The sequence below is a fragment of the Cornus florida genome, unplaced genomic scaffold (assembly GCF_030987335.1).
Source record: "Cornus florida cultivar Cherokee Brave unplaced genomic scaffold, ASM3098733v1 CherokeeBrave_3.0.0_Hap2_Chr03, whole genome shotgun sequence".
In the NCBI taxonomy this organism is placed as follows: Eukaryota; Viridiplantae; Streptophyta; class Magnoliopsida; order Cornales; family Cornaceae; genus Cornus; species Cornus florida.
The window spans coordinates 49,227,766-49,299,854 of record NW_026775573.1 but is presented as its reverse complement, the minus strand read 5'-3'; the positions used below and the strand labels follow the sequence as shown (position 1 = coordinate 49,299,854).

Here is a 72,089-nt window from a genome sequence, read left to right as displayed (position 1 = left end):
CGAGGATGATTTTGATTCACTCATAGTGGAATGAAGGATACAAGTAGAGTTGGAGTGAACCAATTTACATATAGTCAAATTTACATAGCATCTTTAAGAGAAATATGAATGAGATACTCTTTAGGAGTTTAGGGATCGGATGGAGTTCTTCGCAGAACGAAATACCAGATTATATATCACGTTCTAGAGAGTATGGGGATTAGGTTATAACATTCTAAGTTGCTTATTAAAGCCACGTTAGACGGTTTGTTCTTCGCATATAAGGAAGATAAGAGTTAAGCTTTGGTTATTGCTTAGACGACTGATGGTTACTTTTAAGTTATGTTTAACGGATAGGTTTCGAGGTTGGATGATTACCTACGAAACTAGAAAAGGAAATAGTGAACCCAATTTGGTAAGGTTGGGTCCAAAAGAGATTTTCTTTTCTGGAAGGAACGAAGTTTTAAGTAGAATTATATTTTTGTTTTAGGTTGTGTGTCTTATGTGTTTCATTTTCGTCATTTTATGTATCTTACGTGTTTTATTTTTATTTTATTAGTCTGGATTGGGATTATGTTTTAGTTGGGGCACACGTATGTGATCCGTCAACTATTGTATTTATAGCATGGAGTAATAGCGCTATGTGCGCTAGGATTCGTAAGCATGTGGTCATAGGATGTGGTAAATATACATGAGTTTAGCCAACCTTTTGGACTTGGACATGTAGCATTATGGTATGCTATATGGGATGGGATAGTTAAACTATCGATACGTGTCAACTATCTTAAAACGATTAGTTTGATATGCTTCACACTAGATAGGGATTTGTTTTTTTTGCAACACCCTGAGATTGGTGGATGTTATTATAATTATATCCATGGGGTTGTGGTAGATAAAGACCATTGTCATGCCACCATGATTTGTGAAAGGTGTTGGAGGTGCAAAATATCTTCAGAGAAATTTCTGAAGTGACCACCAAGTCGAAAGGAGGAGTTCGTGTTGGTGGATATTTATTTGAATGTCGTCAAGAAAAGAGGGTTGACTGATTAAATATTTATCAGTCTATTCGTAATTAAGACACGATTCACGAGAGTGTCATTTGGAGGGGTTGCAGGTGTTGCACTTAAAGGAGGAATCTAAGTTTCTACACTGAGAATAAAATGTGAAAATTTTTAGGGTCCTAATTTGCAACAATTTGTTGTTCCTCGGACATTAATGATTATATGGAGAATGGGAAAAGTTTCATATTTGTTTGGAACAAAACAAGGAGTCAAATTGACACTACTTATATTAAGCAAGTAGGGTGTGTCGAAGATAGGATGGTGAAACTGATCACATATCACAAGGAAGCGGTGCACGGTGTATGTGAAAAAGGTCATAGTAAGTTGACTTTCGATGACTGGAATTTCCGGTTGATTTTATGATCGGTAAGTTTATCACTAATTGGTACTGTATTGGTTCAGCTGCAGGGTTAGCTTTTGACGATGCTCCAAATTAAGTATTGGATGCAGACGGAAGCTGGTGGTACCAGACTAATGGTACTTTTGGTAGATGGAAAAGAGAGTAGGCCTAGTCAGGGGTGGATAATTGGTTGAGATCATCAAAATTTATTGGAAGTTTAATTTCCTACGGATTAAGAGTGGTGGATTGAGCAAGTTTTCTGCTCGCCTAAATTCTAGTAATGTTCACTTTTGGACTTCACAATAGGTCTTCATTGCATTGCTAACAGAGGTATAACTGTATTGCATATCTCTCGATGGAGGATTGGATCGAGAGGGTACATTTGATCATGAAAAAGATACTTGGGATAGATATCCTAGGTTTTTTATGGGAAGTTGGAAGTGTTTACTTCATTTCTTATCTTGATGGCACCGGAAGGTTTGTGTGACCATTTTTGGGGTTTTATATATTAATAGAGTAGACCTCTTCCTGTTGGTTTGAAATGGCAGCATAGGTTGTATAATCAGACCCTGGCTTCCTTAAAAGATACATCGGGGAGAAATACTCCCCTTTATAATGGATTTCGTGTGGTTAGGCGGTGGCAGTACGATTTTGTAAATTGGTACACTTTTACACTAGCGTTCTCAATCAGGAGACAATTGATTAGGGATGTCTTCCGTATCAGAAACGAAGTGTGCATTTCAGGAAGGTCAATTTTTATGTCTTAAATTGACTTTTTGTGGATGATAGTTCTCCTTTTAAGCGATAGCCTATCGATTGGTGTTTTTAAAACATTGGGATGGGATGCATAGAAGTTTTACACATTTATGCTATGGAATTTGGAAGAATGTGAATTTTTTATAAACAAATTTGGGTAAGGATGAGTAGTTGCTAAATACAACTTACGAGCTGGATAAATTTTTTTTTATGTGCCCTTTATACCGGACCGATATTTTTCTTTACAGATTTGGAAATCAGTGGAGCCCATACACAGAGGCAGAATCCAAGACGGAACGGAGTAAAAAAATAATAATTATAAAATAAAAAATAATAATAATCATAAATATATATATATATATATATATAATTCAAAGTTTCGTGAATTCCGAGGACGAAATTCCTTTTGTTAGGGGGGAAGAATGTAATACCCCTAATTTAAAAGGGATAAAAATTGGAATTTAAATGTTATTTTATGTGCATTTTTATTTTATTTTATTTATTTATTTTGTGGCTAAGTGTTTATGTGTCAAATTATTTATTTGTGTTTATTATTTGATTTATTTGAATTATTTGCATTAATTGAATTAATTGCATTATAGTGATTTAATTGAAATTGTTTGTTTGCATTTATTGACTTATTGGAATTCTTATGTGAATTAAACTACGTGAGTTTTTAAAAATATTAAGTTATTTTTACTTACAAGTTTTGGGACGTCATCTGGTGTAGCCGACATAGAATTTAATCGTAAGCTTTATTATGGGCCGATTAGGATTAAGTTTAGGGCTCTGTCTCTATTATGACAAGGATTAGGGTTTTGGTATTAAGCCTATAAATATACCATTATGCTTTAAGCTTAGGGTTTACGATATATCACATAGCATACACGTAGAGTTGTTATATAAAAACAGAGGGTAGAGGAACAGAGCATCGTAAGGATTGTCAAGGAGGAAATTAGAGAGGACCTAGGGAGAGTTATGGTGGATTAAAATAAAACCATGGGAGGCTTGAGGTGGTCAGTGTTTGCAAGAAATTAGGAAAACGGCGACAAAGTTTTGAGACCAAAACTGCAGGCAAGTTCTTCTCTTTCTCCTTCCCTTTGGCTTGTGTTCTGTGCACCTAGATAGTCTCTAGGGTTTAATTGAACGTTAATTGGAAATTATATGTTTGGTACATGTTATATCAATGATCTGTAGGTGTTGATATCAATTCTGTAAAACAAAATTTATGCATGCTTTCGTTTCAGCATTCTGTTCTTAAAGTATGTTAAGTTAGTTGCAATTTTAGCCTCTGTAATTGTTTCCAACTACTGTAGATAGGCCATTGGAATGATACTAGGTATTTATAAGACTAGTAAGTTCAGTATTTAAGAGAAACAGAGGAACTGGAATGACCGAAGGTGGAGCGGATAGGCTGAAACGGAGCAGAACGGGGACGGAGGCTCTCAAAGGACGTGAGAGCCGGCTCCAAGGATGTGGGAGCCGGCTCCCACACTTAAAGAGCCGGCTCTAAAATCTATAGAGCCATCTCCAGGCTCAAAAGAGCCTGCTCTTTAAAACTTAAAGCATGCTCTCTTCAATAGTGAATGTTCTGTAAACTTTTCTACGAACTGTTTGTTACTTTGGAGCATGGGAATGTTTCTGTTGATTCTGGGGTTTCACAGAATGATTAGAAGGTTGATTTTGGATGTTATTAAGACCTTGAATTAATTAAATTTGATAAGGCTCCAAAGTTCAGTAGAATTGTTGTTGAAAAATAGTTTTAGTTTTGTTTTTAACACATGTTAATTCGGTAGAGAATTTAATTTCTGTAGTTGATTTTAATTGTTGTTTTCAAATCATTGGGATGCTCTTTGGTATTAATAAGACCTTTAGGATTAGTTTTTAAAATCAATTGAATGGTGGAAAAAGGCCGGAGAAGAAGCAGAACGGTCGGAAATGGAGAAGTAACTGAATTGAGGCTCATAGGGGAAGAGAGACGGCTCCATGGAGGGAGGAGCCGCCTCCCCCATGAGTAGAGCCTGCTCTAGAGGAAGTAGAGCAGGCTCAACCTTTAAAAGAGACTGCTCTACCTCTAAAAGAGCCTGCTCTTTTAGGATTAGAGCAGGCTCCCTTCATTTTGCATATTCAGTTAATGTTTTTACGAACTTTTTGCTACTGTTTGGGCACTTGGGGTTCTTGAAAAAATCGAGAACTTTAATGGGGGTTTAAATAATTAATCTATCATGTAATTAAGATCTTAAATTGCATAAACTACCCTCGTTGTAATAATGGAATTAACAATGCGCTAATTAACAATTTTGCGTACGGTTAACGGCTGGAAGGAAATAAATTGTTTAATTTTAATTTGACAATTTAAGGTGTTATATATGTTCTAAATTAAATTTTAGATGCATAAGGGAGTCTTTTAATTAATAAATTGGACTCGTAGCATAGTTTGTGGCTGGGTGCTTAAACAACAAAACAATATACAAGTATGTAACCTAGCTTGCTATTGACGGATAAAAGGAACTGAATTGCTAGAACTAATTTTTAGCAAATTCTTGGATAATATTATGATTTTAAATCTTATTTGAATACATGATAGAATAGTTGATTTATTAAAACTAATTTATTCATGCTTTGGATGCTTGTTGATGAACCGTTAAATAATACATGGTTTAACTTTTGGATTTAAATTGCTGAAATAATAAATATTCTTCTGCAATTGTTTGGAATGATTTCGGATTGTAAATTACTAACATGTATTTATATGTTGTAATTTACATGGTTTTGGATTTTAAATTGCTGAAACTTAAAACACTTTTCTGCAAGGATATGGATATTTGGTTTTGGACTATAAATTACGTGCTTAGTATTTATATGTTGTAATTTATATGGATATGGAGGATTGTATGCACCGGTATGGGACGGTGGCATACTAGGTATGGTTTTGCTCAAAACGCTAATTCCTACCTTATGGATTTTAATTGGTGAACAGTTTTATATGTTTTATCAATTATATGGATTTTGTGGATTGTATGCACTGATATGGGATGGTGTCATACTAGGGACAGACTGATTCAAAATACTCAGTCCTACCTATTTTGGAATAAGGGTACGAATTATAAAAACATAATTCTCCTTATATTTAAGTCTATGCAGTTGAATAAGCTGAACGACTTACTGGATCTCTTATATAAGTCTGTGCGGCTGAATAAGCTGAACGACTTATTGGATTTCTTATGGATGGATATGAACGGATTTTAAATATATGGTTATGGTACCATGAGATGAGCTTGAGTCTCAGACTCGTCGGTTAGGGTGCGTATATGCAGTGGATGCGTAGCTGGCTATAGTAGGTTGAGGTGTACCCTGTTAGGTCTAGGTACTCATGCCCACCTTTGGGTGCGTTTTCGCATGTTACCTTTTATTCAGGTTGAGACCCCTACTGTAGTTCAGTGAATGTCCCGTAGTGTGGATATATATATATATATATATATATATATATATATATATATATATATGTATGGACTAGATAGCTATTGTTGAGATATCTAGGGTGTATCTGCGTATCGGGTCACTGTTTGGATTGCAGTTAGAGAAGAATTTGCATGTGGGCCTGACCCACTCTTATTTTTACAGGTGTTCGTTAGTTCCAGTCTTAGAGCTGGATTGTGCTGAGCAGATACAGGCATTCACTCCACCGATGCTGTAGGATTTTGTTTCATGTTTTAGGCTTTGGTTTTTTTTCCAGTCATTTAAGTTCAGTGGGATATTTTAGGGGTCCACTAGATGGATTCCCGAGTTGTATAATTTGGAGAACGATTTGTATTCGTGAAGGATCAGTTGTAACATAATAGTTTTATTTATCAATAAAATTTTATTCTGAGGTTTCAGTTTTTGGATTATCATTGTAGTTTCTTTTCCGCAATTTATATATTCTTGTTTTCTTAATTGTATTCTGTGTTCGTTAACTGCTAATTGGTTTGATATCCTCGGGTAATCGGGTGTGGGCCTGGCCAACCCGCATCCGGAGATCCGGGGGTATCACAGAATGAGAAAGAACGAGCTAATCCACAACGACAATCATGAGATGCAAACACTATGAGAACTTTGGATAGAACGGGGGACATGTCCAAACGACTTCGAATATACCCAGAAGTTGAATATGGATTTGGAAATGATGAAGACCACCAATTGTATCTGCCGGAATACCCGATGAGACAATTCCGGTAGCACACATATTCTTGGTTAAACTGGACAACTTTCCCAAGAAATTCATGGCAATGGATATGTAGAAGATGCAAGTTTGAAAAATGAAAGAATTGCTTCCATGAGTGCTAAGTTTAACGTCGATAGCTAGACGAAGCAAGAACGCACACTAGTCCTCGTAAATTGGGTCCATTAATAGGACTTTTTGCACGTTGCGGATAGGGATTATGCCGTCAATGTAAGGCTTAAGCCGTTGGCCATTAACCCTAAACAACGATCCATTAGTAGGATCTTGGAGTTCGACTGCACCATGAGGAAAGACGGCAGTGATGACATATGGACCATCCCACCGTGAACAGAGTTTACCGGGAAAGAGTCTCAATCTAGAATTGAAAAGCCAAACTTTTTGTCCAGGAGCGAAAGGCTTTTTGACAATGTGTTTGTCATGAAAAGCTATAGTCTCCGCCTTATAGATTTTGGCGTTTTCATACGCATCATTTTGAATTTCCTCAAGTTCATTGAGTTGCAATTTACTAGTAGAGCTGGCTTGTTTGAGATCAAAGTTAAGCCTTTTTATGGCCCAATAAGCACGGTGCTCTAGTTCGACAGGGAGATGACAAGCCTTGCCAAAGACAAGTCGATATGGCGACATGCCAATGGGTGTCTTATAAGCTGTCCGTTAAGCCCAAAGCGCATCGTTTAGTCTCAATGACCAATCTTTGTGGTCCGGTTGAACCGTTTTTTACAAGATATGCTTAGTCTCCCAATTAGATACTTTCACTTGACCACTCATTTGAGGGTGATAAGGTGTGGCAACCTTATGAATGACAGAATACTTGGAGAGGACGGATTTAAGGTAACGATTTCTGAAATGAGATCCACCGTCACTGATGATTGCTCGGGGCGTACCAAAACGACTAAAGATGTTTGATTGAATGAATTGGATCATAACTTTATGATCATCAGTTCAGGTAGCCTCGACTTCAACCAATTTGGAAACATAATCCACCGCTACAAGGATGTACACATAGCCATAGGAAGATGGAAATGGTCCCATGAAGTCGATCCCCCACACATCAAAAATTTCAATAATTAGGATGGGAGTGAGGGGCATCATGTCTCTTCTGGACATGGATCCGATCTTTTGGCAACGCTCACAAGATTTGTAGAAGTTGTAAGCATCCCAAAACAAGGATGGTCAATAAAATCCGCTTTGAAGGACTTTGTCGGCTGTCTTTTTGGCACTGAAATGGCCTCCACAAGCAAGAGTATGACAGAAATTTAGAATGCTTGTGGTCTCAGTTTTGGGAATACATTGCCGGATGATTTGATCCGAGTAATACTTGAATAGTTCCAGATCTTCCCAAAAGAAGTGCTTAACTTGGGAGAAGAAACGTTCTTTTTCTAGTTTGGACCAATTGGATGGAATTTTGCCTATCGCTAGATAGTTGACAATATCCGTATACCAAGGGAGACTGGAATGGGAGATCTGAAAAAGTTGCTCATCTGGAAAGGAATCACGGACAGCAGCAAATTCAGAAGATTTCTCAATGAGTAAGAAAGAGAGATGCTCTACGACAACATTGTTGGTCCCTTTTTTGTCCCGAATTTCAATGTCAAACTCTTAAAGTAAAAGTATTCATCGAATCAGGCAGGGTTTGGTCTCTCTTTTGGCGAGCAAATGCCTAAGAGCGGCATGATCCGAAAAGACTATGACCTTGGATCCAAGAAGATAGGAATGGAATTTATCCAAGGCATACACCACAACTAGCAATTCTTTTTTAGTGGTGGTGTAATTTAACTGAGCAACAGAGAGAGTTTTGCTCCCATAATAGATAGCATGTGGAAGCTTGTCCACATGCTAGCCCAAAATCACGCCTAACACATAATCGGATGCATCACACATGATCTCAAAAGGAAGAGACCAATTTGGCGGTTTCATGATTGGGGCGGATTGATGAGCACTGAAAAGTGCGCATTTAAACCCGTTAAGCTTAAGCATTCTAGTACCTTTATCTATCTTACTTTGCCGTTTTAGACTTATTACGTGTTATTTATATTTTCAGGCACTAATCCCAAAATTGAGCTAACTCAGCCAAATAAAAGCTTAATTGAAGCAATCCTGAGATAAACCAAAGGAGGGAGCAAAGTGGAGAAAGAAATGAGCAAAAAGGAATCAAGTTGTGCAGCTGAAAAGTTCGATCGATCCAACTTAGAGTTCGATCGATCGAACATCTATGATCGATCACAGTACTTCTCGATAGATCCAACCTTGGCCTTTGCTGAAATTCCAAGTTCGATCGATCGAACATCACCTTCGATCTATCGAACCCTATTTTGTCCTATTCAAATGATTGATCTTATCCACAGCTATACGCCTACCAACCACTTTTGTCTTTTTCCCCATAAATATCTTGAAAATATCCCAGCCTTGTCATTATCCGAATGAGTCAGACCACTTCGATTGATCCAAGATGCAGTTTGATCGATCGATCGAACTTCCTCCAGCGAGAAAAAGTTAAAGTCCAGCTCATTTATTCCGTTCTTCATCCAATCATTGGAGAATATGCCTTGCACGACCACAGCTCATCATGGCGTGTATTTGACCTACCTATATAAGGAATATGATACACTTTTTGAGAGAGTCTCTTGTCACACATTGAAAATTGATCTTAGAGGCTATTCTTGGAGAGGAGGAAGGAGGGAAGCTAGAGCACCATTGGAGGAGATCTTCACCAACAAGGAACAGCCATGGAGTTAGCCCTTGAGGGTTGGATCATCACTACCATGAGTGGCTAGACATCCTCTTGGGGCTAGAGTTAGCCCCAAGCATGCTTTCTATACTCTAATCTTGTGTATTATTGAGGGATTAGTGTTGTATGATACATCTTGATATTCATGTATATATAAATCTTGATTATTTCATGGTTTGTATGGTTTAATGCTTCCAATTGACTATTCTATTCTATCCATATGTCTATGTATGCTAGAGTAGGATATTCATGTGCTTATCCCTAGATTTAGTGTTTTTGATGCATGTCTATGTGTATTGATGCTATAGATCTAGAGATTATCAAGATGATATGCTTAATGAATGCTATTTTGGTTCATTTGATGGTTTATGCCTATTCTTGATGGTTTGTGCCTCTCCCCTAGTCTAGATAGCTTTATTTTCATGCTAGTAGTGTAGATTTAGTGTAGTGGTAGTGTAATGTTAGATGGGAGGACAATCTACTCTTGATGTTTGATGTTCTATGCTTGTGAGTCCAAATGGCATATTCCTCTAATATTGTGTTGTATGTGGATTGTGAGCTTAATGAAGGATTAATGACTTGTTTTGATCTATTGTGCTATCCCCATGTTGTCTAGACAATATATGCTCTATTGTTTAGATATATTGTGCTCTTCACATGATGTTTAGACAATACTTGCTTGATTTGTCATCCTTGCCAATTGAATCAACCTAATGCACACACACCCTTATCATATTGCAACACATCCATTACCCTCAATTGATCACTTGTTAGTAGTATAGAAAAGTATTGCTTGGTGGTGATCTCTACACCCCAAGACCTCTCTCTCTCTTGTTTACTTCATATTATTTTATTTAATTGAATTCAATTTAGCTTAATCAACCAACCAATCAATTGTGTAATCACTCGACCTACTAACCCTAATTACCATAGTTTCACAATTCGATACACCATCTAATCCCTTGGGACGATCCCTACTCGCCCTATCTATATTTTACATAGAGAAAGGTGGTAGTGGCTTTCTATAAATGTAAAACTTGGCCATCTCCTAAATTCACAACTCTTCAAGCTTAACTTGGTATCGCGACCCTTGTAAAGGACCGGTCAGTTTTTGGCGCCGTTGCCGGGGATTTTAAATTGGCAACGTCAAATTGTGAAATTCAATTAGGATTAGTACTCTTTTGATCGTGTCTTTACTTTCTTTTTATTTTCTGTTTTTGATTGCTTATTGAATTTGTTCTCCATTGACTAGGTGCATTGAGCAAGGAGCTAGCAAAGTAATTCCAAGCTAAGGAGCAAAGCAAAGCAAAGGAAAAATGCTTAAAATGAAAAATTGTTAAGTAAAATTGCTAAGCTAAGCTTTTAATTTTGGAGTTGAAGTGCTAAAGGACTATTGTGAGACCTTCTTACTCAATCTCCTTAGTTAAATCGGGGGCCCACGTGGAGGCATTGCATAGCATCATTAGATAAATCGGGGGCCCACGTGGAGGCATTTATTTGACATACATTGCATTTGAAAATTGTGGTTGTGAAGTTTAATTGCATTGTTGAGAAAGTTGTTTATTCGTATTGCATTGTGCATGCATGGTCGTCGTTCATTGAGACCTACTCTTGTCCCTCTTGATTTGCATTTAGAATCCACTATTAGGAATCCAAGGGGAAGAGGAAGTTCACATAGAACCAATCTACCAATGGACGCTCTCAATGATGATCATGTTGAAGACCTTGGTCACATAGACCAACAAGGCATCATTCATCCTAATGTGCAAAATGATAATATGCAAGTTCCATTAGGCATGCCTAGGCCATACATTCATCAAACCTCATCAACAACAAAGCCAAATTCCAATGGGAATTCCAAGGCCAATGTATGCACCACAACCCCCCATCATTAATCAAGCTCAATATAACCAAGGTGTCCATGTTGCACCTCAAGTTGCTAATCCACCACTCACATTGAGAGATCACTATGTGCCTAATGAGTATAATGCACCCACATGCATTCAATTGCCACCATTTAGAGCACACCATTATGAGATTAAAGCACAAACTATCCAAATGCTACCTAACTTTCATGGACTTCCTAGTGAAGAACCTTACAAGCATTTGGATGAGTTTCTTGAAGTTTGTTCTACCGTTCGATACACGGACATGCCGGAAGAAGTTTTAAGGCTGAAACTTTTTCCATTCACCCTTAAAGATAAGGCGAAGTATTGGTTTAACAACCTTAGGCCTTTTTCTATAACTTCTTGGGCAGAAATGCAACAAGAATTTTTGAAAAAGTACTATCCGGTTTCTAAGACCAATGCTATGAGAACCGCCATTAGAGAATTCACACATGGGGAGGGAGAAACTTTCCACGAGGCATGGGAATGCTTCAATGAATTGCTTAGGAAATGTCCTCACCATGACATGCCTAAATGGCAATTGGTCCAATTCTTCTTTGAAAGCTTATCGGACAATTATAAAGGCATGGTTGATGCTTTAATGGGAGGTTCTTATATAGACCGGTAAGAGGAAGACGTGTGGCGTCTTTATGAGAGCATGAGTGAAAACTCTTTGCATAGAACATTGTCATCTAGGAATGGTAGAAATTCTCAAGGTAGGAAGAGTGTTGGCTGGCATCAAGTTGACCACTCAAATGATATAACCGCCGAGATGAAGTCTTTATCTCAAAAGTTTGATCAATTGATCAATCAAAACTTGGCGAATCAAGTGTCTTCCTTTCCTAATCATTCTCCTAGAGCTCAAAATGAATCATGTATGACTTGTTTTAGTGTTCTTCATTCTACTTCTAATTGTCCTCATGGAAAAATTCAAAATGAACCCATTAAGCAAGTTAATGCAACATTTATGAACCAATGGAACAATCCTTATGGTAACCATTACAATCCCGATTGGAGGAATCATCCTAATTTTTCTTGGAAAAACCAAGGGGAGGGCTCAAACTCTTCCCAAGGCGGTTTTCAAGGGAAATACATTACACCTCCACTTCAAAACCAAGGATCCCAAGGTTCAAGACCATATAACTCACAAGGAAATCAATTTGCTAGTTCTCATTTTCCTAACCAATCATATTCTCAAGGAAATTCTAGAGGTTCCGCTTTTGAGGAAAAGGTTTTAAATGCTTTGGGCACTCTAGAAGCAAATACTCAATTGTTGCATTCTCCTTCTTAATCAATTGCCAAGCTAGAAACCCAAGTAGGGTAAATAGCTGAAACACTTAATGCTAGAGAGAAGGGAAAGATGCACATGAATGCCCCAATCAAACAACAATGTGTTGTAGAAACCAAATCCTCATTGGAAAGGCATAATGTTGAGCATGTCAATGCGGTAACAACCTTGAGAAGTGGTAGGGTAGTAGACAATCAAGTTAAAATGCCTAATGAAGAGAGTGAACCGGTACAACCTCAAGTTGTCACCCGTCCCGTTCCACACACTATTCCTCCTTCATTGCATGTGCATGATCTTGAGAATGAGAAGCCCTCAAATTGTGAGTTGAAAGATGATTTCCAAAGAGATTCATTGAAAACAGTGTTGAAAAATGTGTTTGAGAAAAGTTCTTTGAAAAATGTTATTCATGATTCTTCTTTGAAAAGTGATTTGAAATCCAATGAATTGAACAAGTCCAATGCTGAGAATTCTTTGAAAGAAAATGCTAAAAGAGTTTTTGAAAAAGCTCTATTTCCGGACGCCTTGAAAGGGTCCATTTCAAAAGAAAGGCAAAAGACCAAGAACAATGAGATAATGGATATGTTTAGGCAAGTCAAAGTCAATCTTCCACTTTTGGATGCAATTAAGCAAATTCTGGCTTATGCCAAATTCTTGAAGGACTTATGCACCCAAAAGCGGAAAAACAAGAGCCAAACATCAAAGAAAGTGGTCTTAACCGAACAAGTGAGTTTCATTCTACAACACAACACTTTGCCAAAGTTTAAGGACCCCGGTGCACCTACAACATCTTGTATCATTGGTGAACATGTCATCAACCGGGCACTTCTTGACTTAGGGGCTAGTGTTAACATTCTTCCCTATTCGGTTTATGTCAAATTGGGCCTAAGTGAATTGAAACCGATGTCGGTGGTTTTACAACTTGCCGACCGATCCATTAAGAAGCCTAGGGGGATAATTGAGGATGTGTTGATTAAGATTGGTAAGTTCTTCTTCCCGGTTGACTTTGTCGTCATTGACACGGAACCGGTGCCCAATCCAAAGAACCGAATTCCGGTTATCCTTGGCCGTCCTTTCTTGGCAACCTCAAATGCCAACATAAATTGTAGGACGGGGATAATGAAGATTTCTTTTGGGCACATGAGAGTGAAGTTGAACATCTTTAACCCCACACCCAATCCATTTGACAAATATGAGGAAGAGGTTAATGTGGTAGAGGAATATCATGATCTTGCTTGTGACAGGAATAAGCTTTTGTGTATGAACAATGTTTCAAAGCCTTCATCTTCATCTTCAGCATTGCATGCAAGAAAAGTGATTTCGAACTCTTGTTGCGAAAGGGCATGGAAGCCCAAGGAAAGTTTTGACAAGGAACTCAAGACGACTTTTGAGTTTACCCCAACAAGTTCTTCCAAGAACCATTTGTTGGGAGTGACTCGAAACATCTCTCATCCCAAAAAGGAGGGGATGCATTGCAAGATCTTTGATCCGGGTTAAAAGAACCCTAGGTCTTGCTAGAGACGTTAAAGACTAGCATCGAAATTCGTAGGATGTCAAAACCCTATTCCTCCCTCATTTCTATCTTGCATTTTGATTCTTGCAAAGTCTAGATACTGTTTTTGTGGTTCATATACATTGGAAGGAACTGAGTAAGGGATTGCAGGAGCATTCGAGTCATTTTGAGCATTTAGGCATAATTTCGATCGATCCAAGTTTTGGTTCGATCGATCGAACATTGGTTCGATAGATCCAACTATGGACTCGATCGATCCAACTCTCATTTTGCACCCAACACTTAGAAAAATTTTGGACCTGCATCCAAATTCCAAAATGCATGCTCTCGGGATCTCCAAATTTTTGAAAGTTCGATCGATCGTAAACTATTTCGATCAATCGAACTATCTTTCGATCGATCCAACATGTGGTTCAATCGATCATGAGTCCCAACACTTAGAAAAATTTTCAGGCCTCATCCATTTTTCAAAAATGTATGCTCTCGGGACTTTTCAAAATTTTTCATGTTCGATCGATCGAATTCCAAGTTTGATCGATCCAAGGTTCCAACACGTGTCAACTCTTGAGCCCTTAAACTTGTACATTCTTTATGCTCTTCGATCGATCAAAATCTTTCTTCAATCGATCGAAATTTGCATCTCATTAATTTAATTTCCTTTGATTTTTCAAAATTCAAAAAAAAAAAAAAAAAAAAAAAAAATTAGAGTGGAGACCTAGGTTCGATCGATCGAACTCTGCATATCGTGTTTTTAAAATAAAATCGAGTTGGATCGATACACTTGGATCAATCCAACCTCGAAACAAACCCTAACCCTAAGTCTCCCTTTCTCTCAGTCTCAAGCTCAATCCGGCCAACCTCCATCCCAATCATCTTCCCCATCTCCGGCGAGCCAATTCCGCCAAGGATAAGCTCCATTTTCATCGCGGTTTTGCCCCTTCTCTCTCATCTCATCTCTTTCGGTTTAGAGGTAAACCGAATGCAATTTTCTTAATTCTAAGCTTAAATTGATGCATGTTATTGATTGTTTATGTTAAATCCTGTTCAATATGTATGAATCATTCATTGTTGAAGCTTCAATTTCATGATTACATGCTATACATACACACATGCATTCGGCCAAACCAAAATTGGGGGTTTTTGATTTGATTTGAAGTTGGGGAGTGTTTGGGTGTTGTTGATTGTATGAATGGTGTGTAGATGGGTCCACAAACACGTTTGTGTGGGCCCCGTACTCTAGATCTCACAGATCTGCGACTTTTCAAATTCGGCATTCGCACAATTTGATCGATCGAACTTGTGCTTCGATCGATCGAAGTAGTGAACTTCATTTCACTACCTTCGATCGATCCAATCTTGTGCACTTTCATACTTCGATCGAAAATTTTCGGTGATCGATCGAACTTAAAGTTCGATTGATCGAGCTTTCAAAGATCACACATACACACTCCATTCATCTTGTGTCGTCTTCATGCTATCTTTATATGCACAATGCCTGTGATATTCCACATTGGATGCATTTCATACCTACATTGCTTAGCATGACTCACATTTCATCATTATCATAGATTCATGTCATCCATATTTTGTCTATCTTATTTGACATACATGTTTCTATTATGCATTTAAATTCTTATATATCTGGCACTGACTTATATATTGAAATTTTCTTGTCTTTTTACAGATCATGCCTCCGCGGTTCAAGACAGTAGCCAGGCGATCTTCGGGGCTACAGCGACCCCGCAGACATATACGGCCCAGGATAGAGATGGTTGCAGAGCCATCTCATGCTCAGGAGGAGCCCGCACAGGCTATTCCCCCTCAGTCCCCATCCCACGAGGCTGAGGAGGGAGCTGACCACGTGCCATCTACATCCCAGGCTCCTCCAGCCTTCACACCATCACCTTCTCCTGCGCGCCATCAGGCAGATGCAGCCGTCATGCCATCACCGCAGCCACCTCTACCGGCTCAGCGCCGTGACCAGTTGTTGCCGAGATATACAGCCATGACCATGGCTCAGGAGTCATACTTCGATACTGAGTACTTCTCCGAGTCTATCCTGACCCGGTCTGGCTATCAGGATATCATGCAACGGGGCCTCCCAGCCATCCTTGCCCCAGTCACCGGCCTTGTATACCCGCGACTGGTGCGGCTATTCTTTCAGCATCTCCGGCCCTCGCCACGATCTACCGCGGAGATGATCACTACAGTGGGCGGCCACGAGATTGTCATCACAGTTGACACTCTGGCCCGTGCTTGCCGGTGCCCACACCGGTGTCCACCTGAGCTTGCAGAGACATACCCGAGGCTGCATAGGCCTTCATTTTCTGACATGGCTATCTCCTTGACAGGCCATCATGCCGGTGGTCAGACATTCGCCACCAGGACCTTCTTGCCTGACGACCTCTGGTTCATCGACACAGTTCTCTTCCAGAACATTTACATGGCGGGCCACAAGATCCAGAGGCGTCATGACTACTTGACAGCTCTTTACGCTTTTTACACGGGCTGCTGGGTATCTATCCCAGTCCTTATCTGGAGCGTGATGAGGTTGTTGTATGATTCTTTCATTTCCAGGGAGGACCCTAAGCGGTCCAAGGTCCTGCCCTTCGGACACCTCATCACGCAGATCCTTCTTGACCAGCGCTACAGAGTGCCCCCAGATAAGGAGCCCCTTGCACGGTCCAGCTTCTATGGGAGGAGCGACTGGAAGAAGAGCTACAATGCTCTTATTCAGAGTCTTCAGGAGCCAGCTGTAGAGGCAGCAGCTGAACTAGAGGAGGAGGAGGCAGCCCAGGCACAGCCGGCACCTCCAGCAGCAGCAGATATCGCAGCGAACGATGCACCAGTCGGTCCGACTGCCGATCGCATGGACATTGACCTAGAGCGACCTGCGGAGGAGTATGCCGATACTGCAGATGATGCTGATGCCGATGATACCAGTGATCGAGCCGCTGCTCAGGAGCGAGTTCGGGAGTCTTCTTCAGAGGCATCTCTGCTTGAGTCTCCAGTTCCCACTCCCGGATTCGGAGCAAGCTTGCAGACACTGGAGGAGGACGTAGCAGCCATGCGAGCCGACATCACTGCTCACCGAGCTGAGTTCACCTCTTTCAGGGCGGATGTCATGGCTTGCTTTGCCGATCTCTCCAGCCGACTCCCTGCACCTGCACCCGCACCTGCACCTCCAGCCACTGCAGATCTTCACGATCAGGCCTCCTGAGACTCCACTTCCAGTTGTTATATGCTTTCATTTCTTTTATTCTGGATCTGTATTATACTGTCACTGTTACTGTATTATACTTTGCGGCCGGTCTGTCGGCTTTATTATTTTATTTATGTACCTGCACTTTATATTCTCGATATATTGCTTTTTGATTATGGATGTCTCTTAGTATCTCATATTTGTATGTTTGACTCCATCAGGTACACCACAGTGACTTCAGTGAGAGAGTGCTGCCCAATTTTTCAGGACCACTCTTACACCTCTCTCTCTATTCTCTATTTATCCCATTTTACACTTGCATGTCCACTGTGCACTGATTATCCTATCTTGTTATCTAATAAGCTTAACCGAGTGCAATCTTTCCAGGACCACAGTTTTTTCCAAGTTTGGGGGGGCCATGCCACCCACTTTGGATACTTCTATCCCGATCATTCATGTCTAAAGCACTGGTATACCCTTTCCTTTGTTCCCTTCACACATTGAGGAAAATGTGCAGTTTAAGTTTGGGGGTATTGGTGTATGTTTCAGTGTTGCTTTAAAATTCAAATTTTGAGCATGTTTTGTGTATTTGAGGGATATTTCTATACTTGGTCCATTTGTAGCTATGATTTTGATCTTTTGAGGACTATATTGCTTAAAATTTAAAAATTGCTTGACTTGAGAGTCCAATACTCCTTGTATGCCTTTTGAATGCCATTTAGGAGTAAATTTTTCAAACAAAAAAAAAAAAAATTAATATCATGCTTGCACTTGTGGTCCACATCATCTTGATTCTGTGATTGTTTTGAGATTCATTATAGGATTTTACACTAGCACCGGCGCATGCTAGCATTCAATTGTGGGGTACATGCTTTGTTGATTATTGAATTGGTTATATCCCAATTGGGCTAGTAGTGCATTGAAAGCTTTCATTCTTGATAAAGGTGGATAACAACCCCTTTTCATTGAATAGCCGGGATTCTTGCCTCATTAAGCAGTGAACTTCTCGCGCCGAAAGGTGGAGGGCCCAAACTCTAGGTTAATAATTGATTAAAAAAAAAAAGAAGTTGCAAAAGTAATAAAAGTGAGGACTTCTCCCAAAAGGCGAGAAGTGAGAAATAATTAGATGGTTGTTGTCTTGATTTGTAGCCTAGTTGATTTGAGTTTGTAAGTCCGTTGGGGTGTCTTCACACCTAATACCCTAAAGCCATCTGGTTTGGAAGTCATTGACCTAAAGCTCGCTACATGAATCTTCTAGAAAGCTTAAGAGATCAACACATTGCACAATATTTCCATCTTTGATCCTCAATAAATAAATAAAAAGAAAAAAAAAAAAAGAAGAAAATGAGTGAAAAGAATAAGCACACCTAGAACAATAAAGCTTTAATAAAAGGTCCACTCTCTTATCTTGATGATCGGTACTAGATTTGTGTGCTAGTTTGAGGGTAAGGATGTGATTACTTCTCTAGTTGGCTAAGATAGCAACACACTTGATGCCGAACCTCTCACATGGATTCTAGACTTGTTTCGATTTTCATGATCGTTTTCTTGATATGTGGAGGACCATACTTGCTTGCTTGATATTGAAATTTTGGGAGATTGCTTAGAAACGGTTGAAAAATTGCATACTTGAGGTAGTTTTCTCCCAATGCTTGTTTGCAATATTGGTGCCTCTTTTGAAAGAATGAGCTTAATGTTTGTGGGTACCATTTCTGGAAACCCTCACGAGACTTTACTCGTCCACTAGGGGTAACCTAGGGGTTTAAAAGGTTTGTTGCATATGCTAAATGCAATCGTGTTCCCTACGAAAATGGTGTTATCATTTTACTTGCTTTCCAGTTTATACTTGTATAGTTGTTTATTTCATTCCTTTAATTCTTAGTTCATTGCTAGGGACTAGCAATATTTAAGTTTGGGGGTGGGATGAGCATTGAAAAGTGCACATTTAAACCCGTTAAGCTTAAGCATTCTAGTACCTTTATCTATCTTACTTTGCCGTTTTAGACTTATTACGTGTTATTTATATTTTCAGGTACTAATCCCAAAATTGAGCTAACTCAGCCAAATAAGAGCTTAATTGAAGCAATCCTGAGATAAACCAAAGGAGGGAGCAAAGTGGAGAAAGAAAGGAGCAAAAAGGAATCAAGTTGTGTAGCTGAAAAGTTCGATCGATCCAACTTAGAGTTCGATCGATCGAACATCTATGATCGATCACAGTACTTCTCGATAGATCCAACCTTGGCCTTTGCTGAAATTCCAAGTTCGATCGATCGAACATCACCTTCGATCGATCGAACCCTATTTTGTCCTATTCAAATGATTGATCTTATCCACAGCTGTACGCCTACCAACCACTTTTGTCTTTTTCCCCATAAATATCTTGAAAATATCCCAGCCTTGTCATTATCCGGAGGAGTCAGACCACTTCGATCGATCCAAGATGCAGTTCGATCGATCGAACCCATTTTTGATCGATCCAAGTTAAGGTTCGATCGATCGAACTTCCTCCAGCGAGAAAAAGTTAAAGTCCAGCTCATTTATTCCGTCCTTCATCCAATCATTAGAGAATATGCCTTGCACGACCACAGCTCATCATGGGGTGTATTTGACCTACCTATATAAGGAATATGATACACTTTTTGAGGGAGTCTCTTGTCACACATTGAAAATTGATCTTAGAGGCTATTCTTGGAGAGGAGGAAGGAGGGAAACTAGAGCACCATTATAGGAGATCTTCACCAACAAGGAGCAGCCATGGAGTTAGCCCTTGAGGGTTAGATCATCACTACCATGAGTGGCTAGACATCCTCTTGGGGCTAGAGTTAGCCCCAAGCATGCTTTCTATACTCTAATCTTGTGTATTATTGAGGGATTAGTGTTGTATGATACATCTTGATATTCATGTATATATAAATCTTGATTATTTCATGGTTTGTATGGTTTAATGCTTCCAATTGACTATTCTATTCTATCCATATGTCTATGTATGCTAGAGTAGGATATTCATGTGCTTATCCCTAGATTTAGTGTTTTTGATGCATGTCTATGTGTATTGATGCTATAGATCTAGAGATTATCAAGATGATATGCTTAATGAATGCTATTTTGGTTCATTTGATGGTTTATGCCTATTCTTGATGGTTTGTGCCTCTCCCCTAGTCTAGATAGCTTTATTTTCATGCTAGTAGTGTAGATTTAGTGTAGTAGTAGTGTAATGTTAGATGGGATGACAATCTACTCTGGCTGTTTGATGTTCCATGCTTGTGAGTCCAAATGGCATATTCCTCTAATATTGTGTTGTATGTGGATTGTGAGCTTAATGAAGGATTAATGACTTGTTTTGATCTATTGTGCTATCCCCATGTTGTCTAGACAATATATGCTCTATTGTTTAGATATATTGTGCTCTTCACATGATGTTTAGACAATACTTGCTTGATTTGTCATCCTTGCCAATTGAATCAACCTAATGCACACACACCCTTATCATATTGCAACACATCCATTACCCTCAATTGATCACTTGTTAGTAGTATAGAAAAGTATTGCTTGGTGGTGATCTCTACATCCCAAGACCTCTCTCTCTCTTGTTTACTTCATATTATTTTATTTAGTTGAATTCAATTTAGCTTAATCAACCAACCAATCAATTGTGTGATCACTTGACCTACTAACCCTAATTACCATAGTTTCACAATTCGATACACCATCTAATCCCTTGGGACCACCCTACTCGCCCTATCTATATTTTATATAGAGAAAGGTAGTAGTGGATTTCTATAAATGTAAAACTTGGCCACCTCCTAAATTCACAACTCTTCAAGCTTGACTTGGTATCGCGACCCTTGTAAAGGACCGGTCACGGATGAGAGAAGAGTGCGAAGTTTAATGAAAGCTTTCATGCGAGCTTTATCAAAATTGAATGAAACATCCTTAGCAAGAAGATTGCACAAGGGACGAGAGATTTTGCTAAAATCTTTGATGAAGCGACGATAGAATCCGGCATGGCCAAGGAAGGAATGGATTTGACGGACGGAATTCGGAGGAGGAAGATTAGAGATTAACTCCACTTTGGCTTTGTCAACCTCAATTCCCCTTTTAGAAATGACATGTCCTAAAAGGATGCCTTCTTGGACCATAAAGTGACTTTTCTCCCAACTTAGAATGAGATTTGTTTCCTTGCACCTTCGAAGTACAAGAGATAGATTTTGGAGACACGAGTCAAAAGAGGATCCAAAGACGAAAAAATCGTCCATGAAGACTTCCAAGAACTTTTCAACCATATCAGAAAATATGGACATCATGCATCGTCGAAACGTTGCTGGTGCATTGCATAGCCCAAAAGGCATGCGTCGATAGGCAAAAGTTCCAAAGGGACACGTGAAAGTTGTTTTCTCTTGATCTTGGGGGGCGATTGCCACTTGGTTATAGCCGGAATAACCATCGAGAAAACAATAGTAGCTTTGGCCAGCTAGCCTTTCTATGATTTGATCAATGAATGGAAGTGAAAAATGATCTTTCCTAGTAGTAGAGTTAAGTTTCCGGTAGTCAATGCACACACGCCACCAGGTGGGGGTGCGTTGTGGCACGAGCTCACCCGTTGAATTTTTAACAACGGTGAGGCCGGATTTCTTGGGGACAACTTGAGTGGGGCTTACCTACTTGCTATCAAAGATGGGGTAGGTGATTCCCACATCTAGCAATTTGATCACCTCTTTCATGATCACTTCCTTCATATTAGGATTCAACCGGCGTTGGACCTCTTTAGAAGGCTTCGCGTCCTCCTCCATATGAATGCGATGCATACAAATAGAGGGGTCAATTCCTTTCAAATTAGCACCTGCCTAACCAATAGCTTCTTTAAGCTCTTGTAGCACCGCTAAAAGGCTAGTTTCTTGATTCTTTAAAAGGTCAGAAGCAATGATGACTGAAAAAGTTTGATTTACACCAAGAAACACATACTTAAGGTGAGCCGGGAGCGGCTTTAGCTTAAGTTGTGGAGGAGACTTCAAGGAAGGGACCGGAGGAGTAGAAGAAAGTTGAGGAAGCGGTTCTTTTGGGATTTTCCAAGGAGGAGTATCCATGATAGCATTAATGTCAAGCAAGGAGTTTACTTCTTGGATTGATTGGTCAATATCAAAGTTTAAGAAGTCAAAGTGAGACATGCAAGTTTCCAAAGGATCTTTGCTTAGAATAAAGAGGAGAGATTCTTCGACCACTTCATCAACCACATCGATAAGAAAAAAATCATCCTCATCGGAAGGATGTTGAGTTGCATGGAAGATGTGGAGTTTAACTTGCATATTGCCAAAGGCAATGTCCATCACCTCGGTTCGGCAATTAATTAAAGCGTTAGTCGTAGCTAAAAATGGCCTACCGAGGATCACAGGAATATGCTTCTTTGGGTCATGGACCGGTTCCGTGTCAAGAACCACAAAGTCTACCGGGAAGTAGAATTTGTCCACTTTGATAATGACATCCTCAAGAATGTCTCGTGGTTGCTTAACCGATCTATCGGCAAGCTGCAAGACCACAGAGTTAGCTTTAGATCTCCCAACCCAAGCTGTAAGTAAACTGAGTATGAAATTAAATTCACACTAACTCCTAAGTCAAGGAGGGCCCTTTCTATCTTGTTGTCGGCAATGACACACGAGATAGTTGGGGCGCCCGGATCCTCATATTTTGGAGTAGCACTGTGTTGAATGATTGCACTCACATTTTAAGTTAACCTTACTTTCTTTGGCAAATGATTTCTGGAAGTGCGCTTTTGAGTGCACAAATCCTTGAAAAATTTTGCATAGGGAGGGATTTGCTTTATAGCATCCAAGAGAGGCAAGTTGATCTTCACTTGCTTAAAAACTTCCCACATGTCTTGAATTTTATAATTCTTATTCCCAATATGTGTCGACTCTTGGAGACATTGAGGAAACGGAGCTTTTGGCTCATAAGAAGTTTCCACATTTGGGGTGACAAGCTTGGGATTTTCATGAGTAGGATTTGGATTAGAAGAGCTGGTATTTGGATTTTTTAGAGGAGAAATTTTCTCATCTTTATTTCCATCAACCTTGTTGTCAACAACTCGACCACTCCTAAGGGTGGTGATTGCTTAGACTTGTTCATGAATTGGCCCACTCGGAGGAGGAGTTTCGTCAATCACATGAATTCCTTTTGGATTCTCAAAAGGTTAGGCGGGAAGTTTCCCTTTATCTCTTTGAAGGAGTTGGTTCATTGAAGTGGCTATTTGCCCCACTTGATTCTCAAGTTTAGCAATAGACTGAGTGTGGGAATGAACCATTTGGAGAGTGGTTTACAAAGATGACAAGAGTTGCTTGTTAGATTCCATCATTTGCTGATTTAGGGATTCCATCATTTGTTTATTTGCAGCCGTAATCTCATCCTTTAGGAACACAGGAGGTTGATTAGAGCCATTTGGATTATACGGAGGACGGTAACTTGAGGAGACTTGAAATTGCCTATTTCGAAATTGAGAAGAGGGCTGATTTTATTGCCCTTGATTTTAAAATTTTGAATTTTGTGGGGCTTGTTGCCTCCACGAGAAATTCGGATGATCTCTCCATTCGGGATTGTAAGTATTGGAATATGGATTATTTCCAGGCCTTGAGAACATTGCATTTGCTTACTCTTGATTGGAATTTGGAAATTGTTCTGGTGTGGGACAATCTTCTGAGAGATGGAATGGACTAGTACATGATGCACAAACCGCACTTGCCAAATTTTGAGACAAAGAGGGGGAGAGATGTGGTGCCATCAATTGATAAAATTTATGAGTTATGGCATCCACTTGAGATGATTCCTCTCTCATTGTTTTTGGTCGACAAGTGTTGGTGTTCTTTGTATTGGTTGAGGTTGGACCACTACGAGAATTATGCTGTAACGAGTTTTCACTCAAATTCTCAAGTAAGGTTCATGCCTCATCCGCACTTTTAGACATCAACATCCCCCCACAAGATGAGTCAACCATGAATCTATGTGGGTCAGTTAACCCAGCATAGAAGGCTTACACCAATTGCCATTTTGGAATTAGATGGTGCGGACATTTCCTAAGAAGATCTTGCAACCTTTCCCAAGTCTCATGGAGTTGTTCTCCATCAATTTGAGAAAAACTAAGAATGGAACGCCTCATTTGGTTGGTTTTACTTACTGGATAGTACTTCTTGAGGAATTCTTGCTGTAATTGAGCCCAAGAAGTGATGGAATTTGCAGCAAGGGAGTTTAACCAATACTTAGCCCTATCTTTTAAGGAAAATGGGAAAAGATGCAAATGGAGTGCATTTTCAGGGAAGCCTCGCAACCTGATGGTCGAACAGATCTTAAGGAACTCATCAAGATGCTTATATGGATCTTCATTATCAAAACCATAGAAGGATGGAAGCATTTGAATGGTACTAGATTTGATCTCATATTGAGCCGCATCGATGTTTGGCATCACTATGCATGAGGGTGAAGCATAGGTGGTAGGGATGAAATGGTCTCTGAGAGTCATTGGCACTACATTTGGAATTTCGGCCCTATCATTATTAATTCCCTCATTTTCGACATTTCCTACATTTTCAGCCATTGTGTTAAATTTAGTTTCAAGTTCTCTTATACTAGAAGATTCCCTAAGGTTTCTTCTAAGAGTTCTTTCAAGCGAATTTATGTCAACTGGCGAGTCAAGAATTGGTAAGGAAAGTGATCTACGGCCAAACATCAACGACTCACAACACAATCATCACAACAATTTATCATCATCAACTCCACATACGATGTTCCCTTTCTCCTCAATTATCAAGACAGGAATTAAATGGCCACGACAAGGACCGATGCTTTGCAATGTAAATTAATAATAAATAGCCTCAACAAGGGCTTCACAGTTTAACTATCGCTAATTTTAACACATGCACGATATTAACAATTTCGAAACTAGAAGGTTGAGAGACTAACCTGAAGTCTTCTAGACTTACAAATTTGCTAGCGTTCCCTCGGCAAGCATCAAGTCCTTAGAATCTCACAAACAACTTACAACACCAAGATGGTCAAAACCGCACAAGAAATATTCACAAATCACAATATTAACAATCAATCCAAAATTAGCCCTAGAACTTTGGTTGCTAAACCATTTGGAGTCCCCGGCAATGGAGCCAAAAATTGATCGACGGATCGATTGCAATTATAAATCAACCTGTTTTGCAATAGCACAAATCTTTGTAAAATAGGGCTATTAGTCGGGTAAGTCAAATCACTGGGACTGCTAGTTTATGGCAACTTAGGTGTCTAGAGTCATTTTTAGAGTGATAAAGGGGGTTATAGAGGATTTGGTGGATTATCACTAAGATTATGAACTGAAAAGTGCATAAAACATTAATGTTAAGAAGTAAAGAGGCAAAGACAAGTAAAAGGAGACTAGGGAAGTGAATCCACTACCCATCAATAAGTATGCTAGTAAATGACTAACTTGGGGAAAAATACATATAAGTAATCATGGAATGTAACAACATAGCATTAAAACATTCTCTTCAAGAAATATATGAAAACAACATACAAGAATAACCTATCAAGGCTTATATGTTTTGGTTGCCTAAACTAGGATGCAACCTTAGACATGATCACCAAGCTATAGATTATCAAGCCCTTAATCTCATAATAGGAGCACATGAAATGGAAATCAAGAAGAATCTATCAAATGAAAGCTCTAAGCAATAGATTATCAAAATTCCTAAATATCATGCTAATAAAAACACTTCCATAAACTCATCTCCATTGTCACTATGAAAATGTAGCAATATAATCATGAGAGAAAAACAATCTAAGACAAGATATTTGACCCAAAATGATTATTTAAAGATAAAGAGATTCATTACATCATATAAAGTGCTCTAGTTCATGGAAAAGTTACATATATACATTATACCCCAAATATAAATCAAAACATAGCAATGCTTACAAAATGGGGCTTCATCACCTCCCTAGATAGGGAGTTAGTTACCCATGAAGACAAAGAATGAAGGAGAAAATGAAGAATCCCTCTCCATTTCCACACTTTAAGCTCAAGAACACCCAAGACCCTCCAAAGTCACTCTTTCTCCCTCTAAAACTTAGCAAAATGTGAGATATCCTCTAAGAATGAGCCTCCCCCCTCTTTATACATCAAAACTTACTCCCCATCCTCAAAATCCCGAGCTCCCCCATCTGCATGAAGCTAGACCACACAAAAGAAGGATAAGGGGACCAAGATGCTGAAATTCAGGGGCAGTTGAGCTGCCTGCTGCAGATCGGCGGGCACCCGCGGTGGCTCTCAAATTTGAAGAGGGCACCGGGGTGTTTGGCGGGTGCCCACGATGCCGCGGCGGGCGCCCGCAGTGGCTCGCGGGGGCTCAACAAGGCCCCGCGAAAAGGGGCAGAGAGATGAGGGAATTGGCAGGCGCCCGCGGGGCCTTGCACCTGTACTTCAAACCAAGGCTTCTCGTAAGCCTTTCCTAGCCGGAGTGTTGACGCGGCTTCCATGACGAACACTCAGTCATGACTTCACAAAACGGCAACAAAAGAAGTCAGATCCAAAAGATGACTCCTAGGCAACGGCGCACGTATTTCAACACAATTTATGCCGAAACCACTTCTTTGATCAAATGCAGGGAGACCGACCTAAAACAAGACAAAAATGCAAAAATGAATTAAAACTGTACATTAAATTCCATTAACAGAATTAACTAATGCAAGAAAGGGCGCTTGAATATGCAATATTCGGCGCTTTTCAACGTGTTGTATGTACCCTTGATTTTATCTATGTGAGTAGATTTACTTACTTGGTAGTTTCATTTTCTTGTTATTTGCATAACTTCTATGTTTAGTTTTCTCTTTTTGTTTCCCTCGGTCACACGTAGTGTGTATGCGAGTTTCCATAATGGTTTCGTTGTGAAATTCCTTGTAAAGGAGTTATCACATTTGTTTTATCTTGAGCTGCCCACTTCCCTAAGGTGGGAAGAATGCTCCATTTAATGTTTGTCATGTTGACACTTGTGGGAGAATAAGGTTTCTTCTATTTTCTTGGTTCGTATTAGGGATTTCACAAGGAGTGAGTCTCTTCTATTCGTCGCCTTGTGCACGGTTTTGGGGTTGGTCGGTCTGTGAGGATCACCATTGTTGTCTTGAGTCCTTGGTGAGGATTTGATGGAATTTGGTCGACTTACTCTCATGTAAGGGGCAAAGTCTTTGACCTTGTTATCTTTCATTTCAGAGATGGAGTAGTGGTGTTGTCCTTCTTAGGACTAGTGGTTCCTTTATTTTGTGTCTTCCCTTGGGGAGTTTTTGTCGTGGTTGTTGATGAAGTTATAGTGCTCGGAGTGAGTTGATTGGTGTGAGATCATTTTACGAGGACTTGTGTCCATTTGATTAAGGATTTAGTTGACTCGTTGTGTGAGTTTAACGTTGTTTAAGAATATCTTTTAAAGATTTGTTTCAGTTTAGGAGACCTGGATGTGGTTGACTCTTAGGAGAAGTTTTGGAGGATCGTTGTTGGATATGGCTTGTTTGTGGAGCTTTCTCGTCCAAGTTATGACTAGGCATGGTTTTGAGGAATCGTAGTTCCAATGATTGTTCTTGGATGGAAATTGAGGAATTTTCATTTAGCTTGATGTTGTCAAGTATGGTTTTGAGTGACTCATTTTTTGACCTTGGTTGTCAGGATTTTGATGTGTGTGCCACTTTTTGAACTTGTATTTCGTGGATCTAGTTATCCGTGATAGGGATGTGGATCTGATGTTTGATTACAGTGTGGTATTGTAATTAATCTATTTCAGGGAGATATGTAAGACTTTTGATGAAATGTCTTGTTAGGAGGTTCGTTTTGATTTTTAGAGGTGTTGATTTGCTTGTCAGGCTTTGGAATCTCGATTGAGGTCGTTGATTGTAGTATTTTGAGACATGGGAGTTGTTGGTTTTGTTGTATTGAGGATTTAAAGCCTTAAGCATAGCGGTACCTATGGCATTATTGTTAAAGTTTTGGGATTGGCCAAAATGGTCCAGTCGGATATCTTTGGACCATATCTCAACTCTCACAAAATGTCTGGTCTTCGTGGTGCTTTTGGTGATGAAGATTTATGACATTGATGTCATTTGTTTTGAGAGGTTTCATGGGTAGACCTAATGGGGGGCAGGTTATGAACTAGTGCCTTATACTGTTATGCTACCGTACAAAGTTGTGTGTTGTGGGTGAGTACTAGTTGCCGTCAAGGCTACCTTACTGACAAGTAAATATGGGCAGGCACTAGGCACTGTCATTGCTACCACACATTTGAGTACATCGTGGGCAGGTTCAGGTTGCTATTCGTACTGCCACATCGTCTTTCTCCGGTACCCAGATTTGATACGTGGTCATTTTGGAGTTTTTTTTGTGGTTGTTTTTATGGGTATGATGGTTCGTCAAGAGGGATGCTTACGGTTGTTGTCTTCCGTTCTTTTGTCTGACCTTAGGTTCTGTGTGTGAGTTTCAACTTGTCATGTGGCCGTGTGGTCACTTTTCTTTTGAGAAATTGTCTTGTCAAGAGCACATGGGTGCAAATGACATTGGTTTATGGGTTTTCTTTCAATTTTGAGGTTGCTGGTGTAACGCATTGTGTGGATTACTAGGAGATGTACTCTATAGTTATCTTGGGTTGGCCTTTTTATTTTTTGTTGGGGCTAGATTTCTAGAATAAAATCCCTTTAAGGTGGGAAGGTTGTAATAACCCGGTCATTTTCCTTTCTTTCTTTTTTCTCAGATTTTACGGATAAATTTTTTCCGTTGTCTCTCCTTTTCTGTGTTCGGTTTCTCATCTCTTGTTGTCGTATCGAGTGCTTAGAAATAGTTTCTGAGACTCATTCCTTTGGATTGACAACTTTCTTTAAGAACTGAGTTATTTTCACATTTTCATTTTTTGGACACTATTCACTTTTCGTCTTTTTCCCCGTTTGTCACTTTGTTGGCATAACCTCACTTTTCATGTTCGGAGTTGAGTTTTGACTTCATGAGTTTTCATTCCAGTTGATTTCCTTGAAATGCCTAACTTTACTTTTGGAGAAAAGTTCGTCTGTTTTCTCCTTTTCCAGTATGGGCGTGGATGAAAGGATTCTTCAGAAACATTCTTGTTTCTTGGGGTATTTTTCATAAATATCTTTTGAAGATATTTATTATAGGGGTTTTTAAGAAAATATCTTTTGGTAGGGGCAGTTTTGCAGTTATCACTTTTTGTAGGGGCCAATGTGTAATTAACGAAAATTATTGCAAAATACCTTGTTTTGAGCCTGGATCCTCGTACGGGATTCATTTTCACTTTACATCGAGTCGTGTACTTTTAGAATTGTCTTCTGGTCGTTTTTCCTAATTTTAAGGTTTCTGACCCTTGTTACCGCCGAACTTGTTTGGGGCATATCTTTTTGCTTGGGACTTAATTTTCAACATCATTTCTTCTATTGTTCATTTTAACCTTATTTCGGTTCTTTTTTGTTTACAGTGTTTTGCCGTTTGAGCGCGTTTACTCAAATTTCACTTTTCGAGACCCGGCAGGACCCGTTTGGTGCACTTTTAGGGTTTTTCCATAAATAGGGTGACTTAAAATGAAAAGTCAGATTTTCTTCATTTCTTTCCCCACTCTTGGCCGGCAGCCATGGCAGCCAAGGAGCTGCCACCCTTCTTCTTCTTTTTTCGGCCTCTTCCCTCGTGGTAAATGCCGCAGGGCCTTAGCGTTTATTGTAGGCCTTGGTGAGATCTTCCTTTCCCCTTTATTAGAATCCGATTTAGGCCATTTTTCAAGTTCGAGTTTGAAGCCAAGTTTGGATTTTTAGTGTAACCTCCTTGGTGTTTAATGTTCACCTTGTTGTCCCCGACAAAACTTAGGAGTATCGTCAAATTTAGAGCGGTTTCCTTTCGGTGGGATTTGAGATTTCATCTCAAATGGAAGTAAGGGATGTTATAAGTTCATATTTTTGTTGTCTTGCATGCTATTGATGCTTATATAACTTGTATACATGCTTTCGTATTAAATCTAGAAATTTAATATAATTATTTCTTTGTATAAGATTTAATTCACATGATAGTATATAGCTTGGAATCAAATTATGGCATGCTATTAAATTAAGCCTTGATATGTTCATTAACATATATTAAATTGGGAGGATTTGAATAAGTATTGAGACCTTTATTTAATAATTTTCTTTTATGAAAGTTTAATTCACATGGTAGTAACTAGCATAAAATCAACTTGTAATGTGATATTAAAATAGGCCTTAGTATGTTCTTCAACCTATGTTAATTTAAAGACATTTAGAGTCGTTTAAAAATCTTGAAAAAATTAATTAATTAGTTTAATTAATTTTATTTTAAGTATTTTAGTCACTTAATTGGATTTTAGATTTGATATTGTTGATGACTATGCTATATTCTTTAAAAAGTATTAATTTGAGACTATTTGGAATTAATTTGAAATTTAGAGAATTTAGTTATTTTATTTAATTAAATTCTATCTAATTACTCTATGGATTCAATTATGTTTTAGAAGTTGATTCTATGTTTAAATCATAAACTTGGACTTGTTGTATATTCACTTAGTTATGTTTTAAACATTGGATAACATTGTTGTTATATTTATATTCATGAGAATGTGTTTTCAATATTGAATATATAGTTGTCTTGTGTAATAAAATGCACACTTTGAATTTGACATTTTACATGCCATAGTAGTTGTGGACTTAGCGCATGTGTTGTGTGTTTCCAAAATTGGTTGTGCGTGGTAGATAGCTTATATCTTGTATATATATGTTGATATATACGTTGTTGCACAATTTGTTGATTTTGAAAACTTAGGACGTCGTTGTATGACTACGTATGACTACGGCTAGGGCATGGTTCTAGTACGAGGGATTGTCCCCCTAAAATCTAGTGCGCACATAAAGAGGTTACCCGTGGACTAGTAACCCTAAAGTAACCATGTTGTTGGTCTGATCCGGCGTGATATCCGAGTATCCACTTTGGTTTGATTTCGCACTTTAAATTCCAAATTGATAACTTTGTGAGTTTATATTTTATTGCGTTGTGTTGGGAGTTTCAATGTCAGTAAACATCATAGATATAGGTGATTACTTTTAACTTGTGTTTTGGTGCATGATAGTTCATTCTTACCTAGTATACTTATGTTTTGTATACTTGTATATCGAATATCTCGTTGCGTTGTACTACATGCTTCTATGTTGTTGAATTGTATGAATGATGTGATTTATGCTAGAAATGATGTAAGGTAGCTTAGGTTACTCCTTGAGTCTCACCTTTGACATAGGCGTTAGGTGGCATGACCCTTTTGAATTGTTTCACATTAATGTGATAATCTTGTAAAACATTAGGTCTTTGCATGTTTATTTCCTACAATAAGCTTTATGTTACTCACCCACGTAGTGGGGACATTTTTCAGGTACAAGATTCAAGATTTGGGGATTTGCATTTGCCTTGGTGATTTGTAGATTTAAAGTCCTTTTAAATGTATTCTTACTCTTATGCAAGTGTTAGCATGTTAAAGTTTTGCCTTATAATATGTAAAAATGCACTTAGATACACTATTTAGAACCTATTTGATATGTATGATTTGAGGCCAAATGCCACAAATTTTAAAGTTCAAGCGTATACATTTAGATTCAAGTTTTGCCTTTGAAATGTAATTTTCCTAACTTTGGAGGTTTGGCACGTGATTTGGAGTAAATGATATGTAATGAGGCCATGGGCCGTTGTAACACATTTCAATATATAAAGTACATTTATTAGCATGCTTGCACAACTTTAAAGATTTGTTTTTGGACCAATTTATGGTGGGAATTGAGGCTTGGGTTAAGCCTCAACATTTTTGGTGTGTTACAGGTATTTCAGCACCATTTAGAGTCATTTCGATCGATCAATGGCTTTTGGGATTCATTTGAACATTAAAAACTCATTTTCCAGTAGCTTTCGCACTATTTAGGTCCATTTCGATCGATCGGTTCTTCATTTCAGTCGACCTAAGTGATTTTCTTTCATTTTGCAGATTTTTGTTTATTCTGGGTCCATTTCGGTCAACCTAAATAGCACACACACAGCTGCCCTTCAGTTTTTTATCAGCTTTGTTCCTCTGACTTCAAATGGCCCGTAACTTCTTCATTTCTAATCCAAATGGGGTGATTCTTAAGCCTAAATTCAAGGATTTTGAGTTGGCTTTCCAATGGTACCAATTCCATTCTCAGATTCAAATCATAGTGGGAGATATTTATATTTTAGTGAGACAATGTCAGATTTTATTTAAACAGAGAATAAGAGTCTTATGGGGTAATGTAATTTTTTTTTTTTTTTTTCCAGAAAATTAAAACAAGAAAGTTCATAAATTATGTCCTATGTATAGTTAGGACACTATATATTCACCTCTTTGAGCATAGCTTCGTTGTCAAGTTGGAAAGACTCGTAATTGTGCTTAAGAGCTTCATAATTGGCTTTGAGGGCGCCGTAATCTCTCTCCAGCTACTAGGTCTTCCACCTTATGCGGCTATTCTGGAACCAAACAGCCACGTGTTAGAAAGGGAAAAAAAAAAAAATGAAAGGGGAAAGAAGATATGGGCACAGTGGTCATTTCATAATAGCATGTATTTTGATTTTTTTATAATAAATTAAAAAGTAAGAGTAAATTAGTAACTGTGCTCTTCAGTTGGTCAGAAACTAGTTTATGGTAGCCTTTAAGGAGGCATTTTGCATACTTTGATAGTTCTAAGGGGGCAACTTGCTCCCAAAAATAATTCTAGGGAACATTATGCAACAATGAGATTGTTTGAGGGGTTTTTTTACTCTTTTGCCTTTTTTTTTTTTTTTTTTTTTTTTTTTTGGGGTAATGATACTCTCTCGGACCATTTTGGCCGAATTCTAGTTATACTCCCACATGGCATAAACATATAATTCACACAAATTGTTTATTATAAAAATTTAGAGACTGAAGGGCTGTTTGCTAATGCTTTTGTTTTGTGTTTTTTTTTTTTTTTTTTTGTTGCTAATATATTGTAACAAAGTAAAAACGCGAAGCATGTTTAGTAACGTTTGTTCTAATTTAAATAGTACCAAAGCGCTTCCAAAATTGAGGTTAAAATCAGAAGTATCAAAATGATGTTTTTGTTTGCTTCCGCATTGTAGCAAAGCACTATTCAAAAAAATATAATAATAAAAAATCTTTCTAAATTAACATTTTTAACTAGCCATTCAATTTTTCAAACTTGCAACACGTTTTACCAAACATACTTTTACGTATTTGCTCCAAACATCTTATAACAAATTTACATTAGCAAACAAGTTTCTAAATAGTGTTGAACACATTCTAAAGCGGAAACATTGCTTTTATTTTGAGTCAATGTAAAAACATAAAGCAACTGTGGTTGCCAAACGAACCAGAAGCTTTTTACTCTGTTTAAACAACCACCATTTATTTGTTTCTGACTTTCTTTGCTTCTTCTTCTCCATTTTCCCTCTTTTTTAATTTTATATATTTTTGGGGCTAATTGATTACTCTTTGTTTTAGCACAAATTTGACAACCATCTTTAAAGTTGGTTTTATCCTGAGGTTAGTATTTTTATATCCATATATTAGAGAATTGAATTTTATATATATATATATTCTTTCTTTTCTAAGCGGAGTTGTGAGAGAGTTGATAGAATAATGTAAGCATTCAATTAACGATAATTATGTAACAAATCTTAATAAGGCTTGTGCTAACATTTGTTATCATTCATTTTACAACATCCATATGCACACATCATCTCACAGTTTCATTCCAAGGAGTTGGATAATGTTTCAATTTTTTTCAGCAATTTCATTCAAAGGAGCTGCCTACATAATGATAAATTCTTAAACATGTAGCACACTCCACTACACTATCGCACCATAGCCTCAGATTCTTCTGAGCTGATTTGAATGAAAAGAGTCAAAAGATTTAATGGGATCTTAGAACATTCAACCAACTGTTTCCTTGCAGCAATTGCCTTCTACAACAGATGAAACCAACTAACCACTCTACGTCCAAAAGCATGAATCAAGGTAGAGCCCTTCCACCAAGGACTCAAGAACAATTTTACTGATTGACCCATCCCCTGTTTTGAACAGGACATTGGGTATTTCAATTTTTGTTAAACAATCGATGGTTTGGAGAAAAGATAAACCTCTATTTGCAATGATTTTTTTCTTCCTTTTTTTTTTTATTTTTCATTTAGGAAAAGAACTAGAAAACTTGACATGGAATTTGAACCTCAAGACCCAAAACCACCAAGACAGAGGTAGTCCAGTAAAAATAGATTTAATTGTAGGGATATATATATATATATATATATATATATATATATATATATATATATCATCTTCATAAAAATTGCTAATATTGCCTGAGACAATCAACCAAAACACCAAATGAGGTAAATTCAGCTTTCCCTAAAAACCTCATGGCCAAAAATTGCTAATACTGAAGCTCTTCGTAGCCTAAGGCTGGCAATGATCCAATATCAGTCCACACATTTTCCTTCCCCAACACTCGGAATTTTCATGTGTAGAAATAACCCTACCCCTGACCTGGAAAAGTGCATAAATAACTAGAGAGAGATGAAAGGACTCCCCTATTCAATATATTACTCTCCTAGTGGATGCATCATAAATTCAAATGGCTTCTTGTTGCTGCTCAAAGAGAGAGAAGCGGAAGCAGAAAATATGGCTTTCATGCTCACTAACACTGGAAATCTAAATAGAAAAAAGAAAATCAACATCAGCACATTAAAGAATAATATGAATAATATAAGCATTGGGAATTCTAGTGATCAGTTACTTCTACATAGCATACAAGTTAAATTCACAAGTTAACTCGATATCAAAAGCTGAGAACGACTAGAAAAAAAAAATGTAATGAAATTGAATGAGTGGATATGTTTTTTTTTTATTTATTTTATTTTCTAGAGTAAAGTAATGTTTTTATCTACCATAATGTAATAATATAGGTATTTAACTCATTTTAAAGTAATAATGTAATGAAATTGAATGATTTGATATGTTTTTATAAGTACATATCTAACTAAAAGTGTCGGATACATATCACATATCCATGTCCGAATAATATGTGTGCGACACGAGTATTTCACTACTTTTAAAAAATTCATGTAATAAAAGTGTTCTCAAAGCCCTAAATATAACTATTGTGACCAATTAAAAAAAATGGGCGCTTTTTTATTTTATTTTTTTCCCTTAAAACACTTTATGAAATCATGTGTTTTTTTTTTTAGAAAGTATTTATGAAATAGTTGATAGACTTGCACCAACAAAGATATTCTTAAGCAACTTAAATGTCAAACTCAAGGTTTGGGCAATTAAGAAAATATAAGCCAAGATTTGAGCAGCACACTCTACTACACTATCACACTTAACACATGCGGTCGTTTACGCACACACTCTCTTTTGAAGAGAGAATGCTTATACCATCTAAGGCTAGAACCTATCAGCGAGTTCAATAATTAATGGCACTTACTAGTGTTAAAATTCTCTTCTATATATTCACGTTTGATTATATTTCTAGTGTATTGAAGAATTGATTCAAATGTTTCTAATTTTATTATTGCATATTGGTTCAATTTAATGGTGAATCTCAAATTCATTGTGCTGCCTTTTAATTATTTTCATACAATCATGAGACGATAGCATGGTTCTAACCTTTCTCGTGAACTAAAAAGGTTCATCATTTCTGTACATAATTCAACTTATCGATCAACCATTAAATGGATCGAACATGTCTCCAATCAATTGGACTGGACCGCCTCTTGCCAATAACTAATCAATTAGGTTTTGCAGGATGAAGAATGTGCGGAGTAATCCTTCCTCTGGAATTGACGTAGGGATTTATCAGCAATGGGTTTAGTGAATTTTTTTTATTTGAGTACTGTCCATATACCGCATTACCTTTAATAGGAGAAAGTGTGCTCTTTTTCCTTGTGTAACAAAACAATTTTAACATGAACTTCTCTTGGTGCAAAAATTGATATGAACTCTTTATTGTTGCAAGAATTGATATTTGTATAAAACATCATGTATCAAAGTCAAAAAAAAAAAAAAAAAAAAAAAAAAAAAAAAAAATTGCTCGTTATGAACCGTTGTCATTTAATAGCCTAACTCATAACTAAGTTTTTTTTTTTTTTTTTTTTTTTTTAAAATAACAATAACTCTCTGTGCAATTTGACCAAAATATTTGATGAAGACAAAATATAAATGTAATTATTTCCTTTATTGAGAGTACTCCGAGGTTAAGAGCAATTTATAGCTCCACTTCCCTCCTACTATGGACAAACCCATCCACAACTATAGAAATGGTCACTTTTGGTATCTTATGTTGATGTGCACCTATTTGCTAGCTTGTGGGAGATTAAAAATATATTAGTGACTTTTAAGCCAAATTGCTCTAATCTTTTTTTATTATTATTATTTATTTTCTACCAAAATTGCTCTAATCCTAAAATTGAGTATTAGGAGATTTTACAATTTTCTTTGGCCATTCGTAATCTAATTCAAATACACCTTTTAAGTTGTAAGCTTATGCAATTATATGTGTACAAATTATCCTCTAATCTTTATAAATAGAAGTTCCTTCCAAATTATAATGAATATCCCATTAATAAATTCGTAACAAATATAGTACTTGCATCCACATTACTTCAGATATAAATCATGTGTTATGCCCCACTTATAACTTATGCAAGTATATATGTACATAACTACTTTATGCCCCTTTCATTGTTCATTGGGAAATATAATTAATGTATGGGCAATGCTGTCACGAAGGACACACTAATTTGGTTCAAAGATACTCATTTATTTCACTTGAGATGCCTTGTCTGTAATGACCCGGTCATTTTCCTTCCTTTCTTTTTTTTTCGGTAATTTCTTTTTTTCATCTTTTCCCTATTTTGTCTTTTTCCCGTTTATCGTTTTTCCTTACATAACCTTATTTTCGTGCTCAGATTTGATTCCGACTTATTTGATTTTAATGATAACTGTATTTTTACTTTTGTAGAAAATACATTCTAGTTGCTTACTTTTTCATAAAAGGGCATGGATGCATAATTTATTATAATTATTCTTGATTTTGGGATTTTAGTGTAATTATGTAAAATAATTATTTTTCGTCTTGGGGACCATCTTGCAATTTTATGTGGAAGATATTTTGGAAAATGACCATTTTGTAATTTTTGAAAAGTGTGACAAATGTCACACTCTCATGGAGCCACTTGTTGGCATTTGGGTGGGGAGACTTGGAAGCATAATCTTGTGACATTTGGAGGGTGGAGATTCACCCACTTGTTCGTCTAGGATTGGTGCACTTGTTGGCTTGAATGGTTGACAAGTGTAGGCTTAAGATTAAGCCTAGGAAGGAGCAATTGATTTGTGACAAGTGTAGGCTCACAAATTAGTCTTACATTGTATGTGTGTTAGAGGTAGTGTAAGAGCACATAATGAGTGGAGGAATACTAGATCCTCCACTCACCATTTTCATTTTCATCTTTTTCATTTCTTTGTTCTTCAAAACCCTAACTTAGCCACCATTGGAGAAAAACTTGGTTAATAGCTTATTTCTTCATTTTGGCCTCCTTCCACTCACCTTAGCCCATTAAACTTGGGAGACAAAAGTTTCCTCTCACTCTCCTCTTAAAAACCCTTGTTTTGTTTTCCATTTTGGAGCTTAGTTGCTTGGGATTATAGAGATTCAATTCTCTATTGAGGTAGGGGTGGTAGTATGTTTATACTTCAAGTGTTTTAAGTCCTTTGGAGTTTAATATATATTGTGTACATTATTTTAATATGAAAGTCTTGCATATTATAGGAAACCCTCACATCTTGACTAAGGATTTATTGATTTAAACATGTATGATATGTATATATCTTGTGTAGAAAGAGTATATGATTTAGTGGTATGCTAGATACTAGTATTTTCACATGTGGTAGTGATATAGGACTCTTGTAGAATTATTGATGTTATATGCAAATCTTGTTAAGTTGAATTGCTATAATTATTGTAATGATAATTCTATATACTTATTGGTTGCTATTTGCAATTATTTTGGAGGCTTCTTACTATAATGTTAAGATTTAGTATATAAAGCTTATTGATGAGGCATGATTTGAATTAATAAGTTAATGGTATTGTATCGCACATTATTTCATGAGGAGGACTTGTCATTTATTATGCCATTCTAGACTTGGAACCCTAAGACATGGTTTGTGTGGTTTCAAAATACTTGTGCATGGAAGGTGGTGTATATGCCTTAATATTTGTGTATAAGTTTGGAACTTAATTATTATTTTGGATTCTCTTGAGACATTGTTACAAGTGACAAGACTAGAGTTTGGCTCTAGTGCGGGAGGTATGAGTTCTCCCCATTTTTAGTGCACACTAAGGTGGTATTCCTAGCGGGTTAATGCCCGAAATAATCGTTTAGGTCTTGGCTTTATCCGAGATTTGATGTCCAAGTATTCCACTAATTGATTTCGCATTTTTTTTCAAGTTGACAACCAATGTTTAATTGTGACTTGTGATTTTGATTATTTGCGAATTGATGTTGTTAAGTACATTAATATTGTTATTGTGTTATGATGGAATCATTGTATTAACTTAAGATGATCCCTTAGAATACCTTGAACATAGAAGTTAAGTGGAATGTTTCTTTGTATTCGTCTATTTTAATCTTATAATGATATTGAAACTTTAAGATATACGTATATGCTTTTTCCTACGAGTAACTTGATTACTCACCCTAGTTGTGAGGGTTATTTTACAAGTAAGGAGACAATATTCTTAGATGCTCATCATCCTTAAGGGTTCATAAGCAATTTGAAGCATTTTTATATATGGACATGCACTTGTTTAGCATGCTTTATCTTTTGGATGTTATACTTTTATATACCATGGATATATAGTATTTTAGAAGCTAAAATGGCTTCTTTCTTGTAATGTCTATCTAAGTACTCTTTTTGATGCCTACTTTATATGTATCACATAAGGCCAAGAGCCATTAACTTTAAAGATTACAAGTATGCTTTTTTAAAAACTAAAGTATTGCCATTGTAGTTATTAGTTTTGTAAGTTGAAATAGTTTACATTTTTACCCTTTTTCTCTCAAGCTAAGGCGACATTGGCATCTCTAGGGTTACTAGGGTTTTCGGGGACGATGATCACTTCCATGGAGGAGGGGCAACCCTCCTCCATCGTAGGTAGTGTACATGTTCCTTCTTCCCCATCACGCCGCCCTTCATGGAGTTCTTTACTCCAGATTTCTACGACTAATGGCTTTACGCCATTAACTTATTATAGTGAGAATCAGAATAAGGAGTGTGTGGTTATTAAAGATGAAGATATCACTGAAGAGTTACAGTACTGGGCAAATTATGTGGTATGTTACGTCTTAGGAAGTAAGCCTTACTTCCCCTACTTCAAATCATATGTTCAGAAAAGATGGAATAAGGATGTTGTGGTAGTGTCGATGAAAGATGGGTTTTTCCAGGTCCGTTTTTCGTCTGAGGATGAGCTATTACAAGTTCTATCCCGATTTTATACATTCCAAGGTAGAGCCACCATCGTGAAGAAATGGCATAAAAGTATACAATTGGAGCGTGATATCTTAGCCGTCCCCATATGGATGAGGGTGTATAACCTTCCAGTTCATGCACGAAGTGGAATTTCAGTTTCCAAAGTGGTGTCAAACATTGCTAAACCTATATATATGGATGATATTGCTCTTTGTCAAGAGAGGGGTTTATATGTTAGAGTTTTGGCAGAGATGGGAGTGGATGGTAAATTCCCAGAAGTAATCAATACAACGTTGCATGGACTACCTTGTAGAGTACAAGTTGAATATGAATGGAAGCCTCAAATATGTGGTCTGTGCAAGAAGATGGATCATAATGAGAGTTTGTGTCCATTAAACAAGATTAGAATTTCTAAACCTAAGGAGAAGTGGGTGGTGAAAAAACCTGATAAGGAGAACATGGCAATATCCATGAATATGAGTGATAAGGGTATCTCAGAGGGGGATAAGGATATGTTGAGTCCTGTAATAGAGATGACTGAAGAGGTGGATGGCTTTACAGTGTAACGAAAATCATAAGGCAAAGTAAATGCAGTGCCTCAAGATTCACAGTCACAAGTGGTCTCTTTGAATGCATTCCAAGTTCTTGATGAATTAACTGAGAGAGGGAAGAGGGAGGGGATCCCAAGTCAGACCGTGCTATAGAGATTGAAAAGTGTAATGAGGTAGCCATTCTGTCTATGGAAAAAATTCAAGATTGTGCTACTGAAGGTGATCTCCAAACTACGGATAAAGTGCAAAATCTAGTGCAGGAGATAGAGGTGGGGGTTCCAGTATCACCAGAGGGAGGTACTTCTTCCTCAAAGAAGCAGAAAAAAAGAATAACAAGAAGGAGGTAGAGATTGATCCTAGTATGGTTCAAGTCACAAGGGTATGATTGCAGTTAGGGTGATTCCACCAATTTCTTTGTCTAAATGATTGGATTGTGGAATGTTCGAGGTCTCAATAGGCTGGCTATACCGAAAGAAGTGAAGGCCTGGTTGAGTGAATCCTCGATTGAGTTATGTGGTTTGGTAGAAACTAGAGTCAATAGTAGTAAGTTCCAGAGATTGAAAGATAGAATTAGGAATAATTGGAGTTGGGATAATAATTATTCAGCTGATGTAGGTGGAAGAATTTGGTGTAGTTGGGATCCATTGAGACTTAATGTTTCAGTTTTACAAACTAGAGATCAGATGATGTTATTACAGGTAGTGGTTAGAGGGTCTAATAACAAATTGTTTGTGACTTTTGTGTATGCTAAGAATACTGATAAACAAAGGAAAGCCTTGTGGAAAAATCTGGAGGATAGTGCTCAGCTTATTGATGGGCCATGGCTTTTATTAGGGGATTAGAATATAATTAGAGTTAATGAAGAGAAGAAAGGGGGGAGACAACATCCGCTGAGAGTTTTCCAGGATTCTAATCAGACCATAGATAACTTATGTTTATCTGAAGTGCCAACATCTAATGGTGTGTTTACTTGGTGTAATAACAGATACTCTAATAAGCAGATTTATGCAAAGTTGGATGGAGGTTTAATGAATGAGGAGTGGGGACAGGTTTTCCCAAATTCTCATATAATGTTAACCCCTCATTTAACCTCAGATCATTGGGGGTTAAAGATGATGTTTCCTTTATAGATTGCTGATGGGCCAAAGCCATTTAGATTTCTTTGTGTGTGGAATCAACTACCTGTGGTGAAAGACTTGATTGCTGAGGTATGGAAGACCAAGACCAGTAGGGATCCAATGATTTGTATATATAAGTTAAAGCTCACTAAACAAGCTGTTAGAGAATGGAACAAGGATAAGTTTGGCTCTGTTTATGAAGAAGCTATTTCTTGTAGGAAGAAGCTAGCTGACATTCAATATCAGTTGCGAGATGATTCAATGAATGAGAGGCTTATTCAAATTGAAAAGGAAGGTAGGATGTCTCTTGAAGCTGTTATATCAAATGAAATAATCTTACTGGCTCAAAAGTTTAAGATCAAATGGGTGAAGGAGCAAGATAGATGTACTAAATTTTATTTCCAAAAAATCAAGCAACACAGAGCAAAAAACAATATCACTGTTATTCAAGAGGATGGGGTTTCCATTACTGATCCAAGTATCATTAAGAGCAAGTTTGTGGATCATTTTCAAAGAGCTTATTCTAATGATCAACCTGCCCTTTGTGTTCCAGAAGCTAGATGTATAAGAAACAAATTGTCTGCTACAGAGGTTACTATGTTAGAAGATGCTATCACTAGAGAAGAAATAAAGTATACTGTGTTCTCTACGGGACTTGATAAAGCTCCAGGTCCTGATGGATTCACTTCACGATTTTTTCAACATTTCTGGAGAACTATTGGTGAAGATTTTATTGAAGCAGTTTTGCAATTTTTCTCCCATCCACAATTGGGAAGAGAGACTAGCAGTACCTTCATTACTTTGATACAAAAGAAGAAAGATTCTCTCAAGGTGGGTGATTATAGGCCAATATCATTGTGTAATGTATTCTATAAAGTCATTGCAAAGATCTTGGCAAATAAACTTGCTAAGGTATTAGGGATGATTGTGGATAAAGAGCAAAATGCTTTTATTCAAGGAAGAAAGATACAAGACAACATCATTATGGCTTATGAGCTTCTGAGAGGGTTTGGTGCTAAGAGAGCAAAACCAACATTAGCATGGAAAATTGATTTGAGGAAGGCGTATGATACAGTTCAATGGTCATTTTTGTTAGATATAATGAGGCTCTTTGGCTTTGGAAATACTTGGATTCCTTGGATTCAAGTGTGCTTATCCTCTGTTTGGTTTTCAATCATTATTTATGGTTCTCCTAATGGTTTTTTTCAGCCTGAAAGAGGGCTTCAACGAGGTTGTCCATTATCCCCCCTTCTTTTCACTCTGGTCACTGAATATTTTTCAGGTATGATTGATGCTGAGGTTAAGAGTGGTACAATTATTCCTACAGATTCGGTTATAAAAGCTAGTTTATCTATCACACACCAGTTTTTTACAAATGATCTGCTAATGGTAATCAGAGCTAATATGGCTACTGTCTTATGTTTGAAAAGAACTTTGGTGCAATTTAAAAAACTCTCTGGACTTGCTGTTAACAAAGAGAAGTCAGAACTTTATTTTACCAGGTCTGTGAGAAGAAGATCTGCAGTGATACGAGCTTTGGGTTGTAAGGTGGGCTCTCTTCCATTTAATTACCTGGGCTTACCTATCTCTGATAAGATGCTGAGAAGGCAAGATTGTACTAGCTTGATTGATAAAGTTATAGCTTCTACGACCAGATGGAATGGCATGCACTTATCTATGGCTGGAAGAGTGGAGCTAGCAGGGCAGTAATTCTTCCTATGGTGCTCTATTGGACCTCAGTTTATTCGCTACCTGCTATGGTTATAAACTTAATTGAAAGACGAATGAGGAATTTTATTTGGGGGCATGTAGAAGATAGAAAGAAGATGCATGGTCTGAGATTGAAGAAGTTAGCAACTCCTAAAGAAGAAGGTGGGTTGGGAATAAGAAGAATAGCAGACATTGATTCAGCTTCAAAATGCTATTTGGCTTGGGATTTTTTACTGTCTAAGGACAGAATTTAGGTGGCTTGGTTTGAAAAGCATTATCTAAAGTAGGCTTCTTTTTGGAATATTTTTCTAAAGATTACTTGTTCTTCCATATGGAAGAGTATAATTGCAGTAAGGGATGTAATAAGGCTTAATTGCAGATATAGAATTGGGTCTGGACTTAATATCAAGGTGTTTTTAGACCCTTGGTGTGATGGTCTGTTCTTGAGGGAGCTATTTAATCACAGATTACTGAGTTCTATCAGTAGAAACAAAATGTGTTGCTTAAGTGACTTTATTGTCAACAATCAATGGAATGATGAGGTATTGATGAATGCTTCTTAGGAGGTGCTGCAGGAGTTCCATAATCAGAAGATCCACGGTGGAGTGGATGTATTGACCTAGAAGAATACATTCAGTTTTCAGGCTGTTTGGGAGATTTGCAGAACCAAAAATCCCGAGGTTAGCTGGAGTGGGATCTATTCGAGTGGAGGGAGACCTCGTTAGTTAACACAATCTGTTCTTGTGATGCATCATGCTATTTTAACTCAGTCTTACATGAAGAGTAAAGGGTATTCTCTAGCTTCTAGATGTAGTCTGTGTTTAGGTCATGAGGAAACTTTGGATCATGTTTTGTGCAATTGTGAGTTCACATGGAGGGTGTGGAGTAGTCTATCAGATTGTTGTGGATGGCAATTGCAAAGATATATTTCAGTTTAAGAGCTGGCTGACATGTTTATTCAGAAATTCAAAGGTAAAAGGAAAAACAAGATGGCAAGGATTATTTTTACTGCTACTCTTTATTTCATATGGATGGAAAGAAATAACAGGATACATAAGGATACCTCTACAGAACCGTTAGATATTGCTAAGGGTATTTTGTTTGAAGTTATTGATGTCATGGAGGTCAACCTTCAAGACATTACCTAGCTTTTGTTTGGGTTTAGACTGATTATAATTTTGCCTTTGTAAGGTGTGTGGTGTTTACTTTGTTTTTATTGAGGATATGCCCCCATTGTCTCTATGTACTTTTTGTTTATATTTAATACAATCCTTCATTTAGATAAAAAAAAAAAAAAAAAAAAAAAAAAGTATTATCATTTTAGCCTATTTGTGAGAATTTGAGATTTGGTATGTCAAAACTTGTAAATGGATTGTAATGAGGCCGTAGGACATTGTATTACGTCTACTTTATAATATTACATATGCTTACATGTTCACTTTAACACACAATACCATTCTTGGTGAAACAAAAACTTAAAGTTATATTTTTTTTTTAGTTTTTACCCTTTTCTCTTCCAGGGGCATTTTGGGTATTTTATAGTGTACTTTTTTCATTTTCATCCGCTCTGTCGGGTAGAAAACTCGATTTTCGAGGAGGGGGTGGTTTCTTCTTTGTGTTTTTCCAGAAAATATCATCTTGGTCCTCAAAAACCCATATTTTTTCGAAAAATCCTTGCTGCCAGGTTTTTGCTAATTTTTAATACAAGTCTACTTGGTACTATTCATCGACTTTTTTTTGAAAAATGTGCCGACCGATCCAAAACTTTCGGGGGTCTTGTGGGTGTATTTTAAGATTGCATCTTTGAAAGTACAAAAAAAAATTTCCCTAATTGTAGAGAGAGACTTTACACTCCCAATAATTTTTTAACCACTTTTCCCCCTCAATTCCCTTTATTTATAATAGTTATAACCGCCACTGAGCTAGACCTATCTTATTCTCTTTTGGCTGGACTCTACTTCTTTCATCATAACATGGGCTTCCGCAATGACTTATTGGATCTGGGCCCATTCAGCGTGGACTTGCTCCATCGTGGCTATCCATACCCGACCCGTTCTTAGCAATACGAACCATACCAAGCCCGGATCATTTTTGGTGTCTTCATCTGCCCCCAATAATCTCTCTCCTTATTTATTTGGGTGAGATTATTTGAAAAGACACAATCTTGGTCTGACGGCTCGGAACGATGACACGAGGAATCGAACGGCTGGCACAAAGACCCAGACTTCGAGATCTGTTGTGCCACTTTTGCCTTGAACTTTTGAATTCTGTGTCGCCTCCATTTCTTCTCTTTAAAAACTCCGATCCTCTCAACTTTTATCTTCCTTTAACATACCTTGCTTTTATTCTCCGTTGCCTTCCTGCACTTTCCGGCGATCCTTCTTCAATTTCTCCGGCGAGTTTTTCCTTCGCGATTTTGGCTACCTAAAAATATAATAATATATATGTTCATAAGAAGCAGGAAACTAACTAAGCAACTAAAAACTTAAAAAGAGAGTCATACCTTGATATTTCTAGCTTGGAAGCCAAGAATAAACAAGAAGCTACTTTGTGAAAATTCGATCAAACAGTGAACACGGAGTCGCTTTTAACAAAGTTTTGATGTAGCAGTAGCTGAACTGATACATTTATCTTTATCTCTCTTTAATTTTGTATGAACTTACGTACCAACGTGTTCCTAAATCACTTTTCTTCTTTCCCATTATATCCCTAATTACTGAAAACCTTATATCTACACTAAAAATAAAAATTACCTGTTGGTCCAGTTAAGAAAATAATATACATATATATAATAATATATGTATATTATTATTTTGATTGAATTATTTTGATAAGAGTTCTTGTTTATTATTATATATCTTTATCTCTCTATGGTTGAATTAATTTGATAGAGTTCTGATGTAGCAGTAGCTGGACTAATGCTACTATCTTTATCTCTCTTTGGTTGAATTATTTTGTGTAAAATTCAATTTGATACAATAAACCTATAAACACGTGACATATTTTTTTTTGCTTTATTCATGTGCCTTTCACAAAAGCAGTTAAAAAATCATGTGGTCTACAATTACCTAAATAAAACATATGGTATGACTTATGAGAGCATAACATATAGTTCATCAATTGTTTGAGATGGATTTGAAATTTAGGTTTTGTTCGCTGGTATATAATTAGGGGTTTGACATAAAATTTTACCAATTTTATCAATTTTTTTAATTTCATACAACCAAACCTCGCCCTTAAGGATTTTATTTTTTATTTTTAAGCCAAATACATTTCCAAAAAAGAAAAAAAAAAAATTCAAATCTTAAAATGTCACCATTTTGCATAATAACATTGTTATTTTAATTTACTAAATCAATCTCAATCTTTAAAAGTGTATCATAAACAAAATATCATCAATACAATTATTTAAAAAAGTTAGAATAAATTATTTTGAAAAATTTACCAAAAGCTACACTAGTATGGTTTTGAAATTTGAATTATTATTATTATTTATTTATTGTTTTTATTATTATTTATTATTTTCTTAATCGGACCAACAGGTAATTTTTATCTTTAGTATAGATATCACCCATATATTTACTTATATATATTTATTCCACTTAAAAATTATCATTTTAATTTATTAAATATTTTTTTATAAATTTCTAATATTAAATAAAAAATTATAATTATTTTAATTAATTATATGAAGTAGTTATATATTTTAACCCTATCAATTACTTATATCGTAAGTGTTACAAGTTAGCTTAGCTCATAGTGTGCTTTCCTACATGCTTTTTATTGCTCCCTCTCTCCATAACTTTTGTTTTGTTATTAGGACATTTAAAATTACCAAGTTGTTGTTTTAAATTCAAGGGTAAAGTACAATAATTAAGGATACAATAGGAAAGAAGACAAGTGATTTAGGGACACACTGACACGTGAGGAGCCAGTACAGTTCATACAAAACCAAAGAGAGATAAAGATAAATGCATCAGTCCAGCCACTGCTACATCAGAACTCTGTTGAAAGCGACTCCGTGTTCACTGTTTGATCGAATTTCCACAAGGCAGCTTCTTGTTTATTCTTGACTTCCAAGATAGAAATATCTAAGGTATGACTCTCTTTTTAAGTTTCTAGTTGCTCAGTTAGTTTCCTGCTTATGAACAAATATATACATATATATTATTATATTTTAAGCGATATTTCTTTTGGTCACCTTTTGTATAAATTTATCGAGATTCGTTATATATATATATACTTAATAGTATAAGTTTGTTCCATTTTTTAGATCAAACATACTTTTTTTAGTCAAGTCTTTTTGGTTTTGTTTTACGATTCATTTTGTGTGTGTGTATATATATATAGATTTTGTGTTTCTTTGGTGGTTTCCATCTCTGTACGTTGCAGTTTTTGTGTTGGGTATTTCAGTTCTTAGTTTCATCCTAATTTTTCAAATATTATTTTATTTTGTTTATAGATCTACTGTTTTTAGATAGTATTTGGCTTACAATGAAGGACCATTTGTTGATTTCTATGATTTATATACATTTTTGGGGCAGATTATTATTGATACGTTATTTTGTTTATATATATATATATTGTGTTTCCTTGGTGGTTTCCATCTTCAGTACGTTGCAGTTTTTGTGTTAGATATTTCAGTTCTTAGTTTCATCCTAGTTTTCCATATATTATTCTATTTTGTTTATAGATCTATTGTTTTTAGTTAGTATTTGGCTTACAATGAAGGACTGTTTGTTGATTTCTATAATTTCTATACATATTTGGGGCAGATTATTATTGATATGTCATTTTGTGTGTGTGTGTGTGTGTATATATATATATATATTGTGTTTCCTTCGTGGTTTCCATCTTCTGTACTTTGCACTTTTTGTGTGGGGTATTTCAGTAAGATTCTTAGTTTCATCCAAGTTTTCCAAATATTATTCTATTAGATCTGTTGTTATTAGTTAGTATTTGGCTTACAATGAAGGACCATTTGTTAATTTCTACGATTTCTATGCATATTTTAGGGCGGATTATTATTGATAGGTCGTTTATTGAGTTGTATGTCAGACATCACAAATTTTTATTTTTAATTATATATGTTTCCTGTTACTTTAGTCTACTTAATTTAATTTGTGTTTCTGTGGCTTCATTGCTTGACAGACTTTATTCAATCCTAAGAAGAGGAAAAAAAAAAAACTTTATAGACACATTGTTTTAAATTAATATAAATTACCTTTTTATTTTTGCAGCCCCCAAGATGATTTCAAGTCTTGGGAAACCCATCTCTAGAATGATTGCTCCACATATTCCTGGTATTTTCACATTCACAGGTAAACAATTTTTTTCTTTTTTTTTTTATTTATTATTTTTTAAGTTATAATTTTTCATTGTTTGTTAGCCTTCTAAACAGCAACAACACAATATTTTGTTTCAGAATGATCTACGGAAACAAAATGTGTTTGCTTTTCCAAAAGGACCAAAACAAAAATGCAGTAAGTGCATGGTTTGTTAATATCAGATATGATTGTTTTTCCACAACAGCATTATTAAGTTCTCTTTCCGAGTTACTAAGGAAGTACTTTTGTTTTGGTTTTGGTTTTTGTTTTTGTTGTAGACACCTTATATTCAGTTCGTAGTAGAACAGTTTCTCGGCTTAACTCCTTTAATTTAGTATGGGGGCAGCCTATTGGTTTTTATCTCTCTTATTATTTTTTAATTTACAATTTTGTCTTTATTTGGTAGACTTCTAAACTAAGAATAATATTATTTTGTTACAAAATTTATATAAAGGGCTTGAGATAGATTGGGTACACAAGGGATCAATAACCCCTACCGAAGCAAAGATTGGCAATAATCCCAGGTATTGAGCTTCCTCTCCCGTCATTAACCCCACCATTTGCTTTACGAAGTTGCATTCTATTAAAAAACCATACTCCAAAAGTTTAAGCTACGAGTGGGTGTAACTTTTATATTTAAATTCTTCAACAGATTCCTTTCCCATATGCTTAGAATTGAGCATTAGTACATCTCGATCGATCCCCATGTGCCTCAATCGATTGTGGAGGCTTCAATGTGCCCTATACTAAAGTTTTCAAAAAACTTATTTATTTATTTCTTTTTAGGTCTGATTAATTATGTTCATGTTACATTTCAATTTAAAAAAATTACACTTACAACAAAATGTAAGTACAAATTTCTATTTCATTACAATAAAATAATTATTGTTACTATAAAAATGTCCAAGGTAAGAACTAAAAAAAGGTCAAGAAATCATTACACGTATTACGAAATCTTGACAAAAATTACAAAGAATGTGAATTGTGGGGACACTGTAAGAAAATTTCTCCATTTATGGTTTCCTTTTTCCAAGTTTGACATGAACTTGCTTTATTTATGATGTGAATATGCTATATGCTTAAATGCTTCACAGCAAGAAACGAAAAATTAGTTGAAAATCTTTGCTTTTAAAAGGGTAACGCCCCAGAATGCTTATTGAAAAAGTTTTGGATTGTGATTCCAGAAAAGTCTAAAAGACATGTAACAATAACTTCAAATCCTCTTCCAAATTTTGATTCTAAACTTTTAAAAGACAAGATATAATTTCAACATTTAGTTTCATTTAATATCAGACAAATCAAACCCAAAATAAGAAATTTTTTTTTTTTTTTTTTTTTTGGGAGGGAACAAAACAAAGTTCCAAGAGGGATATTTATTTATTTTTTTTTTTTTTTCACATTCAATGGAGACCTTTGGGCTGTCAAATTTTGTTCACAAGCTCTCTCACCCTTGTGAAATCTGATTGAAAAGGATCAAATTGACCATGTGAAAGAATTGAAACAAACTACACAAAAAAGAAGATCAAGTTGGTACCCAGGACAAGCAATGTGAGGTGCCCAAACTAAAAATTTTAATGCACCGGTGTGTAAGAAAAATAACAAATCAATTGATAAAAGTGACAACCGTTGTGATTATCAACTCAAATTTAAAGTAAAAATAAAGCTATATACTAATAAAATGAGACATTCTTTTTAATAGATGAAAAAATTAATTGATGAACAATATAGCACCACTACTAGAACAATTAGAATAAGTTGAAAGAATTTACCTCCTTTTTTTTTCTTTTTTTTTCCCGTTTCTACTCATTTCAGTTGGTCTTTTTGTTTCTTTTCCAAAATTTAAACCTACATCATTAAAATTGAGGCACATAACATATTAGAAACTTGATGTTGAAATGTGAATATTTTATTTCATAATTTATGCTAGACTAAAATAAGAACAGTAATATACAACTACATAAACAAGTTACAAGATACACACAGAATTGTTGTACCAAGATTGAGGGACTTATACATACATGCATAGAGATGACTGGTTGGAGAGAAACTTTTGCTAGTGGGAAAGACATTTTTTAGAAGCAGCGGACAGATTAGGTGGATGAGAGATGAGAAGTAACTTTTGCATCTTAAAAGGACTTCTAATATTCCTTTTCTGTCAAGAACATCCTTTTCTAAATGAAAACCTCACTTCAGTAGAGATTTACCAGTAGGCTAGTTGGCTTTTTCATTCGTTCTGTCTTATTGGGAAAAGTAGTAGCGGAGAACATTTGATGTGATCAAGATCTACTAATTATTTTGGATGCAATGGATCATCCATTGGGCTAACAAAAAGAGGTAAGAAAAGAAAATATGGGATTTGTTTTAAGTTTGTTTTAGGAACTTTGGAAAAGCATAGCATTTACTTGGGTTTACTTTTTCTAATTGAAGATAAAATTTGATTTATGAATATGGTATTGTTGCCTTCTCAATGAATCCTTATTTGGAGAAATAAGGCAGGTTGTGCTAAGCAACAACTGTTGTCATGAGAAAATGTTTCAATCAACTCGGAATTGAACCTGTCTACAGGATATAATTCTCAACAGTGAATTGAATGTTTTTTAATATGTAGTTCTGGAAGTGTGCTGTGATAGTACAAATTTCTGGGCATTTTAAGGTGTAAAGCTATGCCCTTGCAAAAAAGAGGTGTTTAAGTCCATTAAGAAGCAGCATCATATACATGCTTAATACTATATATTGTTGTTATATATATATATATATATATATATATATATATATATATATATTCACGTCAGTACTTCTGAAAAAGATAGAATCGATATTTAGTCCTTTATTCTGTGGACTATATTTTTGAATGATAGAGGGTGTGTGCTTAGAAGAATATTAGTAGATGTGGGATCTATTTATTAGACAATGGCAAAGGACTGTTATGTTAATGCTGCAGGTGATGCAAACAGGAAGGTCCAGGTTTGGAATCACAAAGTTATACATTATCAAAATAAACAATTTTGCAATAAAAACCAAATCCGGACCCATTTCACTCCAAATGAAACACATCTATTTAGAAGGAGAAGGAGGTATACCTTTCCGGACCATTTTCTTAACGAAATCTCTCACTGCTTTCTTTGGCTTGCTGGTAAATGGCGAGAGAGACAGAGAGGGGAAGAGTTATGGGGCGCTCAAATGACAGAAAGCTCAGATCTGGTTTTCACTTGTTGGAGTCTAAAAGGAGGATTCAAGGCGGTATTGACTATGAGAGAGAGAGAGAGGGAAGAGTTATGGGACGCTCAAATGAGAGAAGCCTCAGATCTGGTTTTCAGGTCATCGGAAAATTCAAGGCGGTATTGACTCTGTGTGTGTGTGTGTGAGAGAGAGAGAGAGAGAGAGAGAGAGAGAGAGAGGGAAGAAGGGAAAGCCCAAAGGGAAGAGACGGATGAAGATGTGAGAGGGAGGAGTTATTGCAGAGCGTATAGAGTGAGTGCAATCGCATTTATGGAGGCTGGTTGTGTATGGTGAAACGACTTATACACCTCACCCAACCACTACTAATGCTTTTTCCCATACCCCCATGTAACTCTACAAGCACCTTTAACTTCTCCCTATGCATCCCATGTGACTCGATTTTTACTTTTTGATTTAGCACAAATTTGACAACCATCTTCAAAGTTGGTTTTATCCCCAGGTTAGTATTTTTATATCCATATATTAGATCGAGAAGTAGTAATAATTATTTACCAAATCTTTTCTTCTTTTTTTTCTTTTTATGACGTGGGAACGTCTGCAATTATCTGTCCTTTGGACTTCTAACTATCGGGTAAATCTCCGGTTACTCATCCCGGCCCCCACAATGTAAGTAACAGGTAAGTCAGGAACTTATAGAGCTGGAGGAGAATCGAACCCATACCCAAGCACTAAATTTGGTGGTCTAGCACTTAGAGGTTCCCTCCCACCAACTCTGTTGGCGCCCCTGGGGGCATTATTTACCAAATCTTAATACAGCTTGTGCTAACATTTGTTAGCGGTCATTTTACAGCATCGCATCGATCACAGTTTCATTTCAAGGAGTTGGATAATGTTTCAATTTTTTTCAACAATTTCATTTAAAGGAGCTGCCTAATAACAAATTCTTAAACATGCAGCACACTCCACTACACTATCGCACCATAGCCTTAGATTCTTCTATTTGCAATTATTTTTTTCTTCTTCTTTTTTCTTTTTTCATTTAGGAAAAGAATTAGAAAACTTGACATAGAATTTGAACCTTTAAGACCCAAAGCTACCAAGACAGAGGTAGTCCAATAAAAGTAGATTTTATTGTAGGGAGAAAAAAAAAAAATATATATATATATATATATATATATATATATATCATCTTCATAAAAATTGCTAATATTGCCTTGGACAGTCAACCAAAACACCAAATGAGGGTAAATTCAGCTTTCCCTAAAAATCTCATGGCCAAAAATTGCTAATACTGAAGCTCTTCGTAGCCTACGGCAGGCAATGATCCAATATCAGTCCACACATTTTCCTTCCTCAACTCTTGGAATTTTCATGCGTAGAAAAAACCCTAACCTTGACCTGGAAAAGTGCATACATAACCACACAGAGAGAGAGAGAGAGAGAGAGATGAAAGGACACCCTAGTCAATATAATACTCTCCTAGTGGATGCATAAATTCAAATGGCTTCTTGCTGCTGCTTAAAGAGAGAGAAGCATGAGTGGAAGCAGAAAATATGGCTTTCATGCCCACTAACGCTGGAAATCTATATAGAAAAAAAAAAAAAAAAATCAACATCAGCACATCAAAGAATAATATGAATTAAAAAGCAGCTATTTGTGATCCACTTTGCTACTAAGTTATATAAGCATTGAGAATTCTAGTAATCAGTTCCTTCTACATAGCATACAAGTTAAATTCACGCGTTAACTCGATATCAAAAGTTGAGAACAACTAGAAAATAAGTAAAAGAAAAGCTAAGATGCAGAGAGAGGGATTGGCTTCACTGCATTTTGGATACGCTTAAATGCCAACCTCACTCGTTCCTTAAGGCCTTCATTTTCACTTTCAACATCGCCACTCTGTTTATCAAGATGCGCCACATTCCCATCAACACTTATCACCAGCTTCCCATTCTCTCCAGGCTTCACATCTCCAAAGAGTGAAACGAGAAGGGCATGGCAGATTTTTTCAGCCTTCTTCACGTTTTCTTCTTCATTTATTTCTGGCTCCTCAACAACTACTTTGGGCATCTCCCGACTTACATTTAAAACCAGAGCCACAACCGAGTCTGAGACCATGTCACTAATAGGATCTGCTGCCCAATGCACAGAAATATGATTCTCCGATTCCTGCTTCACCGTCACTCGATCGTGCACTCGCAAAGTTGGAACCCCGGACTCATCATCAACAGATGACTCTACACTCTCATATATTTGCTTGAGCCTGTGCTTTATCACAGCAAAGGCACCTGAGTAAGGGATGGTAATCCTTTGAGTGACATTTGCAGTGGATAGCTGCGAGAAGATATGGAGATCATCAGGGGACATGATCTGATAAGTGAAGCCTTTCTTTACCAGCAAACCACTGACGGTTTCACCAACTTCTGGGGTCCTTTCGGCCAGCTTTCCAATAGTTTTCGCCATTTTCTCAGAGTTGAAATACATTTCAACCGACTGGCAATTCTTAGGGGAGATAATTTTGGTGTTGCGGTCAGCAAACAGGGAGATAAGCTTCTGCTTAAGCCTTCCCATCTCATTAGCTTCTCCGTGAACAAGAATAATATTAGGAGGCATAAGCTCTTTTAAGAAAGCACTCGTCTGAGCATAATCCGCATGAGCTGAGAAGGAAATGTAATGGACCTGCATGTTGAGAGGAGCAGTCAAACCGTTCATGAGAGTAACTTCCTTGGGTTCATTAATGATGGTTTTGGCCAACGTCCCTTCCACAACATATCCAGGTATAACACAAGCATTTTTCTTATCAGTGCACCATTTATCAAATAGTTGGCGAGACAACCCACTCTGAAGGCCACTCGGACTTGCCATTACCACTGACGGGCCTACATCATCGAAATTCTCAATACTCTTCAATGGTGATATGTGCTTGAAATCAAAAGGGTTCGAGGTGGCAAATTGATTGCGGATTCTCTCATTCATGGAATTGATGTATGTCTGGTAAACAGCCATGCACCTTTTTGCGAGGGGTGAAGCATAATATATAGGAATATTATGGAGCTCAGGATGGTTCGACCAATACTCATCAAGGATCAGGAGGAGTTCTTGGGCACGGCCAAGGGCAAATGCTGGGATCAGAACGCGACCCCCTTGAGAAATGGTAGAGTGAATGACATCAGTGAAGCGCTTTTCTCGAACATGTCGTGGTTGATGCAGTTGAACACCATAGGTGGATTCAATAATGCAAATGTCAGGGGAGAATTGTGGGAGCTCAGCAGCACGGAGATGCCTGTCTTCTTCACGAGAATAGTCTCCAGTGTAGAGCACTCGGACACTAGCAATGTCCACCATGAACATGGCAGCACCAAGGACATGACCAGCAGTGTAACACCAGAAGCGGATACCATTTACTTCTAATGTCTGATGGAAGTCAATAACCTGCCAAAGAGGGATTTATGGGGTGTTAAATGAGACTCAACAGATACACAATTAAGTTTCATTTATTTGCATAAGCTAATTACTGTAATTGTCAATGTTCCTAAAATTGCAGCAGCAACTGTTTGGTGTTATGTCAACCAATAATTTTCCATATGAGAGATTATATAGAGAACATAATCTTCTGCTTTTCAAATTATATTTTATTTTAAATTTCTGTAACAAGCTATATATTTCTCCAATTTATCATCTGAAAAAAGATCTTTAAGAAGCGATGCAATCACAATTATAATTACTAGAATGATAACGTGCAATGCATACATATAGCTGATACAAGTTTCTACATCTTAAGATAGTTCCACTTATGTCAAGTTTGTCCACGACTCCTAAAATCCAGAACACCAAGAAGCCCTTCACCCAATAGTTAAAGTGATGTAGAGAAGCCAACTAAAAAGAAGAAGCTGGTAGAGTTTCAGGATGGGTGTGAGACTTGTTACGCTACGCAGAAGCTATGCTTAAGGTCCCCAGGTCTGGATAGGCATGTAAAAAAGCTTCAGGTTAAAGTAGTTGATAAAAACAGAAGCAGGATACGGGCACTGTCAATATAAACTTGAGAGAATAAATGCATCAGAGCTAGCTATGGTAAAATAAATAGGCTTCAACATATGATTGCCCGGGATTTAAAATTTTATAGGGTACAATGGCCAAACTAAGGTTGAACTAAAGGGTATGCTAGAGGATAAAAATAATACTTAAACGTACTTGTGGTTCAGTATCTCAACTACAAAATCATAATTATATCGAGTCTGGAGACTGAACGACATGTAACCCAAACATATTTCAAATCATATTGATACTGTGAACATAATTTTAAATTGCTTTTTGATGTACTTCCATATATTCAAGTTAGCCAGCAAATTGCAGGTTGGGAAGTGAAATCCGCTCAAACTGAACTAGGTCCCAAACCCAGTTCCTATTTCAAACCAAGCATTGCAAAATCTGATGCTTGAAGTGTAACAAACAACCATGAGGACTCTGATCACATGCAAAAAGAAGTGTAATTTTTCTTGAAAATAATTTATCTGCCGGTTTAATGACATGGAACTGATAGGTCGGATGTGGCAGCTCCACAAAATTTAGACACTCAGACGATTCTAGATGCAAGGATTTATAAGTTTTCTATATCAAATTCATACCCTTCCGAGTTTTCAAATGCATTTAAACTAAAGAACGAATTAACCGACAACTTTTAAATAGAATTCTAACACAAGGCATCTTTCACTAGTTCTTTTCCGTAATCTCAAAGTAAATAAATCTTTTGCAAGTGTATAACAGGTGCCAGATATGTGGCGGACACAATGTGTCATGTCCACCAGTGCTCGACAAGAACTTTTGCTGTGGCAGAACCAGTGACAATAATTCTGTCCCTATGCATAACCTTCAAAGGGAAAGGAACTTCAAGTCTTTACCACTTTCTAGAAGAAGAAACAAGTCCAATCATTATTTAACATTTGTTATTCTACACAAGCAATACCAATAGAACCCTCTGACATAGAACTTACATCAAGAAAAGCCAAATGTATGACAAACTTCTTATTTACTTTAAGATAGCTTTGCAACCAGCATTTTTTTCACTAAAAAAAGTTAGATGTATACAACAATTGTATTGTTAAAAATGATGAATAAGCAAGGGGTCATTTAGCAACATTAAAAAAAAAATGCTGGCATATAACCTGAAGAGTAATGCAGGACCCTCTCATGAGAAGAGCCATGAGCTCTCCCTATTTAGCCATTGGATTGAAAAATGCATTAAATAATTCATTTGACTTTTCACATATCTCAAAAAGCTGTTCCAATCCAATGGTTAAATAATGAGACCTCATGGCTCTTCTCATCAGAGGGTCCTCTTAGGAGCATTACTCTAACCTGAATTAGATCATACACTATTTATATAAAAACATTTTCCAGAATATCAGACAGAAAGTTCAGATGTAATAAAATTGCAATGAAACACAACTATGGCTAACATACAAATATTGCAATGTACCACAATGATAGCTAACAAACAATCACCACATCCATATTCATGAAATCAATGAAACAATGTCGAAACTTTTTTTTTAAAGGATTCAATGCAACACTGACAGAAGAAAAGCTTAAGAGAGATTTGAGTGATAAGAGATATGCAAACAACGGACTGATGTTCTACCATCAGTGTGTGAAAACAAACTTATCAAAAAAAATCAGTGCGCGAAAACAAAAACAAATGTCATATGGAAAGTTCTTGATAAGTGATCCACTTCTAAGTCTAAATTCAGAATAATTGCAATCCAATCCCAAACGGAAACCAAATTTTAATTGGGAGAAAAACTCTGACAAGATGGAGATTAAAAAATAAAAAATAACAATAACAATAAATAAACACACCTCAATTTTATCCATGGAGCGAAGGATATCTTGTTCATCATACAACATATCTTCAACTGAAACTTTGCTCACTTTTACATAATCCGACAAAAGTAACTTGTAGATAGCCTTTGTAGCATGAGTCATAAAAACTCGCCCCTTGAATGTGGTCTAGAAAAGAAATCCAAGCATTTCAGCTTATCTGCAAAAGACCTGAATAAAATAATTGAATAAAATCTAATTAGGAATGCAAACAAACCTTCTCCAAGAAATATGGAAGGGAAGCAGCATGATCCAAGTGAAAGCTGCACACGGAAAGCATTGTTGTACAATGGATCAATTGACAAAATTAATTAAATAAAAAATGGTAGTTTCAAATATTATGGTCAAAACTGATTCCACAAATACATTTCATAAACACATGAGACAACTCATGCACATGAGAAATTAATTACAGTGGAATACCCAATAAAGGGGATATAATTACGGTTAGTATATTAAGGTTACAGTAGACTACCCACTATTAATATATACATGGTTCCATTAAGTTTCTAACATAGGCTGATACATCCCAACAGCAAGAAGTAATGTGCAGCCGGCACGCTCCAGGAGCACTAAAGTGCCAAGATCTTTGGAGTCTAAGGTAAAGGCGTAACATAGGTGCAAGCCTAAGCATTAAAACATAATGCGTGATTACAATGTATACTAAAAAAGTTTTAAAAAATTAAATACGCAATACAAGTAGTCAACATCAAGATGGTTGAATTTTTAAACCTAATAGCTAATTTAGTGAAAATGGGCCTTGGTGCAACAATAAGGTTGCTCCATCTTGACTTGGAGATCATAGGTTTCAAACGGAAAACAGCCTCTCCACATGCGGAGGGCAAGGCTATGTACATCTGATCCTCCATAGACCCCGCAATGGTGGGAGCCTCATGCACAAGGCTAGCCCTTTATAGCTAAATTAGTGTATATATCATTTCAATTTGCATATGCCTTCAATTAAATCAATGTACACTTGAAACAATTCAAAATACACAACTTAAAGGAGTCTTTTGGCATATCAAAGATTAAGAGGGTCAACTAAATCGATGCAAATGCATAAACTAAATTAGTGTATATATCCTTTCAATTTGCATATGCCTTCATTAAATCAATGTAAGCTTGAAACAATTCAAAATACAAAACTTAAAGGAGTCTTTTGGCAGATCAAAGATTAAAAGGGTCAGCTAAATTGATGCAAATGCATGAACTAATCAAATACCATTACAAGTGCAAAGTTTCAAACATACATTATATTATCACTTATCACAAAAAAATAAAATAAAATAAAATAAAACGTGCTATCTTATCATATTCACTGGACATATTTAATGAAAGTAACCAACCATAAATTTATAAATTCTAAAAACCAAATATCAACTAGGATTTAAATATATGATAAATTGATTATGACCAAGAGAGCTAATAAGCGGTCACATTAAAAGAAGATACAATTGAATGATAAACACTCTTTTTATAGCCCCGTGCCTACTAATCTACTAATGAGCGCAGTTGAGAGCTTTGTGGCTGTTTGAATGAAGGGGCACAATCCTATGGCTTTTTTGGAGTCTAGATGTGCCCTTAACAACTATGTTTGAAATTATTACAAATTTATTAAAATAAAAAAGAAAATTATTCAGAAAAAAAAAAAATGGCAAGCTCTCTATGTATTTTAGAAGTAAAGATGGGTTTGCTGGAGAATTTTCAGCTAGTAGAAGGAATGCCTGCCAGTCTCCAGACATGTTTGTTGATAATTCTCTCTTCCAATCCAAAGCTTGTACAAGATATGATTAAGGGCTGCAAATGGACCAAGCAAGCCAAGTATCAGGCAGTTTGAGCTCACATTATCAAAGTGTGGCCCAATATCGTACTTGCTTTCAAACTTCTGTTCGAGCTTGGGTTGGGAGCAGCTCAACAAGCTTGCAAGCTAAGGCAGCTCAGCCAGGCCACATGCTATGGCCCTTAAACATTAGTCATTCGTCAAATTTCTGTTTGTCTGATATCAGAAATTTTTAAATCAAGAAACAGAAATCAGAAATGGACAGCATGATGTACTCCAAGGTGTAAGAATTGGTAAGCTTTCCCTTCATCCGTAATACTTAAAATGCTTTTACATTAAACACAGTGCAAACATGCTCAATTAAATAGTTTTCGAAACAACTATTTAGACAAGAACTAAAACAAAATTACATATGAGCTGTAGAACCTTCTTTCACTAGTCTATCAAGCCATGCGTGGCCTTGTGCAGCCTCAGCTAGTTTAACAAGTGAGCTTCAAATAAGGCTTTAGCTTGGTTCATTTTATAATCAATGAGGCTAGAAAGCTTGAATGGGCTCATAAGTCACACGTAAGTCGATCTCAAGCTTTTCATGAAAATGCAGCCTTGGATTTAGAACAGCCTAAGGCAAGTTCATCCAAAGTTCAAAAATTCACAAGCGCAAAGCTCTGTTCACGGATGAAGTCAGTTTGCAAAGACATGTCATGTTTAGGAAAGAACCTCCCATTGTTGTTGCCTAAAAGTATGAAACTTCAGCACAAATTCATACTTGAGGAGAACATTCAAAAATGTAAAGTAACTACCAGACTCCCTACTTCCATAGGAACTGCTAAACTTTAAGAAGAAGCTAAGGAAAGTCTTATAAAGAATAAGCAGATCGCCAACTGAACTGGGGAATCTAAACAGCACTCATGCATATGTATAGCTACTTACAAGTTACAACTAGATATTCAAGCAGCAAGAGAGCACTAAAGAGTTGGAAAAATCTTAGCCAATATGGTTCCAGGTGTGGCGAGACCCTCATTTTCCTTTTCTACCAATAAGATAACTCTATAAGCAGGAGCAATTTAGTCCATGAGAAGCTCAAGGAAAAGCAAACTTAAAGACGAGGAAGTTCCTTAGAGTTAACCTTTTTGGCAATTCATGAAGTGTTGGCAAATGGAATGCAGCAGACTACATGGTTTATATCTTGGATCAAGTTACATTCATAATCTTCCTACAGTCTTTTTTGGGTTTGGATATGTTTTCAAACTTCAAAATTTTAATTTTTAATTCAAGTCAAAGTTCTTATAACAGTGAGAAAAGTTGTAGCTCCATGTATGAAATTAGTAAGCAAAGTGATTCACTCAACAAGAAGCTCAAGAAAAAACAAACCAGATGATGATGAAAATTGTGGACTTTAATTTGATTTAAAAGGGACCAGACAGTGACCTATTAGGTCAAGTTTTAGAGAGGTCATATTAGGCGTTTGGAGTTAATGGTATATTGGTAATTTTTAATTTGCTGGACATGAAAATAGGAAGTTACATGGGTAATATTTTAGATTATATTATGTTATCAAATCTTTTTACATGGCAATTAGCTGGTTCAGATATGTTTTAGATATCACATGTTTTAATTCCAATTTGAAGTCAAAATCCCAAATCCAGCAGCATCTTTACGTCTATGAATTTATTTGAAAGGGAATGGTCTAAAGAAATTTCTGAAGCTTTTAGAACTCTCTTAAGCTTGTGTGATTCAACACTAACCCTAGGTGTCAAAATTTAAGTGAGATGTTTTTTGCACGCTATCCCACGCGCCCAAACAGCTTAAGAAGCTATTACATGAGACTACAAGATTTGACACAAGGTAAGTACAATAGTGCCATCCTTGGTGTCAAGTTTTAGATGAATTCATGTTAAGTTGTTTCGAGTTAATGGTATTATGCATTGGTAATTTTCAAATTTGCTACACATGACTAAGAGTAAGTTACATGAGTCATATTTTGAAACATGTTATGTTATTGAATCCTTTACATGGTATTTAGTTGGTTTAGATAGATTTTATAGATCACAGGATTAAATTTCAAGTCAAAATCCCTGTTGAAATAGAAGAAAAAAATCCGGCAGCCTCCTTACACCATGAATTTATTCGAAAGTGAATGGTTAAAAAAAGTTTCTTAAGTTTTTAAGACTCTTAAAATAGTGTGATGCAAAACTAACCATAGGTGTCAAAAACCTAAGTGTGATCTTTTTTGCAGTCTATCCCACGTGCCCAAAACGGATTAAAGGGCTTTCAAAAGAGACTACCGGATAAGGATACATGTAACATGGTAAGTGCAACAGTGCCATACTTAGCATTCTCCAGAGACTAAGTATTGGGATTGGATCGGATACCATCCTTTAATTTGAGCTTTTGTGGAGCATGCATGGCTTCGATAACAACATCAACTGAGACCAAAGTTATTTACTTTGAGCGCATCAGTATCCTTGAACATGTGTAAGCGGGAATGTCCTAATAACATACTGACTGCCATAATATCGTGGTTAAAGAATGTGCAGAAATAGCCATCAATCCATTATGCATGCATCTAAGAGAGTTGGTGTGAAAAAACGCACAGAAGTGTCTAATGATGGACACAAAGCTGTAGTGGGGATAACACATCTCCATAACTGCCCAAGTGAACGTCCCAACTCAACTATAAGGACTTCTGCAAGGGATGGTTCACACCCACCAGCACTTCACATTCTGCAAGGGATGGTTCATACCCTTTGCACTCCATATATAATTAATACTCACCCTCGTTCAGCATCTTTCTATCTCTTCCCACGAAGATAATATGATAGCAAAATAACATTGCACAGGAGCATTTCTTCGTGCATGCATGATAAAGGGGCAAACCCAATGCACGAGGCTCCAGCCATTGCGGGGTCTAGGGTCAGATGTACGCAGCTTACCTCCGCATGTAGACATAGAATGACCACTAACATAGCTAGGAAAGTATATCAAATTATGCAGAGCAAAGAATAAAGGAAGTAGTTAGTAGTCTAACTCTTTGGGGCCTTTATTATAATGTAAAATGACTTCTAGAAAGAATCCAACTTTATGGCAGGTGTTGCATATTATTTCCACATGGTGAAAGCCACAAAGAAATTAGAAACTATGAAGTTCTAATAAAAAATATCTACCACCCTTAGCTGATAACCCTATGAACAAAAGATAGAGGAAACGTTCAAACTACTTTCCCTCCAAATCCAGGCTGTATCTGAGTGTCAGGTTGTAGGAATAGTTGACCAAGATGTCCGCACTCACAAAAAGTAAAACCTACAATTCAACACAACTTACATCCTGCATCTTGCATCTTTATGAGGTAACTACCAGCCAACCTTTTTCCTATGCTAAATTCTAATGACATCTTGACATGTAACTCTCCATCCTTAGATCACCGCCTCCAAACTTTATTGCACGAAGAACATCTATAAGCTAAATAAGTCATCTTTAAAATGCCACAGCTATTTTTAAACACATCCTATCTATGTTAAGATTTACTTATCAATATGTGTGTGTGTGTGTGTGTGTATTCCACATTCAGATCTCTTGATTCCAAAATCGTAATATAATCATAGTACTTCCCCACCAAAACCTAACCTCATGACTCATACAGCATGGTGAATCGGTGACAGCCAATATCATCATTCAAAACAACATATGGGGAAAAAAATCACTAACATTTATAAAATTTAGTAGCAAGGGGAATTAGAGTTCTAAATAGAAAAACAAGCAAGTATATTGAAGAAACAACTCTTTACCAGAGTCAGATTTTCACCCCTCAAAGGTAGCTTACTTCCAAGAAGAAACTCTCCCACATTATCTTTCCCTCACTCTGTCCATAACAGGTAACACTCTAAAACGTACCTAGAATCTAGACACTACCTTGAGCTCAGCTAATTGCAAGCATAGTGAAGAAATCCATTCCCCTATTACCAAGATTTCAAATAATACTACGACTGCTATTAAATCATCTTGATTTAGTTCAAACATCAAAAAAACATCTTACCACCCAAAATTGACAATAGAAGCATCATAAACAAGACAAAAAGATCACCTGAAAACTGAAAATAGGAGATGCACCTAGAGCCACAAAGAAACGCTCAATGAAGCCTCTGTATTCACTACTTTGGAATATAAAATAAAAATAAAAACACAAAACGGCTACAGGGTGATAGTAGTCACTTGACTGAGTGATCTATATTTCCACTGACCTCAAAGAATCTGTTCCAACTCTGAACACAAATTAGCTAAAGAAAGTATGTAGTTCCAACACAAATTCAACCTAACAAATCACGTAGATCACTTAAGTATAATTCGCAAAGCTGAGGACCCAAATGCAAATAGGTCTAATGTAAAATAGCAACTTCTTTTAAATTTTTCACAGCAACTCTGAATTTTGTTTTAATTAAGCATACCATTAGCTGATTGATACATAACAAGTGAAAACTGAGTGAAAAGAAGTACATACTGGGTGACAAGAAGAACATCAATGGTTGAAGGATCAATGTCATCAAAGTAAGGCAAAGCAGCCATGCCCGAGTAAGCCGGATGAATTCCACAGTCAAACTATAAAAATAAATAAATGAATAGAAGGCATACAAGTTAGCAACAGAACTCAAAAGCTCAGTAGTTCAAATAAAAGCAAAATGGGTTTAATTCATTATACCAAAACAGTTTTCCCTTTGTAAGACATGTACACGCAGGACCGACCCACTTCATTGCCAGCCCCTAAAGGGGTTATAATCAGCTGATCCCCTTCTCTTGTTGCTGATGAATCGCGTTTCTTCAAAGAGGACGGCGGTTGTCCTGTTGAAGCCATTCTCTAACTCAACAATCACACAGAACCCCCTCAATAAACTGCGAAAATCAAATGATATAAATAACTCTCCTTTCTGCCAAATAAATAACAAGGAAAAAAAAACAAATTTGAACTCAAATGTGCCTTATAAGCTTCAAGAAAGAATATAATTCCTATAACCCAGATTGAAAGCTATGATCGTCCGTTTGGTTGCAAAAAGCCCATAGAAAAATAAAAATAAAATGGACACAACAACTAAATCAATTATTGTCTAGTTACTTTCTTAGTTTCTTGTAAGCCCTCAAATTTTGTTTTCTTATTAGCCACCAAACATGACCTCACTAAGTGCATAGTTGAAACCACAACAACATAAAAAATCACAGTTTGGTTGCTGAAATAATACAGAAGAATTAAAAAATACGAAAAAAGAATGCAAAACTTCAATTTTACATTCCCTTTTATTTTCCTTCAGTTTCAAGGTAACCAGATGAAGGGAATGCAAACATTTGATAGTAAATATTTGAAGTAATTGGCCAAAATTATTCAACAAGAAAAAGAAAACAGAACTTACAGTGTATGGAAATAATGTAGAGAAATGAAGTATAAGGAGGGAGAAGGCAGGCTTACAAAGGCTAAAACCCTAACTCGAAGATGTTCATCAATCATCATTGTGTTTTACACTCGGAGTATAAAACAATATGGTACTGTTTGCTCAAAAAATTTATGAGTACAAATTGAGCAAAACTCTGAGTTCACATGAGCATTTTATTCATATATATATGTGGGCTAAATTGCATTAAACCCTCCTGAACTATCACTTTGGGGCAAAGTACCCCTGAACTACCAACTCAACCAAAATACACTCCCGTACTATTAAAAGTTGCAAACAGTAGCATAACTTAAGTCATTGAGATAAATGCAAATTCACCCAAATGTCTCTTCAATAGACTTAATTGAAAACTGAAATTTTCGAAAATCACAAATGGAAGTACAAATTCATCACACCCACAAAAGAACGGATTGATGCATAGAGACATGGATATGGGTTCAGGAAGAGGCAAGGAACGTAAATTGACAAATGACAGTTTCTATATATAAATGCATTATACAGAATATGATGAAAGAACCTTAACCCAACAACTAGAACCATGTAAATGCATTATACAGAATATAAATTACAATCTACGGATGAAAGAACCCAACAACTAGAACCTAAACCGGTAATTCTCTGCATATTATATAAAGAGCGTTTTATACCGTCTTCTCTGTCGTCTCGATTACAGCACCTACCGAAACAAAAGAGAGTAGATTAAACCCTAGGTCAACAAACCAAGCGCTGCACAATGGAACCAGAAACCCCAGCTGTCTCCATCGGAAGCAAACCCTAAATCCGTCGTCACAAAACAGCAGATAGACATAGAGATGTGTATGTATAGAGAGAGAAAGAGGGGACTTACCGATGGTGTTTGATTTGTATTTTTGGCGCAAGAGGGTAGAGAGGGCGACGACTACGAGCTTGAGTGTGAGCTCGAGTGTGTTAATTGGGAGTCTGTAGTTCGTTCTTTTTATTCTTATTATTTTAACTTTTAATTACTTTTATTGAAGGGACATTAAGGTAAATTTGCATTTATATAAGGGGTAACATGAGTGCGTACTCCAAAAGGTGTGGTGGGAGTCGACAATAATCAAAATAAATAAATAATAAAAATTATTTAGGCTGCGTTTAGTAACAAAAAAACGTTTCTTATTTTCTGTTGTCAATATCTAAAAAGGCAAAACGAAAACAAAAATCACGTTCAATAAAATGTTTTTGTTTTTCTATAACAGAATACGTTTTCAATTTTTGTGAAGAAAAGAGAAAACATCAAAATAATATTTCTTATGTTTTCGGCACTGTAGCAAATAAACGTTTTCACTATTGTTATTGCACAAATATTATTCATTTCAAATAAAATTCATATTATTTGTGTTATATACTAAGTTGCATACTAAATGTTAATAAAAATATATATTTTTAATATATAATAAATTAAATATTGTATATTATTTTTTATTTGATAAAAATATATTTTAATATATAATATTTTAAATAATAATGTATATGATTTTTTGTGACAAAATAATTTTTGATATAGAATATAATGTTATTAAATTATTGATCGGTGAATATTTTATATATTATATATCATATCTATGTTATATTATATGTAAATATTAAATTATAATTAATTTACAATATTATAACATAATATATATTTTATTACATATAAGATATATTATTTAATATTTTTTATTCATAATAAATTATCATATGCTAAATATATTATATATCACATAATAAATGTATACATCACGCATCTACATGTATTTATATATATAATTGGTGGGAATGTTTTTATCTTGGTGTATCTAATTTTGTACTTATGATGTATTGGGTATTTTTAAGATTTATAATTTTAAATTAAATTTTCTAGATTTATGATTTTTTTATATTAATGGAAGCAAGTGTCGTGTACGAGTGATTGGGTTGCTCCCTGTGTCCGAAAGTTCGTGTTCAAGTCATCTACCCTCCCCTTTAATTACTAACTTCTAAAATTCTTGCCATGAAAAAAATAAAATAGAAATGAAAAAATATATATATATAAAATAAATTTTTTTTTGATAAATAAAATTTAAAGAATATTATGTACATTTTGTAACAAATATGTTGTATTACTAAACACAATTATTGTTTTATGTTTGCAAATTTGTAGCAACAACAAGTGTTAATAAATATAATTTATGTTTTCTATTTTCACTCAAGAAAATAAAATTATGTTTATGCTTTCTTAAGACTGCAAAAACAGAAAACGAAAACATTACTAAATGCACCCTTAGAAGTACCCTAAAAATATTTTAGTTGAGTTAACCTTCTTATAAATTGGTAAAGGAATAGAAAAATATAAACAAAATAAAGATGGGGAGAGCATTTAAGTATTTAATTGTGCATTAGCTACAGTGTTCGTTTAAGGGTATTTATATAATCTATAAACAAAAACAAAATTAACAAACATGGTTTTTCTAAAAATTTATTTATATAAACAATAAATAGTAAACATAAATGGTTATCAAACGAGCTTTATTTATTTTATTTTCTACTTTTTGGTTGCAAAGTGAAATTGAAGGGAAAATATAAGAGGAAAAAAAAAAAAAAAAAGGATAGAGAGGAAGTAAAATTGAAATTATCTTCTTCTTTTTTTCCTTTCTAGCATTAGTAAGGGAAATTAGAATTAACTAAGAAAAAAAATAGATTTAAAAAACACATATATAGTTAAGAGTCATTTGTTTAATTGAAAAAAGAGTAAAATTTCCTACTCATCCAACCCTTAGTCGGGATGACTTCCACTCCAGGTTATAGATGACAATGTGATTACTGCGACTTGTTTGACAACCACTTTAGTTTTTTAATTTTGTTTTCTTTATGAATTATTCTGAAACATAGCATGTTTTGTAACTAAAATTTTGTTGTAAAAATGAGTGTTATTTACTTTTGAATATGAGCAAAACAGATATGAAATGTCAAAACGCTTCCAACCTTGTGAAACATACTTTCGTTACTTGTTTTCGTTTTGCATCGCTTTGGTATCAAAAACACAAAACAAAACTTTAGGTTATGTTTGGTACAATGGAAAATAAAAGAATAACATTAATTAGGAGAGAAAATAAAATAAATGAAAGGAGGAGATAGTGTTAACCGTGTATTTTGGTTGATTAACAAGGAAAAAAAAAAAAATGGATAGTAATCATGTTTAGGGAATGAAAGAAAATGATACTATTTAATAAATTTACTAACGTACCATTTTCTATAAGTTTTGTGTTTTATAAAAATACAAATAATAGCGGTAAAATCGGAATTGGAAAAGTTTTATTAAACTTTGTAGCCCTTATACTTTCATTTCTTTCCATTTCCGCTCAGTTTTGGAAGCATAATAAAAACTCACCCTTCATACCTAATTTGTATCATTCCAAATTCCTTTATTTTTCTTTAGATGTTGCCGTAGAAGGCAAAGTCGGAGAGCGCATCAAGAGTTTCGATTTGATCGGAGCAAAGTTCAATTTAAAGCTTTCCTTGCCGCCACAAATGTCACAATAGTCCCATCTTATAAGATCGTGTGAAAGCAATAGCCAACCGATGAACACAAACACAAGTGCCTTAAACTCTTAAACCGATAGTTACAACTGTCAGTGAACTGGAATAAGGACAAATGCGTAAGTAATAAATTAAAGACAAAACAATATGAGTAGACCACCTTGGATGGCCACCATTCCAAATGATGCTGAACCAGAAGACCTCTGGTTCGACAAGCCTCCCAAGCGAGTGGCTCACGCTAGGTTTTCACAACCTTGACTCAACATAATATGCTTGTACAAGTTACCAGCAGCCAACACATAACAAGCAGAATATAAGTTACAGCTCTGAGTAAGCTTTATTCAGCAAATATGAGGTTAGAGAGATCAAAGCACAACCAATACAATATAGCATTCCCCTCCATGACCTCTTTTTTCTTTTCCTTTCATTTATCTCCAAACAAATTAGGCCTTAGTGTTAAGATTGCATTCATGAAACTTGTATTTAAAATCCTGGACATTTTAGCAAATACACACCCCATTATATATTTTTGCTCCCACCAGAGCTCAAAGAATACTCAACCTCTCGACGATCCACATAGTGATTAAAAGCATTTTACAATGATCCACGAAATGATTAAATGCTAATGATCTTCACAAATTTATGCAAATAATTGTTTGTCGAGGTTAATTGTTGTAATTGTTTTTGACAAGTTAATGAATACAAACGACATATGTGAATACTCTTAACTCGGTCTCCATCCTCAATTCATTTCACTACTTTTGCCTTTTTCTTCTTTATTCTCGGGTGCTTTTACATTTTGTGATAGTCGAATAAAAACATTTGAGTTTACGGCTCATCCCATTAGTAGGGATGCATGGCAATAGAGCGCGTTCAGGATGGGTTTGTCTAAATCTTTACCCCACCCAGTGGGAAAATATCAATATAATCCCCGCCCCTAATCCATGACGGGTTTGTAAACGGTATTATACCATTACCATCGGGGGGAAACAGACTACCAACCACACCCTGCCAATCCCGTTTGTTGGACCAAGAGGGGGGGTGAATTGGTCAAACCATTTTCAATTGAAGCTGGAAAATAACATAAAACAAGTATAGACTGCAAAGCAACAGGTTTTACAAGGAAACCCTTTCAATTAGGGAAAACCTTGGGTCTTGGCCTCAGCCAATGCAAACATCCACTAGTTGTAAGTAAGCTGTTACACACTCAGCTGTCTCACACTCTGCACACACCCTTATATCAGATGTAGACACTAGTTTTCACACACTTCACTTCACACATTAGCTCAACAAAGTGTATACAAACACTCGCCCTGTCCTAGGCAACCCTGCCAGGACCAAACAAGCTCTATAAGCTCACCAAATACATTATAACAAATGTAAAACAACAATCTCATATCCTCTCTTCAATTGAAATGAAACTGACAACTCAGAATTTCAATTTAGCACTTCATAACACCAATTTTCAGCACTTATGTCTTGAGGGGTAAAAAGGGAATTTCCTCTCGAGATTAATTCAATAGCTTCATACTCAGTCTTCATTCACTGTAGTACTCATGTTCGTGACTTTTAATCGCTGAAGTGCAGCATGAGTTTAGCATATAGAATCAACATTACCCTTGTTTCAGCAAAAACATATTCTATGACTAAGGGTTAAGAACTGAAAAATGCTACAGACCAAATTTCTATCACAAATCCAACTTCAACATGCAAGATTCATCAAAATACACTTGCTAGAGGATTAAAAGCTTATCATACAACAAGTCATAATCAATCAGTGCTTGAATCATCATCAAAAGCTTCAGACAAACTTATTCACTCAAGGCTCTCGAGTTAATGCAGGCTGCAGCTCAAAAACACTTCTCTCTCACAAGGCTAAAAACCCTAAAAAGGCTATAACAGCATATATATATGGATTTTCATAATGCACGGACCTTCATACACCCACAGATTACACCTGTCATCTCAAGCCAATCATTGACACAGTGCAATGCAGATATTTCCAAGAGCAAGAGCCAATCATAGAAGGCCACCTCAGCAGATTTGTCCCTATACACACTAAAGTACACACATACACTACAATGCCGCAAATTCCATTCAGCTCTAGACTTAGCCACCAAGAAATGCAATATTCTTGCATATTCACTTGCTCTGGGACCACTGGAGCGTGACATACACATGAGCATAGAGAAAAATTACCAAGATACCCTTGCAACAGATTTATATCTTCTCAGCTAAGAAAAAGTCCTGAGACTGTATAAGTGACAATGCAGCTTCAATGAGATCACTCCAGTGCAATGCAGCATCCTGAACATACGTATCTATATTGAATACAACTGAGAAATGATAATGCTACCCCTGGAACCATCTAAGACAACTTTATGAACTAAGTCCACACAACATTCAGCAATTTCAGCAAGAACAAGCTAGTACACCGTGATGTATTTTTCAGGACAGATATGGAGTATGAATCACTGATGTGAAAATGACCACACAACCCTTGAGTCTTATTTCAAGCAACATTAATAATGAAGAAACCACTGCTACACTGATTTTTGACATTAAAGAGGCAAACACTGCATAAAGAACTTTAGGACCAATACCGTTTGTCCAAATTGGGCAGCCCAATGTTAATGTCATACAATATCAACATGTACTCAACTTGTCTCTAAAACCCATATTGTCCACAAATTGACAAATATCATGTTAAAACTTAACATTCTAAATTCCTAATAAAGTAGCAAAAATATACATAATAAACTTAAAAATAAAAAATAAAAAAAAACTATTAAAAAAACCAATACTGCAACCATAATAAAATTAAATAACATGTCTGTCACAACATAAAATTAAGCAACTTGTCACAAAACTACAACATCGTATTACAATTTATTCTCTTAAACTTGTTAAAAGTTAACATCCCAATATTTGCCACAATAATAGAAAAAATATACTTAATAAACTAAATAAAACCTGTTAAACAACCAGTAATAGCACCACAACAAAATTCAACAAACAACTCGCCACAACATAAAATTAAACAATTTATGAATAACATATATTGTTCACTAAAGCCATACAGCAAAATACTGCAAGTCTAAATCAAATTATAAAATAAATTACGCTAGTCCACAAATACATTAAAATATCAAACAACTATATTAAACTGATGAGATAAACATTGCCATACTGCCAACCTTTGTGTTTAGCCTTTCATCCTGGCTACCTTCATTAAGAGTCTTTCAAAAATAAAAATAAACAAATAAACAAAATGACTCATAAATCAATTACAATAAGGTATGGACGGTGAACACTGTAATGAATATATGAGTAAAGTGAGTAAAGAAACATTATGATCCTTATCATACTCCCTCCGTCCTTAATTAGTAGTCCATTTTTCTCTTTTTACATATCCCAAATTAGTTGTCCTCTTTGAAAAGTCAAAACATCTTTTCATTATATTTTCATCCTTATCCTTTATCTTTTTAAAAAAATTCAAACTTTGTAACTATATATATTTAAATTAAAAAGGATAATTTGGTAATTTTAAAAAGGGACAATGCATTAATTGTATGTCTCCTTAAAAACTCCAATTTCTAAACATGGACTTCTATTTAGGGATAGAGGTAGTAATTGACTGGCTCTTCGTGAGTGGCCGTAGATATTGACCTAAAAGGTGGTGAAGAATCTCCAATTGCTTCCGCCATGAATGGTTGAACTAAAAACATAAAGTAAAAATATTATATTACAATATTGTTAGAATTGATATGAAAATTAAAAGCTGATTAAATTAATTACCTTCAAACTCATCCCAAATCCAAACTTGCAAACACATAAATGCCTATAAAATATTGGGACCAAGTCTAGTACAATGTGAGCTAAGCACCCTACCACTCATGGTAAATATGGACTTGGATACAACTGTAGATACAAGAATGGCTAACATGTCTCTAGTCATTGATGTCAATGTTGGATACTTAGCTCCATTTGTTTTCCATCAATTTAAAATATCAAAATATGTACTGCAACGCACAACATTTTCA

The 72,089-nt window shown here is 36.1% G+C and overlaps 1 protein-coding gene and 1 long non-coding RNA gene across 7 annotated transcripts; both read right to left on the bottom strand.

The window, feature by feature from the left end:
* Positions 1-44,228: 44,228 nt before the first annotated feature.
* LOC132300472 (uncharacterized) lies at positions 44,229-51,817 on the bottom strand. 2 transcript variants are annotated; one of them, XR_009480445.1, is made up of 3 exons: positions 51,336-51,763; positions 50,025-50,100; positions 44,229-45,352 (listed from the first exon to the last, which is right to left on the bottom strand). It is a non-coding gene; the product is annotated as an uncharacterized LOC132300472 (long non-coding RNA). The 2 variants fall into 2 exon arrangements; XR_009480444.1 differs by lacking the exon at positions 44,229-45,352 and having other exon boundaries at positions 49,628-50,100; positions 51,336-51,817.
* Positions 51,818-53,070: 1,253 nt separating this feature from the next.
* LOC132300471 (cleavage and polyadenylation specificity factor subunit 3-I) lies at positions 53,071-65,466 on the bottom strand. 5 transcript variants are annotated; one of them, XM_059797560.1, is made up of 7 exons: positions 65,375-65,466; positions 65,175-65,279; positions 63,786-63,976; positions 63,588-63,685; positions 57,530-57,575; positions 57,292-57,441; positions 53,071-54,867 (listed from the first exon to the last, which is right to left on the bottom strand). In XM_059797560.1, exons 3-7 carry the CDS (start codon positions 63,936-63,938, stop codon positions 53,230-53,232), a joined length of 2,085 nt encoding a protein of 694 aa, XP_059653543.1. In that variant the 5' UTR covers positions 63,939-63,976; positions 65,175-65,279; positions 65,375-65,466; the 3' UTR covers positions 53,071-53,229. The 5 variants fall into 5 exon arrangements, with proteins under 5 accessions (XP_059653543.1, XP_059653544.1, XP_059653540.1 ...); XM_059797561.1 differs by having other exon boundaries at positions 65,175-65,203; XM_059797557.1 differs by lacking the exon at positions 65,175-65,279.
* Between the last annotated feature and the right edge of the window lie 6,623 nt (positions 65,467-72,089).

Excerpts from the sequence above, each read along its gene's own strand:
- LOC132300471 (XM_059797560.1), bottom strand. The coding sequence starts at position 63,938 with ATGGCTTCAACAGGACAACCGCCGTCCTCTTTGAAGAAACGCGATTCA. Across the intron at positions 63,686-63,785 it reads ACAAAGGGAAAACTGTTTTG|TTTGACTGTGGAATTCATCC; the intron begins GTATAATGAATT and ends TTATTTTTATAG. Across the intron at positions 57,442-57,529 it reads TTCCATATTTCTTGGAGAAG|ACCACATTCAAGGGGCGAGT; the intron begins GTTTGTTTGCAT and ends TTTCTTTTCTAG.